General features: G+C 38.6%; 2 protein-coding genes and 1 non-coding gene across 4 annotated transcripts; all 3 read right to left on the bottom strand.

Moving 5' to 3' along the window:
- Nucleotides 1-21,299: 21,299 nt before the first annotated feature.
- Nucleotides 21,300-21,406, bottom strand: LOC141636613 (small nucleolar RNA R71). Its single transcript, XR_012541218.1, has one exon. It is a non-coding gene; the product is annotated as a small nucleolar RNA R71 (small nucleolar RNA).
- A 22,282-nt stretch (nt 21,407-43,688) lies between these two features.
- On the bottom strand, nt 43,689-47,011 carry LOC141632795 (uncharacterized). Its single transcript, XM_074445307.1, has 2 exons — nt 46,112-47,011; nt 43,689-44,183 (listed from the first exon to the last, which is right to left on the bottom strand). Exons 1-2 carry the CDS (start codon nt 47,009-47,011, stop codon nt 43,689-43,691), a joined length of 1,395 nt encoding a protein of 464 aa, XP_074301408.1.
- Nucleotides 47,012-50,500: 3,489 nt separating this feature from the next.
- LOC141633384 (UDP-glucose 6-dehydrogenase 3) lies at nt 50,501-53,321 on the bottom strand. Of its 2 annotated transcripts, none has more exons than XM_074445865.1 (2): nt 53,071-53,321; nt 50,501-52,266 (listed from the first exon to the last, which is right to left on the bottom strand). In XM_074445865.1, exon 2 carries the CDS (start codon nt 52,251-52,253, stop codon nt 50,811-50,813), a length of 1,443 nt encoding a protein of 480 aa, XP_074301966.1. In that variant the 5' UTR covers nt 52,254-52,266; nt 53,071-53,321; the 3' UTR covers nt 50,501-50,810. The 2 variants fall into 2 exon arrangements, with proteins under 2 accessions (XP_074301966.1, XP_074301968.1); XM_074445867.1 differs by having other exon boundaries at nt 50,501-52,281; nt 53,071-53,320.
- Between the last annotated feature and the right edge of the window lie 18,768 nt (nt 53,322-72,089).

The following is a 72,089-nucleotide window of genomic DNA, read 5'->3' as shown; positions in this document are numbered from 1 at the left end:
AGGAGATGCCATGGGTGATATGACAATGCAGCTTGAGTTTTATGATGACATTTGAGGTAAGCAGGCATTGGATCCTAAGATAGTTGAGTGGAGAGCTGGATTAAAGAAAGGGACAGTGTCTCGATTCTCCATTCACACAGATGGTAGTTTGAGGTTCGATGGTAGGTGGTGTGTCCCTAATGATGAGGAGTTGAAAAAGACAATCATGACAGAGGCGCATTGTACACCATATTCAGTACATCCAGGTGGTGACAAGCTATATAAGGATTTGAAGAAAACGTTTTGGTGGCCTGGGATGAAGAAAGAAACATCAGAGTTTGTGGCCCGTTGTTTGACATGCCAGAGAGTTAAAGGGGATCAGCGACGACCACAAGGTAAGATTCAGTCTTTAACGGTACCTGAGTGGAAGTGGGAATCCATTTCCATGGATTTTATCGTGGGTTTGCCAAAGAGTCAACAAGGTAACAACATGATTTGGGTAATAGTGGATCGACTGACCAAGTCAGCTTACTTTGTTCCAATGAAAGATACATGGACTAAAGCACAATTGGCTATGGCCTATCGAAAGAACGTGCTTAAGTTACATGGAGTCCCTAAGGACATAGTGTCCGAGCGAGAGATGCGAGATTTATATCAAGGTTTTGGAAAGAGTTGCAGAAATCGTTGGGAACAACTTTGAAGATGAGTACAACATTTCATCCGGTGAGACGGACAGATCGAGAGAACAATCAAGACTCTTGAGGATATGTTGCGAGCTTGTGTGATGGATTTTGGTGGTAGCTGGGAACAGAGGTTGGACTTGATAGAATTTTCTTACAATAATGACTATCACACTAGTATTGGTATGGCGCCGTTTGAGGCTTTGTATGGGAGGAGATGTAGGAGTCCAATTTGTTGGGACGATAGTCTTTGAGGCAAAATGGTTTTAGGACCAGAGATGGTGCATGAGATGGTGGAACAGATTAAGATGATCAGGGAACGGATGAGAGCAGCTCAGGATAGGCAAAAGAGTTATGCAGATCTACATCGCCGAGATATAGAGTTTCAAGTTGGAGACAAGGTTCTTTTGAAAGTGTCTCCTATGCGTGGGGTTATGAGATTTGGGAAGAAAGGCAAGCTAAGTCAGAAGTTTATAGGGCCTTATGAGATCTTAGAGCGAGTTGGGGAAGTTGCATATCGTCTGGCTTTACCAGCAGCGTTAGAGAGAGTGCATAATGTGTTTCATTTATCGCAGCTGCGGAAGTATGTGAGTGACCCTTCACATGTGTTAGAGGCAGAGAGCTTAGAGCTAGATGAGTCCTTATCATATCTTGAGGTGCCTAAGCAGATTCTTGACCGAAAGGTTAGGAAGACTAGGAGTGGCGAGACAGTTTTGCTTAAGATCCTGTGGTCTAACCACGAGACTGAGGAAGCTACATGGGAGCCAGAGGAAGCTATGAAAGAGCGATACCCTTTTCTGTTTGATCAGGTATGTATGGTTACGGGGACGTAACATTGTTTCTTTTAGGGGGGTAGGAGATGATCGCAAAGAGTTTTTAACCGTTTTATACCCTTTTTGTATGTTGTGTCGGTATGTTTGTCGGGATGAGTTGGGTTAGTACCATGTTTTATGTTGAGTTTTGTTTTGGTAGTGAGTCGGAAGATTTGGGGGAGTACCTTTGTTTAGTAGTGGTTTGAACTTCGGGGACGAAGTTCTTTTTAAGGAGGGAAGACAGTAATATTCCGTATTTGTGAGTCTTCGGGTACTCTATCGAGTAGGCCTTACTCTGTCGAGTAAGGGTAAGTTGCATTTTAGAAAAGTTTCTGACCTGTTGGGTACTCGATCGAGTAACTAGGATACTCGATCGAGTAAGGGGGTACTCGATCGAGTACCTTGGGTACTCGATCGAGTAGCCGGTTTACGGGGAGTTTTTCTCGGGTTTTGTTAATTATGCGATTAAGATATATAACCTTCGTCGTCATTATTCTAAACACTTTTGTTAAACCTAATTTACTGTTAAAGAGAGAAAGCAAGTACGTTCTTAATCCTAATCGCATCGTTAGCAAATCCCGGAGTTTGGAAGATCGGTTCTCATCGTTGGTTATACCGTTGAGATCTTTGCGTCGAGGGTAAGATCTATGTACCCTTTTTGTTGTCTTTCCTTTGATTTGGTTAAACCCTAATATAGGGATTTGGGGGTTTTTGAGTAGTATGTGATTTGGTAGCATTTGTATGTTGTATGATAGGAGGAGGTTTCGTAGAGGAAGCTTTTTGATACAAAGAAGTAGAGACCGTACGATAGTGTGCTTTCCGGTAGGATTTCCTACTGAGTATTAGTCCCATAATGGGATGATTGTTGATGTGTTGAGATTGATTGTTTGATATAGTAATTGTATTGGGACGGTTGTGATTGTGATTGTGATCGTTGTCTATGGTTCTCGAGGCGTGTCCTCGGCTGACTGAGGTCACTTGCGGGAGTGGCTTCACGCCCTAGTTTCGCCTTCTGTGGAACCCGCCACAGAAGGGATGTGCACATTAATGGACAGGGTTATCGCTCATTATGAGGAGCGGGGATTTGGTGGGTACGGTTGCGGTCCCCCACTGGCAGGGCTGGTCCAGTGGACAGTCGGTGATTGAGATTATTGGAATTGGTGTGGTTGTGTGTGTGACAGTTAAGCTCTCTGTTTATCTTATTGTTGATATATATTGAGTTATGTGATTAGTACTGACCCCGGTTGTTGTTTTGTAAACCTGCGGTGATCCATTCGGGGATGGTGAGCAGATATTGAGCAAGTATGAGATGAGTACTGGGATAGCTGGGATTGCCACGATATGATGATAGAAGTCTTCCGCTGTAGCTTAGTAGTTTCTTTACATTTCAGTTAGAGCAGTAAACAATCAGTTTGAGAACATGTATTATACTTTTGGTTTTGGTTTCGAGAATTGTAACCCTTCACTAAGTATTTGTATTTAAACGTTGTTTCTTTATTGTTTATTTGATTATCATTGCCTCGGGTAACCGAGATGGTAATATCTTCATACCTGAGTGGTCCTGGTAAGGCACTCGGAGTATGGGGGTGTTACAGAAGCATCTGACTTAGGAAGAGGAGGAAGCCGGGTTTCGAGTTGTGCATCCTTCGAAGAAACCGAAGACTTCTCCCGTCGTCGAGATGGTGGTTGAAAAGAATGGCAAGGCTAGACTACGAGAGAGACCGTTGGTGATTAGGTCTGAAGTGGCGCAAGAACGTCCGGCTCGAGGTCGGGACAAGAAATATGATAAAAATGACAAAGGCAAAGGGAAAATGGAAGAATAGCCTAAGTCTTTATTATTACTTATTATTATTATTATTATTATTATTATTATTATTATTATTATTATTATTATTATTGTAATAAGAAAGTGGGGTTTTTAGAATCCTAGCCTATTTTTATTTTTTATATTATGTGGCATATTGTTATGTAGCGTATTATTATTAAAAGAAATGAAATAAAAGAGGTTGATTGGTTATGAAACCGTTACGATTCTCTATCCTTATTCTTGTCGAGTTCCAAATGCATTTGCAAATGTCCCGTTATTTACATTTAAAATAATTAATGGGTTGTATCCTGTGAAAGATTGCCTACGTATGGCTTTACAAAACTGAAATCAAACCCTTGCGCGTAGTTCAAGTAAATGTAAAAGAATAATTGTTCTAAGCAAGAGCTTGTAATGAACTTAGAAAATAAGCATGAGCTTTCACTTCTAAAATGCATTTCAGTTTTTTTTTTTTTTTTGATGATATGAGGATGACAAATTGTCAAAATGCAAGATCAAGATGACATTAGCTTATTTCAGCTTGGCCAGGGGCCGTTTATTTCGTGCCACAAGTGCGACACGTGAGGTTACGCGAGGCGCGTTTTTGTTCATATTCTAGGCATAGTAACATTTTAGTTGGTCGAGGTTTGTCGGGTTGGCAAATTCATTCCCATCTAAGTCTGTGATCCTAACTGCACGCCCTGGAAGTATGGACTTGACTAGAAATGGCCCGTCCCAATTGGGTTTGAATTTTCCTCGTGGATCGACAGGTAAAAGAGCTCTAATTGATTTGAGGACCAAGTCTCCTTCTTTGATGTTCCTTGGCTTAACTCTTTTGTTGAAGGCTCGTTTGATACGTGCCTGATATGTTTGCACATTATGTAATACACGCAATCTTCGTTCATCCAGGAGGATGAGTTCTTCAAATCTATCCCTCTTCCAATCGGCTTCTGGGATTTGACTTTCGAGTAAAATACGCAAGGATGGCATTTCTAGCTCGACTGGTTGTACAGCTTCCATGCCGTAGGTCAAATAAAAAGGAGGTGGCCCCAGTGGGCGTCCTAACAGATGTACGGTATCCCCATAAAGCAAAAGGTATCTTGCTTGGCCATTCTCGATAGTTGTCAATCATTTTCTTGAGAATTGTGACAACGTTTTTGTTTGCCGCCTCTACCGCGCCATTAGTTTGTGGTCTGTATGGCGAGGAGTGGTGATGCTTGATTTTGTACTTGGCTAGCAATTGCTCATTCTCAGCTTGGAAATGTGATCCATTGTCACTGATGATCTCCTGTGGGCAACCGTATCGACAGATGATGTTGGTTTGTATGAACTTTGCCACGTTCTTGGCTGTAAGACTGGTGTAGGAAGCCGCTTCTACCCACTTGGTGAAATAATCGATTGCTACTAGGATGAAACAGTGACCTCCTGTTCCGGCTGGAGTGATCTTGCCGATGATGTCAATTCCCCAAGCAGAAAATGACCAGGGAGATGTCATGGTGTAAAGCAATGAAGGAGGGACGTGTTGGACATTTCCGAAGATTTGGCAATTGTGGCAATGTCTTACATATTTGATGCAATCGGATTCCATTATGGTCCAATAATACCCCAAACGTGTGATTTTCTTTGCCATCATGGGTCCACTCATGTGAGGGCCACATTCTCCATCATGGACTTCTTCCATCACTTTCCGTGCCTGTGAATGATCAAGACAGCGTAGGATTACACCAAGAGGTGTTCTTTTGTATAACTCTCCTTGCATGAGAACGTATTGAGAAGCTAGTAAGCGTATAGTGCGCTGTCTCCTTTTATCCATATCCGGTGGATAGGTGCCGTTGAGTTTGAAGTTTAGGATCGCTTGGAACCAAGGTTCCTCAGTGATTTCCTCTTCATCGGTGATTTGGTCCACATAAGCTGGCTCTGACCGTCGTTCGATGCATAAAGGCATTTCTACCATGCTATCCGGTATATTAATCAAAGATGCAAGTTTTGCAAGAGCATCTGCAAATTGATTCTCCTCTCGAGGTAGGTGTAGGTAGGTTACTTGATCGAACAATTGGGCGATTTGGTTTATTCTGGCTTGATAAGGTGCTAAGCTTTCACTTCGGATTTTCCAAGATCCCGTAATTTGGTTGATGATCAATATGAATCCCCATGCACTCGAAGGTTCTTGATGCCTAAACCTACTGCTGCTTGTAATCCAATGAGACAAGCCTCGTATTCTCCAGCGTTATTTGTCACCTCGAAGTCGAGTTTGACAGAGATTGGTGTATGTTCGCCTTCAGGATAAATGAGCAACACTCCTATTCCAAATCCTCTAAAGTTCGATGCTCCATCAAAATAAAGGTCCTAGGAGTCTATATCGGTTTGGAGTATATCCTCGTCCGGAAACGACCAAGTGTCTATCGTTTGTGTATCATTAATGGGATTTTCTGCGAATAATTCGGCAACTATTTTGATGCTCTCAGAGTTCAATCTTGCTAAGCGTCCATCTTGCTAAGCGTCCATTGAGAACAGGTTTCTCGAAGAGGTATTTGACAGGATCCATTTTGGAGTATATTTTGACGGAGTTGCTAAGCATGTAATGGCATAGCTTCTTTGTTGCCCACACAAGAGAGAGGCATGTCTTCTCGAGTGGTGTGTATTTGCACTCGTACTCCAAGAACTTCTTACTAAAGTAGTAGATAGCTCTTTCTTATATTCCTACGGTTTGAGCTAGCATGGCGCCCATGGCTATTTCAGTTACCGTGAGATATAAACCAAGAGGTTGATCTCGTTGAGGTGGCATGAGAACTGGTGGTTTGGCTAGTATTTCCGTGATTCGGTCGAAAGCCATCTGACAGTCATCATCCCACATGGTGTGATCTGTTTTGTTTAACTTCTTGAAGATAGGTTCACAAATCATGGTGAGTTCCGATATGAATCGACTTATGTATTGCATCTTGCCTAGGAATCCTCTAACTTCTTTCTCCGTTTGAGGTTGCGGCATTTCGATTAGAGCTTTGATCTTGAAGGGTCTATTTCTATTCCTCGTTGGCTAACAACGTGTCCCAGGAGTTTACCAGATGTTAATTCGAATGCGCATTTCTGAGGATTGAGCCTCATGTTGTACTTCTGTAGCCTTGGGAAGAATTTGCGAAGGTTCGCAATATGCCCCTCTCTTTCTTTGGACTTGACAATCATGTCATCTACGTATACCTCAACTTCTTTATGCATCATGTCATGTAAGAGCGTAGTTGCAGTGCGTTGGTATGTAACTCCGGCGTTAATTAACCCAAACGGCATTACCGTGTAGCAATAGGTTCCCCATTGAGTGATGAAGGCGGTCTTATACATATATTCTATGGCCATCTTGATCTGGTTATATCCTGCGTATCCATACATGGAGGATAGTAACGCGTGATCTGCTGTATTGTCCACCAATATGTCGATATGTTGTAGAGGAAAGTCATCCTTAGGACTCGCTTTGTTTAAGTCTCTAAAATCAACACAAACACGGATTCTCCCATCCTTTTTGGGTACGGGTACTATGTTAGCTACCCAGTCTAAGTACTCGGAAACTTTGATGAACCCGGCTTTGAACTGTTAATCGACTTCTTCTTTGATCTTGAGAGGCCATTCTGTCCTCATTCGACGAAGCTTCTGTTTCACGAGTTTGAAACCCGGTTTGATTGGGATTCTATGCTCTGCGATGTCCTTGTCGATCCCTGGCATATCTTTGTAGGACCAAGCAAAAACGTCTTTGAACTCGTGTAGGAGGTCTAGAAAACTGGCCCTTTTGGTAGAGCTCAAGGTCATCCCTATCCTAAGTTCTTGGGGTTCTAGTTCGGTTCCTACGTTGATGGGTTCAGTGTTTTCTATTACTGGTCCCCCTTTCCCCTCTTGTAGTATTTCTTTGGCTATGTAGGGAGGTATCTTGACCGATTCTGGGTCTGGGTCATCCTCAGTATCATCATAAACAGAATTGCATTCAGAGTAACACAGAGAGTAAGCAGAACCTGATTTATTCATATTAAAGTTTGAGAAAAGTTGAAACAAAGAAGCCATCTGATCTGCAGTCAGTGGCGGTAAAGGGACAGCTGTTGGGATATTTCCCGAACTACTATTACTACTTGATATTAAGCTAGGAGAAACAAGGGGAGTGGGAATGACGACAGGAGGAGACTCTCTAGGAACTTCTCTAGACTCCGACTCTGACTCCGTCTCTGAACCTGACTCGAATTCATCGTCTTCTGGTTCTCCTTTGAATATCTCTCCTTCCGTGGTGAGCTTGAAGAGTCTTCCTTGATTATTTGTCTACTTGATCGACTTTCTCCATCCTTTCTGCTGATTGGTGTTGGTTTCTGTGATTAACGCGGTAGGGTTGAAGTGATCACATCCTGCGCGACTCTAACAAATCGATCTTCTCCAAATAGTAGACTAACAGCTTGTTCGTCTAAGCAAGATGCTTAACGACTCTTGACGGTAGGAACTGTTTCTGGAGGAATGAAGTAGCAATCGTGAAAGATCTCGATTTCGGCTAGCTTCCTTTCGAGATAGTGCCAAGGTTTGGGAAATCCTTGAAAGAATTCTTGACTTCCTTCCCTTACGAAGTATCCATTTAGGGTGGGGAGATAGGGTCGCATTTGGATTCCCACATTCTTACGGTTTTGAACTTGAGCGAGCATTTCGAGAAATTCCTCTTTAGTGGGTTTGTATCCTAGTCCAAGTGGTATTCTTTGTGAGTTGCCTACTTTGTAGGGTATAAAAGTGTTCCTTCGGATAGGATTCAAAGGCATTCCCGGGAAGTATCCCTGGGATTTGAGCATGTGGTTGACCACTAAATTAGAGTGGGGATTGAAGTATATGGGTGCCAACTCACTTTCTATGACATTTATACTATGGAAGCCCCCAAGTTCATATACTGGATCCGCAAGGACTTGATTACTTGACTTCTTTTCGATTATTTCCTTGATGGGTGACGAAGTGATCGTCACCACTTTACAATTTAGTGGGATTTTGATTTTCTGGTGGAGGGTGGATGTTACCGCTTTGGAAGCGTGAATCCAAGGTCTTCCCAGAAGTATGTTAAAGGATGCTTCAATGTCCACTATTTGGAAGTTGACTTTTCGTTCGATCGGCCTTGTGGCTATGGTTAGGTTAACAAGTCCTACTATCTTTCGTCGTGTACCGTCATATGCGCGAACACCTTGGTTGGTAGGGATCTAATCCGACTCTTTCATGCCTAATTTGTATGCCGTTTTCAAGGGTATGACATTGACTGCGGAGCCATCATCTACCAAAGTCATTGGCACATTGTTCTTTAAGCAAATGACAGTGATATAAAGAGCCAAGTTATGACTAGCACCAAAGGGTGGCAAATCTTCATCCGAGAAAGTAATAAGATTACTTAGCTTTGGTGATTCTTGGAAGACCAAGTTGACTACGTCATCGGGTGTGGAGTTATGTGCCACATTTAGTTTGGCCAAGGCTTGCAGTAAAGCTTGGCGATGTGGGAATGAGCTTGCCACTAGTTGCCAGACTGAAAGATCAGCCTTTGTCTTTTGTAGTTACTTTAGCAAATGGTCGGTAGAGTCATCTTCATTATCATTTGGTGTGACCACATTGGTTGGACCATTCGCTATGGGACCATTTTGAGAAGTGTTTTGGTATGGGCGTCCCGAACGAGTAAGGCGGTCTACATCTTGATCTTCACAATTTTGGACTGTTTGCTCACTGATTTTGACTAGGTAGTGTTCAGTGAGATACTCATCTTCATCATCATCGGCCCATATTGCATTGACAGTAGCAAGTTCCCTCATTCTTATGATTTCGGCCTCCAATTGGATAATTTGGTCGACTAGTTCATCAACCATGGCTACCACTTCTTGCATCGTAGTGTTTTGAGAGAAGACTAGTGGTGCACGTTCTTTAGGTGTTGCGTTGGGACCACGTAGGGTTGCCACTACACTCTCTAGTTCCATGACTTGCCTATTCACACTTTTTGCCCATGCAATGAAATCGGTGATGGTTGGGGAAATGGTAGAGTAGTTCCCTTCATTCTCTATTGCATGAATTTCATCTTCGACTGGAGAAATGAGGTGTGAACAATCTATGGTAGATTCTTCACTTGTAATCACTATAATTCCAAGAGGATTCTGAGTGTTGTTAGGCTTACCTCCAGGCGGTATTGGTAGGCGACCGTCTTCAATCATGTCTTGAAGTACATTTTTTAGTTTGTATCATTTCTCTGTATCATGTCCCTTACCTCTATGTTATTCGCAGTACGAATTCTCATCCCAGAACTTGGATTTCTTTTCTGGTTCGGGTGTAGGGCCTATGGATTGAAGTTTACCCAGTTTCATCAACCTTTTTAGAGCGTTGGAATATGTGTCCCCAATATTTGTGAATTTCCTTGGTGGGGTACTCTTCTTAGATGGCTCGAGAAGGTTAACTTCATCAGTTTTGCTAGTAGAGCCGTAAGAACGACTTGTTGAGCCTTGATATCCACGACCTACCGTTTTGGACAAGAGCCCTTTATGGATGTCATCTTCGATCCTTGTTCCTAGTACGGTTAAGTCTTTGAAGGTCTTAATGTTTTGGTACCTCAAATGACTTGCATAGATGGGCTTTAGGTTGTCCACGAATTTCTCCACGAGGGTAGCTTCATCTGGACGTTTAACAAGTTCAGTACTAGTCTTCCTCCACCTACTTAGGAAGTCGGTGAAACCTTCTTTGTCATTTTGGGTAAGAACCTCTAAAGTGCGCATGTTGACTTGGATTTCAGCATTATCCGCATATTGTTTGGCGAACTCAATTACGGCATCGTCCTAGGTAGCAATTTTCTTGTGCTCTAGAGAATAGAACCATTGTTTTGGGATGGTGTCAAGAGATGAAGGAAAGATCCTTAAGAACATTTCGGGTTTAATGCCTTTGATAGACATGTAATCCTTGAAAGCACGGATATGGTTCAAAGGGTTTTCATGCCCCTTGAATTTAGGGATATCCGTCATGTTGAAGTTGGTTGGCAACTTGGAACTCACGACTTCATATTTGCGATTATTTTCCCTATAAATGTCATCCCCTTTGAGATACATCAATTGTTCCTCCAAATATTGGAGTCGTTTCTCAGCTGTAGTCATACCTATGGGAGGGTTTTCGTCCCCGAAGTTATTCACAAATTCATCAGACACTTCACTTTCTCGAGGAGGCATCCTCGTTTCCACGGCATATATTCGGCCCTCGATTGTGTCAAGGCGATCATACAATTGGTCTTGAGTGACTTGGAGACGAGCTAGTGCGGCTAGGATTTGATCATTACCATTCTGGGGTTGGTTGTGGCTCACGTCGCTTGTTTCAGGCATCTTGGAAACTGGATAAGAGATCGATGACGAATCAAAACACGATCGACCATTCTAGCACACTTACTCGAAAAAAGAAATGTTTTGACTCGTGGAGTGGGAGTGTGCCACTTGTGTCAAGTGAGTTTTGAGGAAATGACAAAGTTTGAAAATGTTGGTCCTAGTCAACTTTAGTGTAGTTGTAGGAGTGGACTCGAAGTGAGGTTTTGAAATGGGTTTTGAGGCCCGAATTTTGACCCGACAATTGGACAGAGTTCCGACTGGTTTTGCGCTAATATTAGGCCTATGTTTCGAAATATTTTATATTTTAAAAGGGATTTTGATTTTACAAAAATCGTCATGGTTTTGTTTAGAAATGGTGATCACATATGGTACAAACATTATACAAGCATTATAACGGGATGCTGAGTACATTTAGAAGGGTTTTGGTTTTAAAGGGTGGGTTGCCATATCGAACAATCAAACCCGAGGTCTGTGGAGAGGCTCGTACCAAACTAGAGTAAGGCCGATTCCTAGTCCATTTCCTTAAGTAGTAAAAGTCCTTGATACAAACAAGAGTAAGTACGATGGTATGGATGACGTCAATCGTTATCCATCCTTAGGCCTAAATAAAAATTATGACCGTTTAGACGGGACGATTGGTCGAATGGGTTGGGTTGGGCCTAGGAAGGCCGAATGAAATGATCTAAGAAGACCGAGTTATGAAAACCGACAATTGTCTTGTACAAACTATTCCCTAACCTTGTTCAAGTTTCACCCTTTTGGCTAAACGTAAGTGTATTATCCCTAGCGGAGTCGCCAAACTGTGGACGCAGGCCCACGGAGGCGAAAAGCGAAGCAAGCTTTTCCTCTTTGTTTGTTTTGCATTTGTGGAGTCGCCACTAATTTATTGTGGAAAATTGGAAACCGTTCGAATACCTCGTGTCATGTCAAGACACAAAGTAATGACATGAACACTAAGCACTCGTTACCCTTAGCATTCTATGTCTAGAATGACTCTCGTGGATGCCAATGAACACGGATGTTCACAGAGATCTGGAGTAAGGGGTGAGGGTACGTATTAGGAAGCTCTTTTGATCGAACACCTAATCCCGCCCGCCTCGATAGCGGCCTCTACTAATGATTAGGGAAATCATCTTTACTCGATATGTTCTCGATTATATGCATGCAATGCAACATCCAATAAATTTATCCTAGCATTTAATAATTAACTAAGTCGGTTAACACGTAATTTAACATACAATTAATGTCGAGGTAGAAATTTAGGTTAATTGCATGTGAAAGCATACAAGCAATACAATAAAAGAAATAAAATAAAAATACAATAAAGGAAAATTACAATAATTACATCGGATTTAATGACTTATGTCGAAAATACATTTAAAACGGATGGTTTTAGAAAAAGAAAGAATAAATGAATAAACGAAAAGATTATGGGTGATTTTTTATTCCTTGAGACAGTTCTTATTTATTTCCCCAGTGCTGTTTATGCCCGGGTCTAACAGGTCCGAGTTAGTTCCAGCTGATCCTGAACCAGAAAGGACCTTTCGTCATAGACAAAGACTGCTGAGGAAGATTCAAAAGGAAGCCTTGAGTACTTTTGAACCGGAGCTAGAACACTTCCTATTTGCAGAGGACCCGTCTTGTGAAGAAGACAAATCTATTTCTGCCGTAAATCCAGTGAAAATGCCTAAAATCGCGAGTCATTCAGAGCCCACAGTGCCTCAATCCCTAAAGGTTTCAAACTTGCGACCGAGGATGGCAATACTTTTGATATCTGGCCGTCCTATATCAATCTGGTCGAACGGAACCTGTTTCAGGGTGTGGCGGGTGAAGATCCGCGTAAACATATGGAGGTTTTCACTGACTATTGCTCAACCATTCCCGCCACTAAGGGAGTGACCCAGGATAAGATTAAGGAGGTCCTGTTTCCTTTTTATTTGACAGATGGAGCCCGAGAAATGTGTCCTCAACAATAGTGCGATCACATGATTTAAATATCATTATTAAATCTCATACTAAGAGTACGTGAGGGATGATTCTTTATACAGTTGACTGACCGTCATTAATCGGTAATGATTGGCTAACTAGAGTTTGACATTACTGTCGTGTGACGGTGGTGGTCAGTTGATCCCTTTAGGTCACACCTATAGGATGAGGCCCAAATAGATATTTAATTAATTGTATGCGATACAGATTAATTAATTCCTTAATTATGAGAGTGCAATTTTGCGTCTTATTGTAATGTGATTAAATAAGATTTAAATTTAGTAATTATGTGTTAATTTACTAAATTAGTTGAGGTATTAATATAAGTTTTGAGGTAGAGGTAATTAGTTATTTAAAGTTACAAAAAGTTGTAATTTTAACTAACTAGTAATTATGGGACCCATTATATGTTGATATAATGGTAGTATACTACTCAAAAAGTGGAGTGTATATTATATTATTAATTGTAATATTTAAGTGTTAAATGATTACATTAATAATTAAATATGTAAGATAGTTAAACATATGACTTATAAGCATTTGTGGGACAAATTACAAAAGGCAAAAATGGACCAAAAATGATCCAATATTTCGGCCAAAACAAGAGAGCACAAGATGCTCTTTTGTCTTTGTTTGTTTTGATAAAGCATGATAGTGACTTGTCATATGAAGCTTTTATCATGCTATATCTTACACTAATGTTCCCTATACTCTTACACACTCTACCTAAACTAAACAAGAGAGTAAAACCAAAAGAAAAATATTCCTTGATGCTCACAAGGCCACCGGTTTTTGGCTTACAAAAGGGAGCATTAGTTGCTCAATTTTGGTGTTGGCACTGTACTTGTTTTTTCTCTCAAGTTTTTCCCTCACATGCAAATAATAAAAACTCTCTACAATACTAATACTCATCATCTATTACTAGAGGTAGTAATACAAGAACATTAGTATTATTAAGGTTATATTTCTACTACATATCTAGTTAATATTAGTAGGAATTTTTGGGATTTATCTTGGGTGCAATTTATTGGAGTGGCTTCTATACTTGGAGTTTTAGGAGGATCATCCATCATACTTAGCTCAAGAACAAGTGAAGGAAGGTGACCTTACTTGTGCCCATAATTTCGAACCTAATATCAATGTGAGGAACATTGTTTTTCTTATAAATCTTTCATTTTGTTATGCATGCACTAGATCTAAAGAACAAATAATTAACAAGTTAATTAGTTCACTATTAGAGGAGTCTAATAATAGGTATATGAACCTAACAAGTGGTATCAGAGCATAAGGATGTTGCATGCATAATCGGTTATTGTTTTTGCGAGTTAAAAAGTTAATATATAAAACTAAAAATTTGTGATTTATAAGTATAAGCCACGAAATCATCATGCATGTTATATATTATGGTTCTAAAATGTTTTAGGTCATTTTTATGATTTATGGAAATTTATTGCTCATTTAATGATTTTCGGTCATTTTATTACATTTTTATGACTAAAATGGGAATTAAAATGCTAAAAACAGTTATACTAAGTTTCTGACCTTGGAAATTGTATATGACCTCACATGCGTATTTTACAAGTTGTGTGTAAAAAGTCGAGTTAATTTGATTTATATTGCATGATTTATGATTTTTATGAGATAAAAATGGATTAAAAGACGTAAAATGGTTAAAAATAGTTAAATTTCGAATTAAGCCATGATTTTTAAATATGATTTCACATGCATAATTTACAGAGATTATGTAAATTTCGAGATTAAAATATTTCTTTTAGCATGATTTATGGATTTTTGAGTAAAAATGGCATAAATAGTGACTATTTTAGCAAAAATTAGCTAAAACGTATTGCATGGTTTGAGAAAATTATTTTAAGTTGAATTAATATCCCACTATTCATATCTAAAGTTCTAAAAATTATTGGATTAATTTTCGGATACTTTATGTATTTTATGAGATAAAACCGATAAAATGCAACTATATTTTCTCAAAATTAATTCGAAAATTTTAACCATGATTTTTATGAGTGTCATGGAATTATTCCAGAATGTTCAAAAATTTAAAATTCAAATTTTGAAATTTCTATAATTTAATTTGGATTTATTTCATAAATATTAAGTTTTTAAGGTAAAAAATGAGCATAAAATTAAATCAAGTTGAATTATTGTCAAAAATTTAGTGATGACTAATTTTTGAGTCCTAAAATGTATTTGGATAATTAACTTGAGCTTAGATGTGATTTAAGTGTTAATTAGTGATTTTAAAAGGTTATTATCACGCATTTCCATAAAACCGGGTTATATGTACGACATAAGTTAAATAGGGCGATTTGGCACATGATTTTGCATGATAGTTACATATTATAATGATGCATATTTCAATTGTTGAATGTCTTTTATTTATATAATTTTGAATTATGTAATTTTATCTTAGTATGGCCTTAGTTTTAATCGATATTACCCGTAATGAAAGGGAATATTGATTCGGTTGTAATTTAATGTGATCTCGTATCACTTTTATTTTTATTTCATTAGTTTTTCCATTTTACAAATGTATAATAGGAATAGCTTTGTATTTTTATTATTATTTGTAATTATGGAGCATCTTCAAAGACGGTGCAATTCGGAAAGATGATCCGACAAAGACGTTGTCTTGGGAGGCGTGCCATTTGAAGAATCAAGGGATCAAATGAGTTGGTTTCCGAATATGTAATAGATTATTTGATTTTCTATTTTAGGAAAGCCATACAGGAATTTTATTTATTGCTTTGCATTTCTTTTAATATGTTGCATGCATTGCCAAATCGTCATAACAACACATGCATATCATATCGAGTCATCGATCGTGTCAATTATAATTATCGTAGTTCACCGCTTTAGTTCACTTAAAATGTGATAGATAATAAATTGACAAGACCTCTCACATATAATAATTGAGATAAAGCCTTACCAAATAGTAGAAACCCATGAAGTACCAATTTCATGAGGGAGTTAATCCGGCTTCACCGTAATACAAACCTTGTTACGTTGGCGAAGTGGGGTAGTAAAAAGTTATTACATCGAAATTTGGATTGAGCCCAACGGAAGTATTGTTGACCGTAGTCGCATGTGTTCCGGGCTAAATATAAGAATTAGAGTAATTTTTATCGACCGAGAGTTCTAAAAGTAGAATCGATTAAAAAGTTAATCCACCGAGTTATATTAATAAGGGATGAATCGGCTCACCGTGCCCGAATTGATATGAATTTGGATCTCGGAATCATTTATATAGTTGGGTGGAGGTCACTATATAAATGCAATACTTGTAGTTAAATTTACGAGCATTATTAAAACGATAGATGTTAATTAATTCCTTCATTTTCTATTTTGTAGTTAATTATTCGCAATGAATTCATCTTATACTCCTACACCCATCACCTTAATTCATAGCTCCAATCATAAGATGAAAAATGCTCCGATTATGACAATGATACGATTAGAGAATTACGCGTTGGCTTTAGTGAGGATGGAAATCTTTGTCTTTTTACTACTTCTTCACCTCCCACTCACATACTCATGCCTACCTCTCAGGTAAGAGGATCATATGAGGGGAATGTCACAGATTCCAAGATATCCTTGTTTGATGAAACAAGGAGAAATATCAAATTAAGTGGGAGTTCTAGCAACAGTGTCCTTGCAAATGAAAGGAGTATTGGTATTAATAAAGGAAAAGCAAAGAAAGGTAAGAAACCCAAATCCGATTGTGAATTGGAAGTTGATAGTGAGACTACCACAAAGCCAAGATGGGTATCCAATCCTACCATGAATATCATTATTTTAATGTCATGGGCCAATAGAAGCATATTTGCCCCGAATATTTGGAAGATATCAAGTTGGACTTATTACTCCAAGTGGGACTTGGAAATGTGGAGAAGCTAAACAAGGGTGATGTGGATCGCTGACAATGAAATGGAGCTCAGGTAGCCGCCACTTCAAGAGAAATTTATATACTTGTTTTAGCAAATAGCTTTGAGTTATAATTTACATAATTGTTATTATGTACCCACTTAGTCTAAAAAATTATTTCCATTTCTATGTGAGACATGAAAGGATTTATATTTTGCCTTCAAAGACAATTGTTGTATTTTATTGAAAATAGACATGGATGTGAGCCATGTCACTTATCTTTATGATACACAAGTTTTAGACAGTTCCAACTCATGTAAAGATATCTACATAATACGCACCAAAAGACTCATAACTGGTAATCCAAATGATTTGTACATTTGATTTTTCAATTAGGTTACGTAAATGAGAAACGCATTAAACGCTAGTGTCGACTAGAATTATTGGACCATTTGATTTTTAATCATATGGAATATGCGAATCTTGTCTCCTTTGCAATATAATTTGTACTTCCTTTAATGGTAAAGGGACACAAGCAAGTGATTTGTTGAGACTAATACATGCCGATGTATGTGTTCTAATGAGCATCACCTCAAGGGGAATTTATGACTACTTCGTCACTTTTAACATTGATTTAAGTAGATATAGGTATATTTACTTAATCAAATATAAAGTGAAGCATTTGAGATATTTGAGAAATTTCTAAATGACGTAGAGAACCAATTGAATAAAGTTCTAAGCATTACGATCCAATCGTAGTGGCAAAGATCTAAGTAATAAATTTGATTTATTAAATATGGATTATGACCTAGCGTCACTACCCATAAGAACAAACTAATATGAGTTGGTTTGAGTTGTTGAACTCAATTTTGGGAAATTGCAATCCAATACGGACAAGTAATTCTAAACGGATGGTCAACCATGAGATACCTATAATAGAGAGTCTATTAAACATATGACATGGATAAGACTCGTATATTATCAAGCTGCCATGTTAGGATGGCCTTTTGAAAGCTAATACATAGTCTAAGTAAAACTCCTAATACTCCGTTAAATATATATGTTTGTGACTCACAAAGCTATCTCTCATGAATATTAATATATTTCTGAGAGATAGAGTGGGAGTATATTGAATCGTCACAAACATCTCTTATAGTTGAAATGTTACTTTGTGAAAGTAATAGAATTGTAGAGTGGGAGTTGGTATTGAACTATAGTTTATGAAGATAGAATGAGAGCATAGTTCAGTGGGAGTTTATCGCACATGTCTTATTACTTTGTGAAAGTGATAGTATCATGACCTTGTTACATACGAGCCATCGCATTACAATCCGAAAACTGTTGCTCAAGAGTAGATTTACTTTAAGGCGCGGGTCTCCTCAAAGGTAAATAGAGCTTTAGAGTACACAAATGCATAAGATTTACATGAAGATGTTGATCAAGATAAATTGTGTTAGGAATTGCCGCATTTCATTTTAATGAAGAATGGCAAATAAAATTCGCTTTTCTAAAATGGGAATTTAGAGAAGGAAGTGTTGAAACACAAAATCTTAGATGAAGATCTAATAATCCTAACATTTTATGCGTAGCTTTCTTAAGTGATCTTAGAATGATCTTAAGCAAGCATTAAAGGATTATACTTTTCATTCATGTGATTATAGTGAATTGTTTCATTCACATGATTGAAGAATCATGATATACATGAAGTTAAGTGGGAGCTAGAATTGTTTCTCCATGTCTTATATGTTGATAACATATTACTTATTGAGAATAATGTACCAATTCTCTCTTCTGGCAAGAGTGATTGGGAGACTAGGAAAAGGTGAAATATACTTTAGATTACCGAATCTATGTGAGAGTATATTGGCATAGAGTTGAGAGTCTTATGAGGATAAGATCTTTCGTATCTGTTTAACATCAACAAGGATGAATGTCTTATTCATGATGATGAAAGTGGAATTACTATGATGGAATCATAGTCGTTCACTGAACCCATTAAGTTGTTGATTACATGAAATCGATTGCTAATGTTTCCGCCATTAGAATGATCATGTATGCCAACAGACGCACATGCTGTGATGAAACATATGCCTAGGGCATTTAAGTGAATAACAAGATAATTCCCATCATATGGCTTGTGAGAGCCTTAAATAACATCCTTTAGATTCTTGAGAAGAATTAAGGATTCGTTCACATGTTTGGATGACAAACTAAGTTAGGTGTTGAAGGGTTACACAAACTTTAGTTTCCAAACCAAAAGGGATTTGTTGAAATCCTAGGATGTCTTATTGACAAAGGAGTAAGAGACTAAGAAAGGTGTTTTAGTTTCGCGCCTTGCAAATATCTACAAAAGGAATCTAAGTAAGTTGTGATAAAATAGTCAACGTAGGGATTAAGGGTGAATCCCTCTACAAATGACCTTATCACTAGTTATGTGATAAAAGTGGGAGCATCTTTCAAGTCAAAGAGCCCAAGTCTAGTTATAATCCTAGACAAATACTGAGAAATGAATTCATGTCATTAGAGATGACATTGAATGGAAGGAAATAGCAATTAATAAAGTTGGAATATATGGATATCGGGTATATCCACTTGCCGAGCTTGTATTGCATTTTAACTAGTGTTATAATACACTAAAGATTATAGAATATGAAGTAGTAATAGTGTATTAACTATTCATATGTGATAATCACATTTATCGTTTGAGTTTTATTAAACTCACCCGCTACCTTGTCGTATCCGAATGGGTTGTAGAGACAAATTGAACCCCATTAAAGTGAACTGGATTGACATGGTATTCGCCCCTAGTTACTTATATTAGGTGACGTCTCCAAGTGACTAGAGTGTGATGCGATTGATGGCAAGTTCAAGTGCCATAGAGTCATATGGGATGACTAGTCGATCACATAGGAAGACTGTATGGGACGCTCTGTCGGGCAAGGACCGCTTATAGAGTTCTGGTAATTCATAAAGCCTGGTCGTGGAAAGAGCTACTATAGTTTTTTTATGAGTCAATTCTTTTGACTAGAGACTATTCGCCCAAATTGGCACAACTTCTGATTAGCTTTGATTTATACTCTACGATTTCGTAAATTAGGTCAAACTGGGTATATTTTGGGTTATGATGGACTGTGGCTTAACGAAGGGAATAGGGCAATAGGAATTGTCCACCCCTTGTCAGGGTTGTTTGAAATTTCAAGGCCACTCGAGGAGTAGTTAACTGGAAATGCGTGGCCACGCTCGGAAGGTATCTCTGATAGATAATTCCGGTCAGACAGTTAATCTCCAGATCGAGAAAACCACTTAAGATATGATCAAATGTAAGTACGACCTGCAAGACACCTTGCATTGAGTGGGAGATTGTAATAGGACAAGAGAATTGGTGACGCACACTTGTCGAGGACAAGTGGGAGATTGTTGGGAAATGTGTCCTCAACAATAGTGCGATCACATGATTTAAATATCATTATTAAATCTCATACTAAGAGTACGTGAGGGATGATTCTTTATACAGTTGACTGACCGTCATTAATCGGTAATGATTGGCTAACTAGAGTTTGTCATTACTGTCGTGTGACGGTGGTGGTCAGTTGATCCCTTTAGGTCACACCTATAGGATGAGGCCCAAATAGATATTTAATTAATTGTATGCGATACAGATTAATTAATTCCTTAATTATGAGAGTGCAATTTTGCGTCTTATTGTAATGTGATTAAATAAGATTTAAATTTAGTAATTAAGTGTTAATTTACTAAATTAGTTGAGGTATTAATATAAGTTTTGAGGTAGAGGTAATTAGATATTTAAAGTTACAAAAAGTTGTAATTTTAACTAACTAGTAATTATGGGACCCATTATATGTTGATATAATGGTAGTATACTACTCAAAAAGTGGAGTGTATATTATATTGTTAATTGTATTATTTAAGTGTTAAATGATTACATTAATAATTAAACATGTAAGATAGTTAAACATATGACTTATAAGCATTTGTGGGACAAATTACAAAAGGCAAAAATGGACCAAAAATGATCCAATATTTCGGCCAAAACAAGAGAGCACAAGATGCTCTTTTGTCTTTGTTTGTTTTGATAAAGCATGATAGTGACTTGTCATATGAAGCTTTTATCATGCTATATCTTACACTAATGTTCCCTATACTCTTACACACTCTACCTAAACTAAACAAGAGAGTAAAAACAAAAGAAAAATATTCCTTGATGCTCACAAGGACACCGGTTTTTGGCTTACAAAAGGGAGCATTAGTTGCTCAATTTTGGTGTTGGCACTTTACTTGTTTTTTCTCTCAAGTTTTTCCCTTACATGCAAATAATAAAAACTCTCTACAATACTAATACTCATCATCTATTACTAGAGGTAGTAATACAAGAACATTAGTATTATTAAGGTTATATTTCTACTACATATCTAGTTAATATTAGTAGGAATTTTTGGGATTAATCTTGGGTGCAATTTATTGGAGTGGCTTCTATACTTGGAGTCTTAGGAGGATCATCCATCATACTTAGCTCAAGAACAAGTGAAGGAAGGTGACCTTACTTGTGCCCATAATTTCGAACCTAATATCAATGTGAGGAACATTGTTTTTCTTATAAATCTTTCATTTTGTTATGCATGCACTAGAGCTAAAGAACAAATAATTAACAAGTTAATTAGTTCACTATTAGAGGAGTCTAATAATAGGTATATGAACCTAACACACAGATCTTGACAGAACCATGGCAGGGATCACCAACTGGGAGACCCTAGCCCTTACCTTCTATAAAAGGTATTTTCCTCCACAACGAACCAATGAGCTGAGAGGGAAAATTACCAGTTTCAAGCAAGCACCAGATGAGAATTTCTATGAAGCTTGGTGCCGGTTTAAGAAGTTGGTGCGGTCTCTTCCTCATCATTGTTTTGATCAGTGGTTCTTATGCAACCAGTTCTATAATGGGTTGTATGATGACCATCGAGCTATCTTGGACGCCTCATCAAATGGGCGATTTCAGAAGAATAATTATGATGACATGGGATGGGGAATAATAGAGGAGATGGCCACCCATTGTGCTGAGTATGGGAACCCGAGAGATGGTATTCGGATAGTTAATTCTGTTGATAATGCAGTTGTGGCTCAACTTGAAGCCATGAATGCCCGTTTCGATAGGTTGGAATTGCAGAGTGCTGGTGATCAACAGACGGTTCACTTGTTGACTAGACAAGAAACCGTTTCATGTGAGAGGTGCGGTAGTAATGACGGTCACACTTCTGTTGACTGTCTAACTGAGAAGGAGCAAGTTCTTGCCTTTCAGCAATATAGGCAAAGAGGTTCTTATTATAACAATCAGTGTGGAGTCCATCCCAATTTGCGATGGACTAGTCAGAATGTTTTAAACCCTTCACCTCCACCGCAGCAGCAACAACCTTACATCCCGCCTCACAAGGCTTAACAAGGCTTTCAAAAGCCTCCATATTTTCCACCGCCGAATCAAGGAGCTTCTTCTAGTGGTGTAAGAGAGATGACTGAGTTGAAGTTAATGATACAATCGTTGACTGTTCAGTGCAGAAGAGTGACCAACAGAAAGATGCGTCGATAAAGTTACTTAAATCTCAAATTGCTCAACTTGCGGCCAACCAATCTTCAAGGAAGCTGGTTCATTTACCGTCTCAACCTGATAAGAACCAACATGAGACGATTAACCTGATAAATTTGCGAAGCGGTCTCTCTTATGAAGGACCCAAAATGTCGACTGGTGAAGACATATCAGACCCGGAAAACACTTTTGCTGAGAGTGAACAGTTGCTAGTGGATGAAACAATGCTAAATCCAAGGAAATTCCTCGATCGAGTCATTCCTGGTGGTCGATCTAGTAGAAATGCAAGAAATAGTACTCGATCTAGTGATGATAGTGATAGAACGAGTAAGGCTGATAATGAAGACTTCGATCGAGAGGAGGAAATGCCTCGATTGAATGAATTTGCTGAGAAAAATGACCGATCGAGTGAAAACCAATCTCAATCGAGTGATGTTGATAAAGGGAATTTCGATCGAGTGATTGATGATGCTCGATCGAATAAAAATGTTGCTGAAAGACCACGATCAAGTGGAAAAAGGGATCGATCGATCAGAAATATTGATGAACCTGTTGAGACATTTGCGGAAAGAAACAAACGGTTAGAAATCCCTATCACGGTTCCCTTTCCAAGGCGATTGCAGAATAACAAGGCCAACCAACAGTTCGGGAAATTTGCTGAAATCCTGAAGAGCTTTCATGTCAACGTTTCTTTCGCCGAACTGCTTACCTAGGTACCCTCTTACATGAAGTTCATGAAAGAAAGTTTATCGCGTAAGAGATATATAAGTGACCATGAAACGGTGGCTCTCACTGAAGTAGGGTCTGCCTTAGTTCAGAATAAGACACCACCCAAACAATCAGACCCGGGTAGCTTTTCAATTCCTTGTCATATAGGAACCCACTTAATTGACAATGCTCTATGTGACTTAGGAGCTAGCGTGAGTGTCTTACCTCTGTCTCTTGCTAAGAGACTGGGTTTGACCAAGTTTAATTGTACCAATATGACCGTTCAGATGGCTGACCGTAGTATATCACGGCCACTAGGTATCTTAGAGGACATACCTGTGAAAATCGGGAGATTCTTTATTCCCGTTGACTTTGTGGTCTTAGACATACCCGAAGACTCTTATACCCCTATCATTTTAGGGCGACCATTCTTATTTACTGCTCGCGCAGTAATTGATGTCGGGGGAAAGACCTTTACCTTCCAGGAAGGAGATGAGGAGCTGATATTTTATCAGTCAAAAGCTCGTAGGGCCCCTATGCAAGTTCAACCTTGCAATGCCCTACCCTCTATTGACCCGGAGACAGACACTCCAGCTGAAAATATTAAATATTGTGCTGCCATAGTGACACCTCCGCCTCAGACTGAGAGCGAAAGGAGGACCATTCTGTTGTTTTCCTTACTGCAGGTACAAATAGAGTGGATACTGGAGATGCTGTTGGTCATGGTACAGTGAAGGTCAAACTAAGTAATGGGGATGCCACCAATAAAGATAAGAATGCAAAAGGAAAGAAGAAGGTGAAGGCGTATGTAGACGCAAACTATTCTCCTTCCATCAGTTCGAGTACAAGCTCATGGCGATCCAAAAGGACGGTCCGCGATGCTGAACGGACCTCCTCCAATAAGAAGCCCTCTTTTGGGCTACTACAGTGTTTTGGAAGATGAGCGGGGAATGCCCCGTTGTAACACTTTGTAATTTTGAATTTCCGTTAAACATTTTAATTGCGTTTTTAGACTGTTAGACTATAGCGTAGTTAGTTTTAGCATAAAACCGAATATAGACTGCATTTTTGTGAATTTGGTATTTGCGGGAAGAATTTCTATATGTTTTTATGCAGGTTTGGGAAAGATTTATCGCATTGGGATGTCTGCCAAAGGAAACACCTCGATCGAGTGCTTTTTGTACTCGATCGAGAGGATTGCTCAGAAAAAGAGATCGATCGAGCAGTTTCCGGCTCTCGATCGAATTGTCAAAAAAGAAGAGTTCTCGATCGAGAGGCTTTTTACTCGATCGAATGGAATGCAGGGAAAAGTACTCAATCGAGTGGTTTCAAATCACTCGATCGAGTGATAAAGGCTTATATCACGCAGGAAGAAAACTTTTCCCTTCCTATTTTCATTCTAATTTTTCTTTTCTCCTTCTTCTTGCGATAAAAACCTCAACAAAAACCCCAAATCCTCCATTATTCTTCCCCTTTTACCAAAAGCACCTCCCACATTGTGTTTATTGTCAGATTTTCAACAAAAGCCCCCATTTTTCCCTTTCAAATTCGCGTTTGTTGCATTTTATTTCGGGTTTTAGGGTTTGTGCAAGTCGAGTTTTAATTCGACTGTTTTGTTGCGATTTTTGTTGATTCTTTGCATCTTCTTGTGGGTATTTATCAAGTAAGTCTACTTCTCCTATTTCTTGTTAATTGATTGCCGTTTTTCGACCTTATTTGAGGTTAGGGCTTTGAAATTTTTGGGTCAATTGGAGAAATCATGTTGTAATTGCTTTATTTAACTGATTATAGGACTTATTTGATTGTTAGGATGGATAGTAACACAATGCCCTCGACTAGCTCTACTGTTACCCCATCCCTGTCAGAGACGGTGGTCCCTGATGCTGCCACCGTCGTTTCTACTAGCACTACCGTTGCCACAACTGTTTCTACAACTGGTACTGTTCCTTCTTCGGTGACGACCCCTGCTGCGTCGTCACCCGCTGTCACAGCTTCTTACAGATCTACCCTAGTACCCCGCCCAGTTCCTGGACTGGCTTCTTCTTCGGGTACTACTGGACGTGGACGGGGTCGAGGACGAGGTACTCCTGCTGCTGGACGTGCCACTGCCACGTTCTTTGCCGATGACTCCTTGGACCCGCATCCTGACTATCCTGAGGTACGTTTCGTTAACTCGATTCATCGTACTCGTTTTTATAACTTAGAGCGTTGTGACATTACTTCTACGAAATTCTTGTGTCGGACTACCCTTGAGAGACGGGGGATTTACGAGCCTGTTGCTGAGTTGTTAAACGGGACGGGGATGACTGGGTTGACCACCATGAGTGCATTGACCTATATGGAACTGGCCCTTGAGTTTTTCAGCTCCTTTACCTTTTCAGCTGCCGCTTATGACACAGACCCGCAGAGCCCTTGTGTCTCCTTTCGGTTGTTTACCGAACTACCACTTGGACCTTAGATGAGTTTGGGAGTAGGTTAGGTTTGTCTTCCCACGGTGCGCTGGACTCTCCTAGGAATGTCCTACGTTTACTTTGGCGGACCTTGGCACAGACCCCTTTTGAGGAGCGCACGATGGCTCATGTTCACCTTCCCCCAGCCCGTTACTTTTTACGTCTCCTTGGAGGGACGATTTTTGGCTGTAAAGAGCCTAATAACATTAACAATGTTGAGTTGTCGATTTTACGGGGCTAATTAAACATTGATAGCGAGGGCGCCTTTGTTTTTAACATTGCTTATCTGACAGCTCAGCATTTTAATGTTGTCGGGAAGAAGAAGACGGGCATGATTACCTGTGGAGGTATAGCCACCTACCTCGCCCGTTCTATCTTCACTGACTTTCCCCGTGACTTGGCATATGTAGATAAGGAAAAGTACCTAGATGTTTCTGCCATGTTGGCAATGTTTTGGTTAGCTTCAGACCAGTGGACTTGGAAGATTTGTGGTTCCTTGTCCATGACCCTTCCGTTTCCCGACCTACCCCATCTTACACCTTTGACCACTGTGAGGGGTAGGTTGCCTCCACCTTTGCCTTTCTACCACCTTCCACTCGCTCCACCTACCACTACTTCCGCTTCTAAGAAGCGGAAGAGACCTGAGACTGGAGAGGGATCCACACCGACTGAGACTGGGCAGTCTTCTACGCCCACGCGTACACAGATCCCTATCCCCACTCCTTCTATTACACAGTCGGTCTACCCGGCTAATTTTGTTCCTCCTCCACCATTTGAGGCGTCCGAGGTCATTGACCAAGGGCGCCGTGACAGTTTGCTTTTTGAGTTGCTTACCAGGTAGGCTTGTATAGAGCGGGATCAGGCGCTTGCCTTGTTCCCTCTGTACGATTATCATATGAGGAGAGGACGTCCCATTCCTGAGGGCTGGCCATACCCTTCTTTCTACCGGTTCCCGGCGGAGAGGTACTCGCAGCCAGAGAGCGAGGCAGATATAGCCGAGCAGGAGGAGAGGGCCAGAGCTGACGAGAGGAGGAGAAGGGAGCAGGAGCGAGATCCTGACTACACAGTGGTGGGTGAGGAGGAGGAGGAGGATCCTGTTGACGAGTAGCTGCTGGTCTACTCACTTCCCCAGTTTTATGGCCGGTTTGGGGAAGTTCGTCATTTTGTATGTATTTTTGCTCTTTTATTTATTTTCATCTCCATTTTATTTATTTTATTCATTCATTTATTGGTTGTCTTTATTCCTTTCCCATTATATATATTGCTGGTGTATGCTGGAGGACAACGAGGGCGTTGTCCGTTTTGGTTTGGGGAGATTGTTTTGGGTATTGCATCCTTTGAGTCTGCATTTGCATTTGTTTTGCATTCACATTTATTTTTCTGCTTGCATTTGTACTTTATTTCAAAAAAAAAAATGAAAAACCTCAAAAAAATTAGAAAAATCCTAAAAAAAAAATTCACGTTTCATTTTGCATTTAGGTTGAGTCGAAACAGTAGATTTCCATGATGATTTTGCACTTTAACTTGTCATATCACTTGAGCCTTGCATTTAATCGGCAGTTAATAGCTTAGTCATGCGCATATCTACGAGTTAATGTTGAAAATATAGCTGATTGTATAGACTTGACCAGATAAAATTGGCAAGCTACTTTATAATTTCTAAGTTTTTTTAGCCGTATAACTGGTGTCATTCATGACCAGTTCATGTAGGAATTGAGAGTAGTACTCCTTGCATAGCATGTTCATCACATTTGCACTTTTATGAAATTCGATTGCCTTTTGCTTGCATACATTCGGATTTGTGGTTGGTGTCACATGCAGGGAGGTGCTTACAATTTTCCCTTTCTTTTATTTCACCCATTTAGCTCCCCATTAGCCAAAAATAGCCTTTTGACCCATTAACTACACCCAAATTAAGCCAGCTAGTCAAGCTAGTTTCGTGTAATTTTTGTGGTATATTCTTATTGCCGCGAGTTGGTTTGTTCTCATTTATATGGAGTTGGTAGAAAAGAAAGAAACGCGGGCAGGAAAATGAGAAAAGCATGGAAAAAATGAAAAAAAAAATGAAAAAAAAGAAAAAAAAACGTGAGAAACAGAAAAAAAGAAGAAAGAAAGAAAAAAAAGAGTAGTTGGAAATGAAAAATAGACCGTATTAAAAAAGGGAATTTTGTGACGGTCTTACTCCTCCGTTTTTATTTATATCTTTTTGAGGAGATTGTGTATTAGTTAGTTAGTTTTGTGCCAAAGAAGGGCACTTGTGTTCGATTTCTAGTCAGCTGAGAATTGGATAGTCTTATATGGTTCTGTTTAGGTGCTAGCTTGACGCTTTACCCCCACATTTCCATAACCTGTTTTGCCTTTTCTTACTTGTAACCTCACTCTCCCATATCATTTGCAAGCCCTCGGCTGTGACGGACATTGTTGGTTGGAATGTATGTATGGTGATTGGAATCGTCTATCATTTTTGTTGCATGCATGTTATATAGGTCGCAGTTTAGGTGAGTGACTGTTTTCCGATTCTTCTCTTACACTTTTATTTTCACCCTTTGCTTCATGAGAGAAGAGTGACCTGTGAGAGTCCGATTTTAATGGTCTTGCAAGGTCGGCAGGTCAGCTTATTTATAGACATATTACAACTCGTTTGCGTATTGACTGCTGTAGCTATAACTGTTAATTCTTGATTGCATTAAATAGTTTAAGTGGACAAGTTATAGCTGGCTCTGAGTTTTCATATCCGTTCCATTCGTTTGCATTTAGTTTACTCGAGGACGAGTAAAGGTTCGGTTTGGGGAGATTTGATACGTGCAATTTATATAGACGTTTTAGCCTCTATTGCACGCATTTCTATGCCATTTACGTTGCTTTGTATTGCAAAATGTCCCGAATTGGCTACTTTGGTTTGTTTTGTCTTAATTGCATAAATGGATCCAAAAGTAGTGGAATCGTACCTTAGTCGTCCCACTTTGCATGGATTTTAAGGAGACGAAGATTTAGAGCAGAAGTCATACCTCGGGAAGCGTGAAGGGAGGTCCTTGGAAGGCTAACCAGACGAGTTTGATGCTGATCTATGTGGAAGACACTCGATCGAGGGCTTTGGATGGTCGATCAAGTGGTTTGGCTACTGCGGATATTCGATCGAGTGGTTCCTATGCTCGATCGAAGATGGCTATTTTGGGAGTGTTCGATCGAGAGCCTCAGTTGCTCGATCGAACGGTTTTGCTGAAGATTCACTCGATCGAGTAGTTTGAAAAGGCTTGATCGAGTGGTTAGCTAGATTACATGGGTTAATTGTTCCGTGTTAGGTTTATTTTGTTAATAAAAACGCTTCCCTATATAATGGAAGTCGTCATTAGGTCATAAACACTTCTTGACATTCTGAATTACGTTTTACATAGCTTTTTACTCTCTTAATCTCTGCTGCTACTTTGCTCTTATTGTCGGATTCTCTCTTTTGTAATCTTTCTTTACTCTTAACTTCAATCGAATCTTTATTGCTTTACTTTAATTCCTTGTTCTTTAATTCTTGCTTTATTATTGTCATTATTAGTATATGCTTCTTCCTTATAATCTCTTTATCATGTCTCTTAGCATATTTATTGTTATTATTGTTAAATCTGATAACATGAGTAGCTAATCTCCTTATGTTAGGACTAGGGGAGCCATGGCAGTAAAGTGACGATGTTGTGAATAGGCTAGATGATTAATTGTAAGAACCTGTGCCCATAGCAATATAACTGTAATACGTTTAGTTGAGGGCACGCTTCTAAATAACTTTAATCTGGTTAAATTCGCTCCTGGATCGGAAGATTGGAATGAACAGACCTGCTATGAACAGTAGACTACCTAATGAGGACGAAAGTTAAGTTAATTTGTAGTAATCTAGGGTGGATAGCGGACCGGAAGGACCTTTCCCTTTCCCTTCTCACAGTAGATTGTCTAGACTATTTATGATTGAGTTAGTAAACTGCCATGGTGAACCGAAATCCTGACATATCTCTTCCTATCTGATCACATCTTAGCTTTTTCTCGCTTTTATTGCTCTTGTCTCTATTTCTCTTGCCTTTGCCTTCAGTAGTTTAGAAAATAAATTAAAACCCCCCAATTGTGACTAGATAGACGGACTTACATATAGATACTTAGCCTCCCTATGGAGATCGACCCTACTTATCGCTAGCTTCTGTTAGTTATACTTAGGTATTTATTTTTGGTACATAACGACCGTATCATTGGGGACGCAAATAGACAATGTATGTTGAATCGAGCTATGTGTACGAGTGCTTGGCTGGAGGTGTTCCTGTTTGCAAAGCGGCTTCACTTGGACCGTGAGTGGTCCGATCATCCTCCTATAAAGCTGATGTTCGATAAACGGGATGTGGGTGGGACTTGAAGACGTAGGTTTAGATTTGAGCAGATTTGGGTGGGTACGGAGGGGTGTGAAGAAGCGGTTGTGAGAGGTGTGGAGAAGGGGAATGGGGATTTAGGGAGGTCGATTACTGCTTGTGCGAAAGAAATCCAGGCGTGGAAGAAGATTAGTATCGGGAAGATTAATAGGCTTTAGATAGGAAGCGTAAACAATTGGCGCGGTTGAATGGTGGGGCAAGAACTCAGGAGGAAGCAAAGCGTCGTAGGAAACTTGTGGCGGAAATTGCAGAACTGTACCGTCAAGAAGAACAATATTGGCGCCAAAGATCACATGCTTTGTGGCTCCGTGATGGGGATCGTAACAAAAAATTTTTTCATGCTAGAGCCGTGGAGAGGAAGAGGAAGAATCATATATGCAAGCTTATTGATGATAATGGAGATGGAGCGATTTGGGGATGATGCCGTGTCTACTGTGGCGGTGAGTTATTTTCGGGAGTTGTTTGCTACAGCGAACCCAACTAGTTTTGAGGATGTGGTGGTTGGTCTTGAGGGGAGGGTAAGTGAGCGTATGAACATGATGTTGAGAGCAGAGTACTATGAGGAGGAGTTTAGTGACGCGCTTAATCAAATGAATCCGTTGAAAGCACCGGGACCGAATAGTATGAATGGACTCTTTTATCAGTCATATTGGAACATTATTGGACCCGAGGTGGTGGTAGCGGTGTTGAGAATATTATGAGGGAAAGCATCGCCAGCTGAGTTTAATAAGACTAATATAGTCTTAATCCCGAAGAAGAAAGCTCCGGACAAAATTCATGATTTTCGACAATTAGCCTCTGTAATGTGGTGTACAAACTTGTGTCTAAGGTGCTGGCGAATAGGTTGAAGCTCTTTTTGGGTGATATTGTTTCGGAAAACCAAAGTGCATTTACACCAGGGAGGCTCATCTCGGATAATATTTTGATAGCATTTGAATTGTTTCATTATATGAAAAACTGGAGGCATACGGAAGGATTTATGGCGATTAAACTTGACATGGCGAACGCTTACAATCGTGTGGAGTGGTCCTTTTTGCGACGACTTCTTACTACTATGGGGTTTGACGAGGCCTGGGTTCGAAGGGTGATAGAGTGTGTTTCTACGGTTACTTTCTCCGTTCTTATTAATGGTGAACCCTCGGAAGAATTTCGGCCCACAAGAGGACTTAGACAAGGTGATCCACTTTCTCCTTATCTTTTATTCTTTGTGCGGAGGCTCTTTCTAATCTCTTGAGACGGGATGTTGAGTGTAACTCGCTTTATGGAATACAGGTGTCGAGTAGTGCCCCTGCGGTTTCCCACTTGCTCTTTGCGGATGATAGTATTTTCTTTGCGCGTGCAACGATGAGGGAAGCGAAGGTTATTAATGATATATTGCGAAAATATGAAGCAGCTTCGGGACAACTGGTTAGTCTCGAAAAGACTACTATCTCTTTTAGTAGAGGTGTGCCGAGAGAGCAACGGGGGAGACTGACCACACGGTTGGGAGTGAGGGAGGTGGTAGAACAGAAGCGGTACTTAGGGCTACCAACGGTTGTTGGGCGGTCCAAGAAGGCGATCACAGATATTATTCGTGACAAGCTGAGTAAACGGCTCTAGAGTTGGCGCGGGAAAATCTTGTCTAGGGCTGGTAAGGAGATTCTTATAAAGGCAGTTGCCAATTCACTCCTTACCTATGTGATGAGTGTGTTCAAAATCCCCGCTAGTTTTTGTGATAAGCTTCGATCGTTGGTGTCACGCTTCTGGTGGGGTCATGAGGAGGGGCATCGTGGGATGGCGTGGGTGGCGTGGAAGAAGTTGAGTAGGCCCAAAGGGGAAGGAGGTATGGGTTTTCGGGATTTCAACTTGTTTAACCTCGCGTTGCTTGGTAAACAAGCATGGTGGTTGCTGACTTGTCCGGACAGTTTATGGGCACGCATTATGAAGGCGAGATATTTCCCGAATGGTGACTTTTCAGGAGCGGTGGTTGGGCATAATCCAAGCTATACTTGGAGGAGTATAATGGAGGCTCGAAGGGTGTTGGAGGATGGGTTAAGACGGAGGATAGGAGATGGGAAGGACACGCGGGTGTGGGGACATGTGTGGGTAGTAGGGACGCAGACAGGGAAGGTGATTACACCGTGTCTGTTTTGGTAAGATTTTACCGATTAAAGATTTGTGAGTCAATGCGGCTATTCTAATTAAAATACGATATTAAGGACTGAAGTAGATTAGTAGTAAGAACATAGCGAGAACAAAAGTAAACAATTAATGCGAAAGAAAGACAAACGACAATCCATAGTCTCCAACTTGTATGCCCTATTACCCACGATGCCTTCTATGCGGTAGAGACCTTCCCAATTATAGGCGAATATACCTGCACTCTGATTCTTGGTGTTTGGGAATACCTTCCTGAGTACCAGGTCCCCTACCTGCAGCATTCTCAGCCTTACGTTTTTGTTGTAACTCCTGGCTGCTGTCTGCTTGTAGGCTGCCATCCTGATTTGGGCGCTGGTCCTTGGCTCATCAATGGTATCCAGGTTGCTGGTCATTTCTACCTGGTTCCTATCTTCGGTGGCATTGGCATATCGATGTGTCGGTACTTGCACCTCAGAGGGAATAACTGCCTCGGCCCCATATGTTGGGGTTGGTGTCCTTAACAGTTAGTGCAAGGACTTATAAACCTCTAAAAGGATCAAAGGGCATACTTTGGTATTATTATCAGTTGATCCACGTTTATCAATAACGGTTGGCTTGCTAGATAAGTTTGACGTTATTGTCATAGGCGGATGGCGGTGATCAATGGTCCCTAAAAGTCACACCTATAGGATACGTTCGAGAGATGTGACGGTATGAAAATACTGTCATGTAGATGCCAAAATTGACTAACCAGTTAGTCCGAGTTATTTGACTAGTAATTAGTCAAATATGTGATGTTGAGATATTATATTTAATACGGATTAAATATCATGGGCTAAGGCGAATTAACTGATTAATTCGTAAAATTAAATATACGTGATTTATATTTAATTAAATGTATATTAAAAATAATTATACAATACTGTTTTGTCGGACACGTATTAATAATTCAGCTAACCCGTATTATTAGCCGATGCCTTAATTTCCGATAACCGATAATGATTTTTATAATATAAACCCGTCATATACATTTTAGCATTTCGCGAACTGGACCTCGAGCTAAAATTAAGAGGAAGTGGAAGCCCACTTCCCCATGCATGCACTCGGTCCGGCCGAACCAAACAAAAGGAGAGACTCCCTCTCCTTTTGACCTAGACAATTTCATTTGCAGAAAAACTAGGGTTTTGAAGAGCATTCTCTCTCGAAAAACCCGAGATCTCTCATCTCGACAAAACTCACATCAGTTCTCCCTATATTGCAAGGCAATCGGAGAACACCGTTCTAGCACAAGGGCATATCTCGGACAAAGTCTTGGGTGTAACGATTAGGAGGAAATCGCTTTGATTTTCGTTTTTTACGCCGCAATTTAAAGGACCCGAGGTTATTTCTATACATTAATCATTTCATTGTGTTTATCGTTTTATGACTATAAATTGCATGTAAATTTTACGTTATAGTCCTGCAATTAAAGGGTAGTATACGGATATTAACCTACAAGTGGTATCAGAGCGAGGCCACGTAAAATTTTATATGTGTTTTTCATCAAACGATTGTTGAAACGATGAATTATGGTTAAAAAATGTCACGGCTCATATTTTTTTCACTCGGCAGCCATATTTTTTTTACCTTGAGAAATTTTTTTAATTTGCTGCGTTTTTTTTTTGGTTGCATTGGGGACCGTGTCTTGTTTACACGATTGCTCTTGTTGTTGTTTTGTCTCGAAAACCAAACCGTGCCATGTTTTACACTACTGTTTTGTTTCAAATTTCATGTTGTTTTTACATGTTGTTATTTTATACAGAGATTATAGCAACATGTCAAGTTTTTGTCAATTGTCAAATTTGTTTTAATGCGTTTTTGATCGAATTTGCAATTGATTTTGTCTCGCCAAAATGTTTTCACGAGGGTTTTGAAGTTTCACCAATAATTTTGCATTCGATCGAGCGTATTTCTACTCGATCGAAAGTGCCATTTATGTCTTGTTTTGATCGATCGAGTCCTGTTGTGCTCGATCGACCCTTTTCGAACCCTCTTTGCTCGATCGAGTTGTCCTCGTATTTCGATCGAGCAGATTAGCCGATAAAAGTACTCGATCGACCACCAGTTGATCGATCGAGCACTCTCGCTTTGGCAACCTTCTCGATCGACTTGCAGTTCAGTCGATCGAGCCCTTTTTGTCCTCGATCGAACACTTGTGTCATTTGGATCGAGGGTTTTTTGCTTTTTGACTTTGAAAATTTGTTTCTTTTGATTTAAATTTTCTTTTGGCTTCAATATGTACTTTATACGGATATAGTACACTCGCTTAATAGTGAATCGGTTCACTCACGTACCATATAGTTGTTTTAAAGCGTCTTTAAAATGACGGATTATAATGGATTAAAATTAAATGATAGAAGCGGTTTTATCACATGAATTTTAATCATTAAAAGGTGGTTTGGATAATTTTAACATAATTACGGAATTATGTCACGAATGAATTTGTTTTTAGTTGATGCATTTTATTTATCGTTAATTATGAATGCCGTGAATGCCTTTTTATTACGTATTTAATTTTTACAATTGATTGTAACTTAGTGTGGCCTTAGTAGAACGTGTTACCGTAATGATGGAACACGGTCTTGGTTGTATTTTGAGATCTCGCATCTCGGTTTTGGATTTTTCACTTGTAATTACAGTTTTAATTAGAATGTAAATAGGTTTATATTTGTAATTTTAAATTGTAATTTTTGAGAAGACCAAAGATGGAGACCGAATGCTCACTCCCGCTACTTGGATCAAGATGGAACATCAAGACAAGCTTTTCGGGTCCAACGGTGGATTCCAAAGTTGTATTATGTTCTTTTACTAGGATAGGCCACACTAGGAAATTTTTATTTACGTATTGCATTACTTTATTTATTTTTTGTTACGATAATTTGCATCATTTTCCGCCTAAAAACCAAACCACCTAATTATTGCATGAAAACTGACACATATAGAGGTCACGAGTTAGTTTTCATTGACATTCTCATGTCACACGTTTTAAGCCATCATCCAAATAAATTCATTCACGACAGACGCTAGTTATTCGTTCACTTAAAATGAATTATAATTTTGTTGATGGGATCTTCCTCGTATAAACCAAAAAAATTGAGAACGGTCTTTATAGGTCAAACTCCAATGAGTCCCTTCTTCGTCGGTAGGCATACTATGACCCCTTCTACGTCGGGTAAGTTGGAACCGATTGACCTATTTTATCTCAACACTATGGTCACTCGTACGATCCCGTGATCATGGTGGACTATAGATAGGATTTACGGAAATCTATCGACCAAGAGTTCTTACGAAAGAATTAGCTAAACAGTTGGCTTATCAATTTATCAAATTGAGTCTTGGGATCACTTGTATCATTCTTGAGGGAGATCAATTATACAAAGTGCAAGAGTCTACATGTTTAAAATGAATTTTAAAATAGACTTAAATCACCTCGATGAGTTGCTTATTTCGTTTTGTTTTTCTTCTTTTTCAGTGTAGATCACGTATTAAACTGCTAAACAACAAATGGCTGGTTCAAGTGATAACCCAATGCCAAGTGCCACATTGGACCGTGAGTCCTGGCTTAGGATCTTCATGAGTCAGATGAATCAGTCTACTCGACTGAAGAATGACGGATCCAACTTCATGGATCGGGAGGGCATTACGGAATGCCGCCGCCGCGACGGGAAGCTCGGATATCCGTTTGAGCCCATGCCGTTAAACCCAGGCCCCACGGCTGGAATTAACGAAATCAACGAGTATAACGATTTCGCTTTAGAAGCGGGTGCGGTAAAGAACGTACTTATTTTTGCAATGGAACCCAATTTGCAGAAACGCTTCATAGCCCAAGGTGCAAACAAGATTTTCACCACGCTCACTAAGGAATTCTCGAAAGCACCGAGAATCGTGACCTATGAGCATACCACTCGCTTCTTTGATGCGAGACTCGAGAAAGGGCCAACCGGGTTAGCCCACACATTCTCAAAGCATGATTGAGAATGTCGAGAAACCGGAGACCTTTAACGTAACATCAGCGAGAATATTGTTATCGACCGTATTCTTCACTCACTCCACGATGGTTATTCGCAATTCAGAGCGAATTACTATATGAATGATTTGAAGAAAACTCCCCATGAATTGCACTCCCTCCTCGTACATGCACCGAGAAGGACATGAAGTTCGGTGGGAGCTCGAAACAGGATGTTCTCGTTGTGTCAAACAAAGGGAAAGGTAAGGGCAAAGCTCCAGCAAACCTAACAAAGAGGTAAGGCGAAGTTCAAGAAGTCGGGTTCGGGGAAGAGTGGTCCTGGTGAGGCGAGCAACTCATCGTGCATGACAAAGAGCAAGAGTGAAAACATGGAATGCCATCATTGCCACAAGATTGGGCATTGGAGACGCACATGTCCTGTTTATCATGAGGACTTAAAGGCAGGTCGTGTTAAACCTGTTGGTATGTCTTCTCTCTCTTCTACTTTTATTCATATGATTGAGATTAACCACGCAAGTTACGGAACTTGGGTACTTGATCCTGGTTGTGGTTCTCATCTGTGTAATCATGTGCGGGGGCTCCGAAACATCGAACCCCTCGTAAAGGGTGAGGTGGACTCGCATGTTGGGAATGGAGCAAGAGTAGCCGCCATCTCCAAGGGGACATATGTGATCCAGCTTCCAAGCGGATTTGAGTTGTCATTATATGACTGCTATTATGTACCTAGTCTTTCCAAAAACATTATTTATTTTCGCGCTTGATAAACTTGGTTTTTCATTTGTAATAGAAAACAATGCTTGCATTTTCTCATTACACGATATGATTTACGGCAAGGCAGTTTCCATGAACGGAATTTATGTTTTAGATCAGACCTCGGAAATATTACACGTAATGAATAAAAAGTTAAAGGTTGGTGACAAAGATCAAACGTATCTATGGCATTGCCGTATGGGACACATTAATGAGAAACGCGTAAAACGGCTCATCAAACATGGAGCTATCTCGGCCTTTGATTTTCAATCATTTGGCACGTGTGAATCATGTCTCATCGGTAAGATGACTCGGATTTCCTTCAAAGGTGTTGGAATGCGCTGCCGACCTATTAGGGCTCATACACACGGATGTATGTGGTCCTATGTCAATCACCGCACGAGAAGGCTATAGGTATTTCATCACTTTCACGGACGATTTGAGTAGATATGGCTATGTCTACTTAATGAAGCACAAAAGTGAATCCTTTGAGAAATTCAAAGAATACCGAGAATAGGGCTGAGAACCTATTAGGTAGAAAGATTAAAACACTGCGTTCGGATCGTGGTGGCGAGTATCTTTCTCACGAGTTTGATCAACACCTAAAGGACTGTGGGATTGCCCTACAGATTAACTCCACCCGGAACACCTCACTGAATGGTGTGTCCGAACGGAGAAATCGAACACTACTTGATATGGTTCGATCCATGATGAGTCACACGGTTTTACCCGATTCATTATGGGGTTATGCTCTTTTGTCAGCCGCTCTAATACTTAATCGAAGTCCGTCTAAAGCTGTTGACAAGACTCCATATGAACTATGGAAGGAACGGTCCCTAACTTGTCCTTTATACGGGTTTGGGGGTGCGAGGCTTATGTCAAGTGGAGACATGAAGATAAGCTCGGCCCGCGATCGGTCAAGACATACTTTATAGGTTATCCTAAAGGATCACGTGGTCATTACTTCTATTCGCCAACCGAACAACGTGTTTTTGTTGCGGCTAGTGCGACATTCTTAGAGAAGGAATTTCTCGAGAATGCAAAGAGTGATAGAACCTTCGACTTGTCGGAGATTCCAGAACCAAATACCGAGCAACTATTGGAGGAACCTATTCCTTCAATCCCGGCATGTGAACATTCCCGAGGAACCTAGGAGGTCGGGAAGAGTCTCTATTCCTCCGGACAGATACATTGGTATGGTCGAGGAACATGACATAGATGACGTTCTACTCTTAACGAGTAGTGAACCCGCAACCTATAAAGGTGCCATGACCGATTCCGACTCGAAACTATGGCTTGAGGCCATGAAATCCGAGATGGACTCCATGTATGAGAACAACGTGTGGGATCTTGTTGACTTACCTGCTAAGGTTCGTCCCCTTCAATGCAAATGGCTTTACAAAATAAAGCATTCTGTGGAAGGTCAACAAGATATCTACAAAGCACGACTGGTTGCTAAAGGTTTCACCCAAGTGCCAGGTTTGCACTACGATGAGATTTTTGCACCCGTAGTCATGTTGCGTTCCATCCGGATTATCTTAGCGATTGCTTTTCATGACTATGAAATTTGGCAAATGGATGTGAAAACCGCCTTCTTAAACGGCTTTTTGGAGGAAGAGTTGTACATGGTACAACCCGAAGGGTTCATCGATCCAAAGACATCCTAAGAAAGTGTGCAAGCTTAAGCGTTCCATTTATGGACTTAAGCAAGCATCAAGGAGTTGGAATCATCGCTTCGACCAAGTGATAAAAGAAAATGGATTCACTCGATCAGTCGAGGAACCATGTCTATATATCAAGTCGAGTGGGAGCAAGATTGTCTTCCTAATATTGTATGTTGACGACATACTCCTGATTGGGAATGACATACCTCTCTTAACTTCGGTGAAAGTATGGTTGAAAAACCATTTCCAGATGAAAGATCTGGGAGAGGCACAAAGAATTCTAGGCATCCGCATCTATCGAGATAGATCACGACGGATGTTATCTCTCAGTCAGGAGTCTTACATAGACAAAGTCCTAGAGAGATTCAGCATGACTAACTCCAAGAAGGGGTTCCTTCCCATGGCTCCAGGGGTGCATTTGAGCAAGTCTCAGGCACCAGAGACACCGGAAGAGAAAGAGCGCATGACACGGATTCCTTATGCTTCGGCTATAGGATCAATCATGTATGCCATGATATGCACACGTCCGGACGTGGCATATGCATTGAGTATGACAAGTCGATTCCAACAGCAACCAGGTGAACCACATTGGTTGGCTGTCAAGAACATTCTTAAGTACCTCCGGAGGACTAAAGATTGGGCATTGACTTATGGAGGCTCTCAAAAGCTATGCGCAACCGGTTACGCAGATGCTAGCTTCCAAACGGATCGAGATGACTCGAAATCTCAGTCTGGATTCGTTTTTACTCTTAATGGCGCTGCAGTCAGCTGGAAGAGTTCGAAACAAACAGTTACAGCAGATTCTACGACTGAGTGATAGAAAAGATTGCTACAGATGACAACATAGCAGATCCTCTCACTAAAGCATTACGACAAGATAAGCATGAAGGGCACGTTAATTCCATGGGAATTAAACGTGTTCCTAAGTTGTAGTACTCTTTTATGGATCAGATTCATTCTCCTTTGTACTCTATACGACATCATCGTTTTGATATTTTATATATATATTTTGTTTTTCATGTGGAATTGTACGACGATTTTGAACACCACAAAGTGAACTGAACAAACATCATATATTGTTAGTCCTTAATTGCCCACATGAGCTGATAACTCTGGCAATTATTTTGTGACGTTGGTTGATGGTGGGTTCAACGAGCCATAAGTCAACCGGTTGACTGACCAATCACAGAGGCGATTTATACGGATATTTCGTAGGACACCATTGTGACAACGACGTGGAGTCCTAAATGTTTTATAACATTCGTTGCCCGGTCGTGGATAGGACTTCCATGGTGATCCTTAGAGTCGAATCTCTTGACTATCGACTGTCTCTTGAGACTACGGCAGATTTTGGGTGACTTTGGTTTCTTTCTCACGGTCATCCGTAACAGGGGCCAAGTAGATTTTTTCTGGGTCATTTCATGTTGTGCTTAGATCGGAAGGAGTCGAGTTGAAGGAAATATTCAGCCTTTATCGGGTACTCGATATTTCTCAGGGCCACTCGAGGAGTCAGAATCGAAATGCATGGCCATGCTCGGATACGGATTCGTTTTATCGGTTAAGTTACTCTCTAGTCGGGGAAACCACTCTAGATACGGATCGATTGTAAAATACGACCTTTGCGGATCCAGATCCGCAAATTGTTTTACATTGAGTGGGAGAAATTTTTAAATGAATATGAGAATCGGTTATCGCGCATACACTTGTACGGACAAGTGGGAGTTTGTTGGAGCTTGTGTCCTCCAGTTAGTGCGGATAACGTCATTGCACATGCACTTGTACGGACAAGTGGGAGCTTGTTGGGGTTGGTGTCCTTAACAGCTAGTGCAAGGACTTATAAACCTCTAAAAGGATCAAAGGGCATACTTTGGTATTATTATCAGTTGATCCACGTTTATCAATAACGGTTGGCTTGCTAGATAAGTTTGACGTTATTGTCATACAGATGGCGGTGATCAACTGGTCCCTAAAAGTCACACCTATAGGATACGTTCGAGAGATGTGACGGTATGAAAATACTGTCATGTAGATGCCAAAATTGACTAACCAGTTAGTCCGAGTTATTTGACTAGTAATTAGTCAAATATGTGATGTTGAGATATTATATTTAATACGGATTAAATATCATGGGCTAAGGCGAATTAACTAAATTAATTCGTAAAATTAAATATACGTGATTTATATTTAATTAAATGTATATTAAAAATAATTATACAATACTGTTTTGTCGGACACGTATTAATAATTCAGCTAACCCGTATTATTAGCTGATGCCTAAATTTCCGATAACCGATAACAGTTTATAATATAAACCCGTCATATACATTTTAGCATTTGGCGAATCGGACCTCGAGCTAAAATTAAGAGGAAGTGGAAGCCCACTTCCCCATGCATGCACTCCGGTCCTATTGAACCAAACAAAAGGAGAGACTCCCTCTCCTTTTGACCTAGACAATTTCATTTGCAGAAAAACTAGGGTTTTGAAGAGCATTCTCCTCTGAAAAACCTGAGATCTCTCATCTCGACAAAACTCACATCAGTTCTCCCTATATTGCAAGGCAATCGGAGAACACCGTTCTAGCACAAGGGCATATCTCGGACAAAGTCTTGGGTGTAACGATTAGGAGGAAATCTGCTTTGATTTCTGTTCTTTACGCCGCAATTTAAAGGACCCGAGGTTATTTCTATACATTAATCATTTCATTGTGTTTATCGTTTTATGACTATAAATTGCATGTAAATTTTACGTTATAGTCCTGCAATTAAAGGGTAGTATACGGATATTAACCTACACCATATACCAGACTGAATGGTGTTTGACCTGTTGCCACTTTGGTGGTAGTTCTATCAGACCATAACACGAAGGGGAGTTCATCTGCCCAGTTGGCTCCTATTTCCTCCAGCCTTCTTTTCAGGTTGTTCATGACTATCTTGTTGTTGGATTCTGCCTTACCGTTGGACTGCAGATTCCTAGGAGTGGACTTAAACAGCTTGATGTTCCACCTGGCACAGTAGTCTTCCATTCTGTTGGATATGAATTGTGACCCGTTGTCACATATGATTTCTGAAGGGATGCCATATCTGCAGACTATGTTCCTCTTGATGAAAGATATCACATGCTTCTCCAGGATATGACAGGAGCGTGCCTTTGTCATTCTTCGCATTTCTTGACGTAATATATGGCGTCCGTCCTCATGGTAGGCCAGAAGTAACCCTGCCTTAGTGTCTTGTTGGACAGGCTCCTACCCCTTGTGTGATTTCCATAATCACCACTATGGATATCACACATTACTGTCTGTGCCTCATGTATGCTCAAGCACCTCAGGTAGGGTCCTGCCAAGGACTTTCTGTCAGGTGGTAAGACCTCATCACGTAGCCAACTAATGTAAGGCTTATGCCAATCATCAATCTATTCCTGGGGTGTGGCGGTACACAGTATCCCTGCTTCGTATGTCCACTAGGTGGTTGCAGCCTTACTGGCGTTCTGCTGTTCATTCTGACGTATGGCAGGTTTCATGACGTGTATGAATGGTATAGTACCCACTGCCCCTAGAGTGAAGGCTGCTCCCAGGGTGGCAAGAGCATCTGCTTCAACATTCTGATCCCTTGGTATCTGCTGGATGTGGAAGAAGGCAAAGCGGAGTTTGAGCTCCTTCGCCACTTCCAGGTAGGCTATCATTTTAGGATCCCTGGCCGTTTATACGTTATTCACATGGTTTACAATTAGTTGGGAGTCACTATACACCTCGATGCGGTTGATTTGCAATTCCAAGGCTAATTGGAGTCCTAAGATCAGGGCCTCGTATTCAGCCTCGTTATTTGTTGCTTTGAACTCACACCGTATTGCCTGTATTATCTGTTCCCCTGAGGTGATTTCAGGACCAGCCCTACCCCTGCTCCCTTCGTATTGGATGCCCCATCAACATGTAACTCCCATACCTGCTCCCCTTTAGCCTCACCTAGGGTCAAGATTTCACTGTCGGCTTGTTCTTGAAGGGTGGGACTAAAGTCTGACACAAAGTCAGCTAGGGCTTGGGACTTTATGGTTGTTCAGGGTTCAAATTTCAGGTCGTACCCACTCAGGTGGACAGACCACTTAACCATTCTCCCTGGCAGTTCGGGTTTCCTCATTATGGTTCTCAGGGGGTAGTTGGTCACGACTAAAATTGTATGTGACTCAAAATAGGGACGCAATTTGTATGAAGCAGTAACAAGTGCTAAAGCGAGTTTTTCTAGAGATTTTTACCTGGTCTCTACAGGTAACATAGACTTGCTTATATAGTATACTGGTTTCTGCATACCTTCGTGCTCTCATACTAGTACTGCGCTTACAGCCGCCTCTGTCACTGATAGATACAAGTACAGCGCTTCTCCCTGTTCTGGCTTGGAGAGAAGAGGAGGGGTGCTCAGGTACTGCTTGAGCTCCCTAAACGCCTTTTCATGCTCCTGCGTCCACTCAAACTTCTGGCTCTTCCTCAGGATGTCATAGAACAATCGACATCTATCTGAGGACCTTGATATGAACCGATTTAGGGCTACTACCCGACCTGTGAGCCTCTGTACGTCCTTTGGCTTCTAAGGAGATTCTAACTGAAGTACTGCTTTGATTTGCTCCGTGCTGGCCTCTATCCCTCTTTGCGTCACCAAGTACCCTAGGAATTTCCCAGAGGAGACTCTAAAAGTGCATTTCAGGTGGTTCATCTCCATATGGTATTTTCTGAGGATCGAGAAGGTACTCTCCAGGTGGGACATGTGTTGTTCTGCCTTCTCGGATTTGACTACCATATCGTCAATGTAGACTTCTATTGTTCTCCTTATCTCCTCCTTGAACATTCTGTTCACCAGGCGCTGATAGGTGGAACCAGCATTCTTGAGACCAAAGGGCATCACATTGTAGCAGTACAAGCCTCTGTCAGATCTGAAGGCTGTTTTCTCCTGGTCCTTAGGGTCCATTTTTATCTGGTTATACCCACTCCAGGCATCAAGGAAGGTAAGTAGCTCATGCCCTGCTGTAGCGTCTACCATGGAATCAATGTGCGGTAGAAGGAACGGGTCTTTTGTGCAAGCTTTGTTAAGATCTGTGAAATCAACACATACTCTCCACTTGTTGTTCTTCTTGGGTACAACCACAACATTCGAAAGCCATTCTGGGTAGTTAACTTCCCTGATATTGTCTGCTGCCAGGAGGTTGTCTACCTCCTAGTTTATCACCTCGTTCCTTTCAGGAGCGAATTTCCGCCTTTTTCTGGAGGAGGAAAGTCAGGTCCGCATTTAACCGGTGTGTAATTACACTTGGATCTATGCCAATCATGTTGCTATGGGACCAGGCGAAACAATCCATGTTAGTACGTAGAAATTCAATTATCTGCTCACGGATGTTACCTTCACAATCAGCTCCCACCAGCACTGTTCTTGCTGGAAACTGTGGGTCCAGGACTACTTCGTCGAGTTCCTCCTGGGGAGGTGCGATAAACTCCCTCTAGACGCACAGTTTCTGTAATTGCTATGCAGATCTAGCTGCAGTGGGTTTCAGAGCGTTCTTGTAGCAATCCTGAGCGACATTTTGATCTCCCCGTATCTCCTGTACCTCCCGGGCCCCCGGGTGTAGGGAACTTCAGGCTCTGATGGTACGTTGATGGTACCGCTTTCATTTCATGGATCCAAGGCCTGCCAAGTATCACGTTGTAAGTTGACGGACCATCAATGACCAAGTACCGTACCTGTTTGTTCATACCTCCTGCAAAGGTAGGTATCACTATTTCTCCAAAGGATTGTTTAGTTTCTCCGCTGAAGCCTACCAAGGGTACTGCCTTCTGCACCAGGTCTTTCTCGCTGAACCCCATGTTCTTCAAGGTTTCCAGCATTATCAGATTCACAGAGCTTCCTGTATCTACCAATATCTTTTTAACAAGGTAGTTCCCTATAGAAAGGGTAATGATCAAGGCGTCATGGTGGTGTTCTGCCTCATCAGGTATGTCTGCCTCGTTGAACGAGATTGCTGGTAGATCCTGTCACGCCCCGAGGGAGAACTCTGGTTTATCTCCTTTAGTCTCGGTTGCATGGCGCTTTGCTGCTGAATAAGTGAGACCACATATCTCCGAACCCCCTGTGATGATGTTCACGACCTTTGAGTAAGGTGGAGGTGGGGATGGTTGGGCCTGGTGTCGGACTCACTTGGAGGTTTAGTTTTCGGTACTTGTCGTTAGAAGCACCTAGACCAAAACAAAATTTATAACTCTACCGACAACTCTAGAATTAGTAAAGAGGCAAGTAAAGGTCGGATCCCAAGGGACGGGAATTGAGATGAGATTTTCAATTACAACTAGTGGTGTCTAAGGGTGTCACAATTTGGGTTTTGAAGTAGAAGATCACTAAACTAAATAGCAATAAAAGTAAACAAGCAAGATGATTAAAAAGGGGTGTAAACAATTGATAAAAGGCACTAGGGTGTCATGGGGTCATAGGGGATTCATGGGAATTGATCATACAAACATATTCTCAAATTATAAGCAAGAAATTATTGTTGTGATGGATCGAGTTGGTTTATATCTTACAATCCTAGGAATGTTTGGGTCCCGGAGCCGAATCGATTAGATTGTACAACACTTACAAGTCGACTTAATCTTCCCTACTCAACTATATGCATGGTCTAATGAGACTCGAGTTGGTTTATGTCTTACAAGTCTCATTGAAAAGATAGGTGATGGGTAAAAAATGCAAGGATTCATAGGCTCGCATTTCATCAAACATAACATGTGCATAAGTTGAGATCACAACAAGCAAGCAAATAAACTATGAAAACATATTAATTTAAGCATGAATCATCCAACATGTTGGTTTTCCCTAATTACCCATTAACCCTAGCTAAGGAACTATTCACTCATTATCATGTTGAATATGCTAGAAAGGTTGTCAATCACACCAACAAAGTAAAACATGATGAATAAATGAAGATAATTAACAATAATTAAAAAGGGATTAAGAGAATTATACCTACTAATGATTCCAATAATAAAGCAAAGAATAATAGAAGTACTTGATAATTGATTGAAAGGTTGTCAATCTCCCAATAATAACCCAAATAATCTTCAATTACCCAAAATGAAAGATGAACTAAAAGAGATTAAGGGAATGAAATTTGTATTAAAACTTGATTAAATGTTGGTTACAAGATTAAAGAGAGATTTGATTGATATAAACTACACTAGAGATTGCTAAGAAGAACATGATCTTCTAATTAGCCTAATGGGGTATTTATAGTGGGGATTAGTTACATAAATTAGGGTTTACTAAGGGCTTAAATGACGATTAAGTCCTTGAGGAATTGCCGGTCTCAAGGGAGACTCCGGTCTCCTTTTTGCCGGTCTTAGAAAAATATGCGCATCCTTCATGAAATGTGTAGAAGACGAAATGGCTGACACACAATCCGAGCGTCCAGGGCACGGGACGGGCGGATATGGACTTGTTGGACGAGCAGATTCAAGGGAAGACGGGCGGATTGTGGTGGTTCTGGACGGGCGTCCAGCTGGGGAAGACGCTCGGATTTCACCTCTTGGACGGGCGGATTGTAGACAATCTGCTCGGATTGTCTTACAGCTACTTTCTTTCTTCTTTTCTTCCTTTTTCTTCATAAAATCCTTGAGGATTTCCTCGGGGATGCAAGGATCTTTTCTCATCATTGCCCATCTACTATAGTATGTACAAAGGCCTTCTAATCTTGTCTTCTCTTTGATGCTTGGTCATTGAATTCAATCAATTTAGCTCTATTTTGCCATGAAAATGCAAGGTTTGCACTCCTTTCCTACCAAGGAAACAAAACCTCAAGGAATATGCAAAACAAAGGACTAAAGACAATAAATGACCCAAATATGCACTAAAAATCATGGGAACAAAGCTAATTCGGGGACTAAATATGCTCTAATTATGGTCACATCACCTGGTCAGCAGTATTGACCTTTCCACATTTCGCCCCCTTGGGGAGCAGGTGATCCAAGCATCCAACACTGTAGAGGTGCTTTACTTCCTTTCGTAGTACTACACAATCTTCTATATTATGGCCAATATCGTTGTGGTATTCACACCTCTTGCTGGCATCTCTTTTGTCGTTCTCCCTGGGAGTAGGCTTCTTGGGCCACCTGGCCCTCTGCCCCAGCTCCCTGATTGCCTTCAATACCCCAGCAAGTCCAGTGGTGAACCCATACTCGCTGAGCTTAGGTGGAGCCTCGGTGCTCTCTGTTTCTCCTGAGACTTTGTTCACTGTGTTCTTGCTGTAGGGTTTGGCTCTTTCATTCTTTTTCTCTATTGTGATTTTTCTGCTGGACGACTCTGTTCCATACAGGTCCCTTCTATCCTCATCCTCCTCTAGGCGATAAGTAGCCTCTGCCATTTGCTTAACTTCCTCAAAGGTGGCACATGGATGCTTGGTGAGATCCTTGTACAAATCAGAGTCGCGATGCAGTCCCCTTCTGAAGGCGTTGACTGCTGTTGTAGGGTCGCACCAAGGGATAGATATTTTTTCCAAATTGAATCTGGCGAGATAATCCCTGGTGGACTCCTCGAACCTCTGGACGATCCGGTATAGATCACTGGATAATTTTTCTGGCTTGCGACTGCTTGCGAACTGCTGATTGAAAACGTTCACCAACCCTGCGAAGCTGGAAATAGATTTGTTGGGAAGGTTAACGAACCACTGGAGTGCGGCTCCTGACAAGGTGGAACCGAATCCTTTACACATACATGCCTCATTTTCAGGCCCTGTTGCTGCAACCACCATCATTTTCTGCTTGTACTGGTTGATGTGCTCCAGCGGATTCTCTGTTCTATCATACAACGTCATCGTTGGTGTAATGAACCCCTTTGGCATGCTAACAAGGGCAATGCTGTCCACAAAGGGGAATCTGCATAGCACTCCGGGGTTGCTACCTCCATGGGACGTGGTAACCCTAAAACCTTGCTGAGTAGGGACCTGATATCCTGCAACTGTTGTTCTACATAGCTTCCTACCCCCATACCCTGGTTGTGGGGTGCTGAGTAGATCCCATATGGATTTGGTGTTCCTCCTGGCATGTAAAGAGGGACCATGTAGCTTCCAGGTAATGGTGTTGAGTTCACAATAGGCCTGAACTGGCTGTCTGGAGTATGTGGCATATAGGAGAACATTCCGGGATATGCATTTCTTCCTGACTGTTCCCCTGGATTACTCCCTGGTACCACTGGCGTACTGCCGGTTATTGATATGGGACCGGGAGTCAGCGCTCTTAATCCTACAGGATTGAGTACCATGGGGTACGTTTGCGGCATCCTTGGTAGTGGTGGGACTCCTGGTGGTTGGATCGTACCCTGGGTGGCCACCGTTCCTACTAGATACACTTGCTCGGGTGGTGTGGTTACCCCTGGTGGCAGCATATCCATATCGAGCCTGGTTACTAGATTTTGCGGCATTAGCCTCCCTGAGTACTCCCTGGCATTCCCCTGGTCGAGTGTTGACCTTGTCATCTGCTGGGGCGTTTTCAGGGGTGACACTGCATCTATCTTCTCCTGCAAGGTCTGGTTGTCCATTTGTAACCCTATCACCGCCTGCTGTAAGGATGTCATCCCTTGGAGCAACTGCTGTACCGGATCCGGTCGTGATGCTCCTGGGAGACGGGCTCCTATCAGGTGTCCTGGTGATGCTGGGCACTGCGGACTCCCATCCTTATTAGGCTTTGGCACAGGATTAACAACTGGTGATTTGTCAGCCTTCCCTGGTCCCAGATCTGTGATTTTGCGGGAGTAAGGAGGCTTTGCTGATACTTGGGGCTGAGCCTGGCCTGCAGTCACTCTGGTGGTAGGGACCGCCGTTGTTGGAACACCAGAGCTTGCTGGCGCCGCCCCTACTACTGGAGTTTGCACTAATGTACTCATCGGATCTGATACGTTCTGATTGGATCCTGACATGATCAACTATAGAGATGTTAGAATATTTCGAGAAGAGGTATTTTAACCAAGATTTAACCACAATGTCCCATGGTGGGCGCCAAACTGTTTTGGTAAGATTTTACCGACTAAAAATTTGTGAGTTAATGCGGCTATTCTAATTAAAATACGATATTAAGGACTGAACTAGATTAGTCGTAAGAACATAGCGAGAACGAAACTAAACAACTCATGCGAAAGAAAGACAAACGAAAAAGAAAGAGAGACAAACAACACAAGCAAAATGGTGACGCTGGAAACCCAAAATGTGGGAAAAACCGCGGGAGGAATGGTATCCCACCAATGATCCACTAATAGTAATAGTATCCGAGGGTGAACCTAGATGGAACGATCAGGATGAACAGCTGTGATCTCCAAATGACTAAATACAAATGGCACGAACGATGTATAAATTTCTAAGTGTGTTAATGATATTAATTGTTGCAGGTGGTGAATGATAATTCTTCGAGTGGAGTAAATGAGGGATGCCCTTGAATCTGATGTTTGTTGCTCTTTTATAGCCTTTCTTGGAGTGGTTGCACATGCTCCCTACATATGCTCAACCATATGCTCCATTCCCTATGAAATAGGAAGTGGTTGCAGACTTTGTCAAAGCTCTTGCTGATCACCGCAATGTTCCTACTGACCATTTCAACGTTCCTGCTGGATGTTTGTTATTTAATTCAAACGTGGCCTTTGTATCACTTGAATGTCCAGGTTCATCCCCCCTTGTTCTTCCTTGCGTCTAGCACCCTGCTGCCTTGTTTTTGATCCGTGTGCCTTTATTTTATCCAATTGCGAGTTGCCACGTCATGATGAAAATGAGAGGGTATTTTTACCCATATAGTGTCCTACTGGGAGGGAGGGAATGGTGGTGGCGGATTTTATTGTGAACAATAATGTGTGGGATGCGGAGAAAATTAATCAATTTTTCTTACCCTTTGAGCGTGAGCGAATTACAAACATTCGTTTGAGCCCGAATAGTCCGAGTGACTCGTGGTTTGGGGCTGGGAGCGGGATGGTGTTTATACTGTTAAATCGGCTTATAAGATGCTAGCTGGGGAGGATATGGAGTTGGCCGAGCAGTCTAATAGGGTAATGGAGAGATGGTTATGGAATAAACTTTGGAAAGTTCCGGTCTCGCCGCGCGTAAAACTCTTCTTCTGGCAACTCTGTAATGAAGCATTGGCAACGAAAGCAAACATAGTTGCTCGAATTGGAGGTGAGTCTTCTTCTTGTCCCTTATGTAATTTGTCTGTTGAGTCAAGTATTCATCTGTTTCGGGATTGTGGGGTAGCAAATTGGGTATGGGAGGAGTTGGGTTTGACGAGTGAGGAAACGTTTGGAGGGAGTAGTACCCGGGGTTGGGTGGAGGAGAGATGGAGGGAGATTGGGGCCGGGGAGTATTGGAAATTCATGCTAGGGTGTTGGGCGCTTTGGGAGCATCGGAACAAGGTGATCTTTGAGGGGGTGGATGTCAACCCGGAGACGATTATTCGGAGGGTGTGTGATGTTATGCATGAGTGTGAGGGGGTTGAGGAGTACGGTGGCAGGGGGAGGTGCACGAAGAATAAAAATGGGGGAGATGGCCGAGAGAAGGGTTGGGAGGCGGCTCCAGATGGGTATGTGAAGGTGAATGTTGACGCGGGGGTTAAAGATTGGGAGGGAGTTACTACGGGGATGGTGTGTAGGGATGGGAGAGGAAGGGTGTTATGGGGGGGGGGGGGGCTTTATTACTAGGACAGTGTCGGGAACCGATAGTGGCGGAAAGTCGTAGTCGATTTGGACGGGTTGCAAGAAGCTAGAAGTAGAGGTGACTGTAACGTGATGGTGGAGAGTGATTGCTCACAGCTCGTTGACGCTCTACAGGAGAAGCGGAAGGGAAGAAGCATGTTCTCGCAGATTATAGATGATATTTTGATTATTTGTAATGATTTTCAGTCGGTTTTATGGTCTCATACGAGTCGTGTTAACAATTGTGAGGCACACTCTTTAGCGCATATTACGCCTAGAGTAGTTGGGAGGGTGGATTGGGGAGATGTTTTACCTCCGATTGCGAACAATGCTGTACTTTTTGATATTTCGTTATTAATTTAATACCTTTATGGGTGTTTTCCTCAAAAAAAAAAAAAAAAAAAAAAAAAAAAAAAAAAAAAAAAAAAAAAGATACTGATTTATATCCTTCAGAGATTTGTTTGTTCAGAGACTACTTGCCTTATTTACAACTAAATTCTAATATATTAATGTTCAATTTATGTTTTTCAAGTACTTTTCATGTTTTACGTTTTTTAATCGATAATTAAACAGAAAACAACGAGAATACCCTTGATTCCGGGAAGACTAAATCATCATTCCCTTAAAAAATACTCCGTCAAAACTAAATGGCCATGCATTCAAGGAAAAGTGGCAAAAATAAACCCATAGTATTTTTCGCAATTCAAAAAAAAAAAATCAAGAAGCAGTTGAAACAGAAGAAACAACAATAAAATGATCACCAGAAAAATAAAATGTACCCTTCAACATACAAATGAAGGCAAACTATAGTGACACAACCAAGTCTTCCATGGTGTACTCATTTTCCTGATCAATGAACTTGTAATATGGTAGGGATGAGCTTTTTAAAAAAAAATCTCCTAGCCAAACCGAGAAGAACTTGTAGGAGCGCAGTTGGGATCCATCTACTAAGCCACGGCGGGCATGTCCTTGAGCCATGGGTCTAGTGGCTTGCCTATCGAGTAAACGATGAATCCAATTTCTCTAAGCTCATCAGCATTCACAACGTTCCTCCCATCAAACACGAAGGCAGGCTTCTGCATGTTGTCAAAGACCCTCTTGTAGTCGAGTTTCTTGAATTCATCCCACTCAGTCAAAATGCAAAGGGCATGAGCATCTTTTGTTGCTTCATAGGCATCCCAAACAACGCTCACTTGTTTCACCGTGGTGGGGCTCAATGGCTGCAGGTGGATTGGGTGGTCCCAGTCAAACTTCTTCATGATCAAGTCACGCTGGATTTGGTCCTCGGTCACTTGAGGATCGTAGATGCTCAACCTTGCTTTGTCTTCAAGCAATCCCTTGCAGACGTCAATAGCCGGTGTTTCCCTAGTGTCACCAGTGTCTTTCTTGAATGCAAATCCAAGCACAGCAATCTTCTTGTTTGAAACAGAGTTGAACATGTAAGCAACAACCCGGTTAACAAAGCGAGTTTTCTGGTAATCATTGATCTTGATGACCTGTTTCCAGTATTCAGCCACCTCAGGAAGGCCGTTACACTCACAGATGTAAACCAGATTGAGAATGTCTTTCTGGAAGCAGGATCCACCAAACCCGACACTAGCATTCAAAAATTTGGCCCCAATTCTAGTGTCTTTACCAACAGCATATGAGACTTGGGCAACATCAGCTCCAGTAGCCTCACAGAGTGCTGACATGGCATTGACCGACGAAATCCTCTGTGCCAAGAAGGCGTTGGCAGCAAGCTTAGACAGCTCAGCAGACCAGAGATTGGTGGTTAAAATCCGATCCTCAGGAACCCATTGAGCATAAATGGCCTTCAATGCTTGGATTGCCTTCTGACCTTCAGGGGTTTCTCGGCCACCAATTAGGACTCTGTCAGGCTTGAACAGGTCATCAATGGCAGTTCCCTCAGCAAGAAACTCAGGGTTTGATAGAATCTGGTAATTGATTCCTTTGGTGTTGTGGGTCAAAATCTTTTCTATTGCTTCAGCTGTTTTGACAGGAACCGTTGACTTCTCAACGACAATTTTGTCGGACTTTGACACGTCAGCAATCATGCGGGCTGCACTCTCCCAGTAGGTGAGATCAGCGGCTTTCCCGGCGCCAAGACCTTGAGTCTTTGTAGGAGTGTTGACTGAGACGAAAACAATGTCAGCCTCAGCTACATGTTTGTGAACCTCAGTGCTGAAAAACAGGTTCTTGCCACGACATTGTTTGACGACGTCGTCCAAGCCAGGCTCATAGATTGGGAGCTGGTCGCTATTCCAAGCATTGATCCGCGGCACAGAGATATCAACAACTACCACTTCGACTGATGGGCATTTGAGTGCTATGACCGCCATAGTGGGGCCCCCTACATAACCAGCTCCTATACAACAGATCTTCACCATTTTCACTCCTCACCTGAGGTAAATCAGACTAAAATATTAAACTATTAACTTTCTCTGTGTCTACAACATTCAAATCCATGAAAACAGACAAAAACAGGTTTTAAGATCTTCAGATCTACTCTCGGATACTACGAAAAAATTCATTAATCACAATCATAAACTTCACTTGTCAGTTGTCACAATCTAAGCACATCCTGGATTTTCTTTCATCGATCCGAATTTTATATATAGAGATCAGAGAATGCAATACAAAATCTCTATCCTAATTATCCTACACATTTCCAAACATTATAGATTCCAACTAACACCATCAATTTTGTGAATTTGATTACAATCATACTCCCTCCGTCTTAATCATTAATACCCTTCGAAAAGAACATAAAATGTAAGCAAATGACTGGGACGGAAAGAATATAAGCATATTCCACATCAAATTGTACACTAAAAACAGCATCAAATAAGGAGCTAAGAGTAGGCCAGTCAAACAAAATTCTAGCATTTCTCTCAAAAATAAAAATAAAATTCTAGCATTATTATTTTGCTGATAATTTAAGCTGCAGATCATGAATTCAGGCCAGAATTCAACCAAATAGATTTAATATAATCACCACAATAATAAAACTCACAAATAAGCATTCCAGACTATAGATCAATTATAATATGAACATACTACGACGTAAACAATTTATCTAGTCAAACATCAGCTTAAACTTTTAGTCGAGACGGTTTTTAAACAAATAAACACAGAATTGAACCAGATCAAAGCAATTTAAGCAAAAAAGAGCAGCAGAGAAGCATAATAAGAGCAAAATCATACCTTGGCAATGAAACAAAAGGAGTAAAGTTGACTTAGAGAGAGAAAGATGGATGGGTTTAGAGAGAGAAGGTGAGGAAGAAAATGGAATGCAACAAAGTCGTGGTAGTAGTAAAGGGAATATTAGGATTGAATATAATATTCAAACGAATATAAATATATAATTATGCATTTACGCATTGATGCATGGAATTGAGAAGGTGAAGTATGTGCAGTGTAGAATGTGGAATGTGCGTGGTCTGAGATCGAGGATGTGAGTGAGATCTAACCACCGGTTGGTTGGTTAGTGGGATCAACATCCGAGGCTCTCATACACCACCAATTAATACGCGTAATTTATCAAACTTGAAGAATCTTATTTTAGTCATTAATTCCTAAGATTCCTTCATTAATTGCTCTTTAATCAATGTTCTCAGTATTGACCGCCTACCTTATTAATTAATATTACTTTTCAACTAATTTTTTATTTAACTCTAATCTATTAATAATACATTATTATTTTCAGTATTTAAGTATTATTGTGTGTATTTAAATTTCAGTGTATACATTTCGTATATCGTATATGTGTACTTTGCTTATACGATATTTATTACCCCTTATCCGTATTTTTCTTTGTACTTTTTTTTTATGATTACGGTAATTTTGTTAATTTGCGGTTATTTTGTAATTAAATTTATTTTATCTTAAATTTTGTAGTTTATTCTTATGTTGTGTTATGATTAATTTTTGTTTATAATTTTTTTTTTTTTTGCGATGACATCAATATTTATTTTTTAAAATTCTGTTTTTATTTTTACACACTGATTAAAATTTTAAATTTAATTTATTTTTCGTTAAGTGTAGCATGATTAATATTTTACATATTCAGTTAATATTTTTCACTTATAAAATCCTACTTACTAGTTGAAAAGCCCGTGCGATGCACGTGGCTCTTATTAGGATCTTCTGTATAAATATATTCTATAGTTGATAAAATAAGTTCAATTATGTTTAAATCATTGATAAACAAAAGTTAGTGGTTGGTGTAGTTAATCATCAATGAACTATTAGTGCTTTTAGCATAAAAGTTTTGTCATTTAGTAGTTATCATTTCCGTTGTGAAACATCAAGCAACATGGTAAGAGTATGTAATTAATTTTTCCATTATTGTTATAGGTATCACTGGTTTTAATTAAATACAATAGTTATCTCCATAAACATAGTGCAGCTCACCAAATGAACCGCCCTTAATAACTGAGACGGACCTTTATGAGTTTTGCAAATTATTTTAACCTATAACAACTACGTAAAACTAAATGATGTTACATAAAGCAACAGGTATCATAATTATCTATATTTAGTATGTTTAGAGAAAATGTTAGATCTTCTACAGCATAAGTTTACCTTGACTATCTACAATTAAAAGAGTGTTTTGCTCTTTATATATTTCTCGTAAAATCAAATCCATACTGAATTCCAATAAATATAGTCTCTAAACAATAGTACAAAAATATATGTGATTTTATTACATAGAATGCATGAGACTCCCATTAGGATCATCGAACTTTAACAATATGCATGTTGAATGTTATAAGAATTCATACGTTGGTTTACATTGTCATGGTTTGGTAGTAGAAGTCAACTAAGTTGATAAAAAAAAAGTCCAACTATGTTGAAAACCGGAAAACAGAAAACTTTTGGGTTGATTTAGTTGATTGTTGATAGATCATCAGTCCCTTTAACATAAAAGCTACTTTTTTTTTGTATTAATTATATCAGTTGTATAGCATCCGAAGTCACAGTTGTATTATGTAATTATCTATTTTTATTGTTGTACGCACTGATAAGGTTATTTTCAGTTGTTTGTCTTAATCAAAATAAATCCTAGCTTAGTACTAACAAAATAGTTAGCGGTAAGTCAGGGTCGAATCCACAGGGAGGCGGTGATTATCTAGTTTGTTTATATTTAAATCTGTCTTAAAGGTAACAAGTTATGGGGTTTTGATTGGTTTGATTTCTAACAACTAACAGCAAATTAAATAAAGATGATAAAAAATAATATTTAAGAGTCTAGGGATTCGGTTTCACTAGATAGTCATCAAAGGGTAGGATTTAATTCATTGATTGAGCAATTTATATTGTTGAAAGTCATATGATCAGTTGATTCTAATATGTCTTTTTAGATCTAACTTAACATGCAATCGCTATCATTAAGTCGGTCTAATTCAATTATCGTGGCCTATCCTAGTCTTAACCCTGTCGGTGATAATCCTAGTTTATACTAACTAATCAATTCTGATCAGTAATCAAGTAATTAGAAGTAGAACAATAATTGAACAACAATAGAAAGCATTTTAACAATCAATTCATAATAATCCCTTTTCTAACAACCTAGATCCCCTTTCACCCTAGATTAAAGGCTTAGCTACTCATACTAATAACAATAACAAAAATAACGATATAAGAAAGCATAATTAAGAATATAAAAGATGAACAAGTAATTGATATAGTAATTATTGAAAGATTAGAACAATACCGTAAATAGCTAGATCCGGAAATAAGAACAATAATTAAACTAAACTAAGTATTTAAGAGAGTTTTCTAAGGTATCTATACTAAACCTACGTAAAATAAAGTGTAAATAACCTAGGATACGAGCTTTGGTATTTATAGCAATACATAACCGACTTAAGGAAAGTTGCGGGAATTATAGAAAACTGGAAGGTTCCTCGATCGAGCCTAAGTGCACTCGATCGAGTCACCACTTCCTCGATCAAGCCTGGCCTTACTCGATCGAGGCACCAAATTTCAAGAACCCCCAACTCTCGACATTGCAAATTTTAGTTGATTAGGTTGGTTCCTCGATCGAGCCTCACTGTACTCGATCGAGGAACCAAATTCCTACTTCGCGCACTGAACTTCAAACGGCCGCCATTTCTTCGTTACTTGTCAGAAACAAGTGATTTTTGCGGCGTTGGAAAGTTAAGAAGATACGCTTTCACCTCCAGTTAGAATCACTTGAAAATCAGTTGTAGAACTTGAGATATGGCTCTTCAAAGTAGGCACTATTAATAAGAAGCTCTTTTCTTCGTGTTTTCTTCTTGTTTTCTTCCTTCATTCTTATGGATTTTCGTGCCATGCTTCGTGTATCCCTTCATGCCCACTCTGCGATGCCCATTTCATTCCTTTGCTCCTCAAATGCATCATTCCCGCATTAAACGTCAAAAAGCGGAAGTATCGACATTCTAACATATAAAGCATGTAAATGATATAAACTAGCACGAAATCATATCAAAAGAAATTAAGGGGAGGCATAAATATGTATATAATTATGACTCATCAAACTCCCCCAAACCATCTCTTTGCTTGTCCTCAAGCAAAGCAACACACAATACAAAAGACAAACATACAAATGGCGAATAAACAACTCAGAGCTAATGTTTAATGCACATACAAATCCCAAGCCATCCATATCTATAACAAAGTAAAGACTAAAGTGTACCAATAAAACAAATTCAAAGGTACGGGAAATAGAAAACGTAGCTCAGTCTCAAGTCACCATATTATAGACAAATGCCAAATACCTTTCAATCTTACAAGACAAATTAATCGGACTCTCGCGGATTTCACTCATGCACTCATAAGTATATAGGGTGAGTAATATGTGAAGGTAGAAACACTCACTCAACTTATGAAACATGCATGCAATCTAATGTGATAGAAATTCCCCCAACTAATATGCAATCACCATATGTAGACAAAAGTACATGTATCAAGGACAATAAGGGTGGCTAAGGGGTTAAAGGGATAGAAATGGTTTGTGCCAAAGCACGTTATGGATATGTGGAGCTAAGACGGTAGTCGCAGCGCTAAACCAAAACCAAATCTTTGATAATAAACGAACCCAACTTAGAGAAATGATCTCAACTTTACAACATATGAGAGATAACAAACTACTCTCCAATTATGCATTGGACTCTAACAACCATCCTTTTGATCCTTGACAAAACCAAATGAAGCAACCAATTTTCTTTTCTTTTCTCTTTTTCCAATTCTTCTTTTCGATTTTTTTTCTCTCCTTTTTTCTTTTTTTCTTTTTCTTTTGCTTCATATTTTTTTTGTTTTTCCAACACAAGGATACAACACAATTGCTAAATAATTCTACTACACCCACAAATAACAATAATAGTCCCAATCCAAACCAATAGTAGTAAAATAGACATGATAAGCAAGCAACTGCGACTGTCCCGAAAAGGTAGGCAAATTCTGGATTGTAGCTCATAAGATGTAATTTAAGATTGGCTACAAGGGTTCAAACGGGCTAACAAAAGGTAATGTAAGGCTTATTTGAACGATAAGAATCGCCTATCCACGTGTACTTAGTCAAATAAAAGCAATAAAAGCATCAAGAAATCAATGTCACACTTATGCAGTTTGATATTACATATTCCACAAGGAGAAACCACACTCAAACCTAATTCATAATCAGACCAGTTTATTGATGTTCCTGGCCTAGGAATCTCTATAGACCTCAGAATTTAAGTAGTTTACCAACATAATTGTGTCAAATCTAATCAATATAAGGCATGTCAATACGGCTTAGACTTGAATTATGAGCTTTGTTTCCATGGCTAACGGGTCAAAACATTATACATGGACAACTATATGGGATTCAAATGTAAAAACAATGCAATTTAACATCATTGTTATTAAATTCACCAAGACTCGGCCTAAAACAAAGGAAAAACATATTTTTGTGTTTTGAAATTTTTTTAATTTTTATGGATTTTTGATAAATAAATGCACACAACAATAAGTAAATCACACAACATAAATAAAGACTCCTCCCCCAAACCTAAATGTCACAGTGTTCTCATTGTGACGCCTACAGCATAGCAATCACACACAAATCCAGCAACCTAGAGGACACAACTAACAAAAGGAATGGAAAAGAAATAGATAATACAATAAAAGAAGATACAAGGGAAGAGAATACCGGGTAAGAGCTTATGATTCCCCCAAACCAGCTGCAAAAATAGGGGAAAAATCATCAACCGCGCAATTCCACATCAAGTCAGCTACGAAATAAACCCAAAAACGTGGTGACTCGATCGAGCCCCATGCCACTCGATCGAGCATGCAAGTTCCTCGATCGAGCCTCATTTCCCTCAATTGAAGCACCCGTTGCCGTCCTCTTCCTTTCTTTAGATATCAATTACCCGCAATTGGCCACAATCAAAACAGCTCAAAGCTCTTAATAGTCGATCATAAATCTGCGCATGTGCTATACAAAAGCATAAATAGCACCAAGATATAACAGGAGCATATAAAATCAATGTTAAAGACCGTCTCAGCATATCAAATTTTTGATGACAATTATAGCAAAACCGCATCAAATTTGTAGTCCAACCAAGATAATAAGGAGTATCAAAACATAAAGTAGAAGTCATACGAGGTAATTTATCACTCACCACACCAGTAATCCTTATGAAGTTATCGTTAACAATTAGCTCTTGGTCAGGAGGTCTACCGCTCCTAATGACAGAATTAGTGGCAAAAGAATATATTACCTCTACCATGCAAGGAGTATTCACTGACTCATATACCTTTGTGTTCCCCTTGTTGATAGGCTCTATTCCATATATTTCAGCCTCTAAAGCATCCAATTCAGCTTTCCAAATGGGAGCTTCACCTGCACATGTCTCAAAACATATCAAAGCATTTGAAGGGTCCTTAGTAGGGGGCCCTTGTGCAGAGTATTCATCAATATCATCTTCAACATCAGAAACATCAAAATATGCATTCCGCACAGGTGTAATAAAATGAACCTCACGAGACTCAAAATTAAAATCAAATTCAACAACTGAAGGGGAAGTATCCAAAGAAAGAGTCAGCATATCGTCACATGAGTCTCATTTAACCTCAAGATCTTCGAATCGCGTATCCTCACTCTCCTGATCCCAAGACTCATCACAAAAGGGGTAATCTAAGGGGTCCATCAAGTCTTCCTCATGTGACTCACTGTCTGTAAAATCGTCATAGAAGGGTTCTAGATTGTCGTCAAAGAAGGGGTTATCAACTGAGCATATGGTCTCATCCTCTATGTTTCCCTCAATATCCTTTTCTTTATTTAAAACGGTTTCTATGGTCTCACCCACACCCTCATCCATGCATGGCTGAAATGAAAAAGTGGGTTTAATGCATTCAATAGCAAGCCATTCAAAGAAAGAAAGGTCATCTTCAATATTCTTACCACCAAAATCTTCCATACCTATGGAGTCAATATAGGCTTGGGTTTGACTGTTCATACCTTTAATGATGGTAAGGCATATAGTAAGCCGTGGAATTTTGGCCTTGTAATTATGGAAATGAATCCAATCATTCCATCTATGCATGTAATTATGGAAGTTCTCATCTTCACCCTGTAGAAACTCGATGGAAAACATTAGAACGGTCTCAAGGAAATGATGTTCCCTGAGACAAAAGACAAATTAAACAAAAACAAACAGAAAAATTGTTGCCTCCCCGGCAACGGCGCCAAATTTGATAAGGTTATTTTCAGTCGTTTGCCTTAATCAAAATAAATCCTAGCTTAGTACTAACAAAATAGCTAGCGGTAAGTCAGAGTCGAATCCACAGGGAGGTGGTGATTATCTAGTTTGTTTATATTTAAATCCGTCTTAAAGGTAACAAGTTATGGGGTTTTGATTGGTTTGATTTCTAACAACTAACAACAAATTAAATAAAGATGATAAAAAATAATATTTAAGAGTCTAGGGATTCGGTTTCACTAGATAGTCATCAAAGGGTAGGATTTAATTCATTGATTGAGCAATTTATATTGTTGAAAGTCATATAATCGGTTGATTCTAATATGTCTTTTTAGAATTAAGTTAACATGCAATCGTTATCATTAAGTCGGTCTAATTCAATTATCGTGGCCTATACTAGTCTTAACCCCGTCGGTGATAATCCTAGTTTATGCGATACTAATTAATCAATTCTGATCAGTAATCAAGTAATTAGAAGTAGAACAATAATTGAACAACAATAGAAAGCATTTTAACAATCAATTCATAATAATCCCTTTTCTAACAACCTAGATCCCCTTTCACCCTATATTAAAGGCTTAGCTACTCATAGTAATAACAATAACAAAAATAACGATATAAGAAAGCATAATTAAGAACATAAAAGATGAACAAGTAATTGATATAGTAATTATTGAAAGATTAGAACAATACCGTAAATAGCTAGATCCGGAAATAAGAACAATAATTAAACTAGACTAAGTATTTAAGAGAGTTTTCTAAGGTAGCTATACTAAACCTACGTAAAATAAAGTGTAAATAACCTAGGATACGAGTTTTGGTATTTATAGCAATACATAACCGAGTTAAGGAAAGTTGCGGGAATTATAGAAAACTAGAAGGTTCCTCGATCGAGCCTAAGTGCACTCGATCGAGTCACCACTTCCTCGATCGAGCCTGGTCTTACTCGATCGAGGCACCAAATTTCAAGAACCCCCAACTCTCGACATTTCAAATTTTAGTTGATTAGGTTGGTTCCTCGATCGAGCCTCACTGTACTCGATCGAGGAACCAAGTTCCTGCTTCGCGCACTGAACTTCAAACGACCGTCATTTCTTCGTTACTTATCAGAAAGAAGCGATTTTTACGGTGTTGGAAAGCTAAGAATATACGCTTTCACCTCCAGTTGGAATCACTTGAAAATCAGTTGTAGAACTCGAGATATGACTCTTCAAAGTAGGCACTATTAATAAGAAGCTCTTTTCTTCGTGTTTTCTTCTTAACTTCTCTTCCTTCATTCTTATGGGTTTTCGTGCCATGCTTCGTGTATCCCTTCATGCCCACTCCGTGATGCCCATTTCATTCCTTTGCTCCTCAAATGCTTCATTCCTGCATTAAACGTCAAAAAGCGGAAGTATCGACATTCTAACATAAAAGGCATGTAAATGATATAAACTAGCACGAAATCATATCAAAAGCAATTAAGGGGAGGCATAAATATGTATATAATTATGACTCATCACGCACCACCTATTTTAGTTAATTTAAAATGTCATTCACCAAAAATGTAGTTTAATTCCATAAAATGAACATGTGATAACTGAGACTGGTTTAATAAGATTCACAAATTAGAGTAACTTACAACATCTACCAATATTCCATTTTGTACGCATACGATATTGTAAATGTTGAATGGTGGTAGGCAAAACAACATGTATCTTAACTATATATGTAGCCTGTTTGGAGGATTTTTGTTAGATCTCTAAACAATAAAATATTGTTTTTGACTATCTACCATTAAGACTGGTTGTTCCCTATGAAGTTCATGTGAAATATATAATACGAAATCTAATTTTTTAGATGTGAGATATATTTTTGAGTGAATTAACAATTCAAAGTTTGACCTCCAAAAAAACAAATCAGGAATTTTGTGTGGATAAGAGGGAGTAGGATATTAGGATACTACTCTTAAACTCGATTAATTTTAGATTAATTCTATTAAAATTATAACTCATTTTTGTTTATTTGAAATGTTATCTATTAACAAAATCAAGTCTCATTATCTTACATTTTTATTTACTCTTTATTTATAGTAACAAAATGAACAAATTTTCAGAAAAGAGTTCCAATTTTAAGAAATGGCTTCAAATTACTAAATATATATGTACCACCGTTTCACTTCTTAACTAATATATATATGAGTTTGACCTAATTTATTTTACTAAGGAGTACTTTATAATCAACTAAACTCATATGTGATTCCTCATAGCTAATCATTAACAAAAAAAAAGGACTATTTCCCCCTTTTCTGCCTGAGGTTTAGCCTAATTTAACTTTAGTCCCCCGATGTTTGCATAATTTCACTTTGGTGCCTTGAGGTTTTGACTACTTCCCACTTTAGTGACCTATACATAACATTCTTAGTATTTTATATTCCCTCCATTCATCTTTTATCTTCCCATTTCTCTAATATATGTGAGGACTATTTTATTGAAATGGGAAGATAAAAGATGAATGGAGGGAGTACTAAAAAAATATTTTGAACATAAAGGCATTTTTTTGCAATATTATGTTGATTATACTATTTTGTATGCAGTTTAATATCCAATTTTGCACATTATTTTACTGAAAATATAATTAAGATAAAGGTTGACTATTAAATGTTCTCCGTTAAATGTTTTAGGTCACCAAAATGAAATTTTATTCAAAACTCAGGTTACTAAAGTGGGAAGTAGTCGAAACATCAGGACACCAAAGTGGAATTATGCAAACCTCAGGCCACTAAAGTGGAATTAACCCGAACCTCAGGGACCAAAATAGAAATTTTACAACAAAAAAAAAAACTATGAAAAGCTACTGTAAAAACTATTGCACTTTTAAAAATACAATCAGTACATTACAAAGTAATAAGTCTAATAACGAGCCATACGCAAATCGCGGTAAATAATTAAGTGAATAAAAACACATAGTCGATTATGAATTTGGCATAATTTAGTATATTTGGCAGTTCAATACATTTTTAATGTCTATTATGGATTTGATATGAATTTGAAACTAGTTTGAAGAAAAAATTTGGTGATATAATAGTAGATTATATATATAGTTCTCACAATTTTTCTATATATTTATCGTACACTGATTTATTCATAGTTAGCTAGTTCTCGGATTATTAGTCCCGTATAAAATCATAATTCTTGACTTTGTTCATTTGTATTTAATTTTTTGGCTCATTTGACAAAATTGATATGAGACTTATTTAATATTTTTAAATGGTAGATTGGTAGCTCAATTTTTTTTAATCTTATGTGAATAATATTGGTAATCTAATCATACACATTTGATACGTTATAGAAAGTCAGAGTTAAACTATTATTTTATGTCATCGTTAAAGTTGTTTATTTCTAATATTGTCATTGTAGAAATTTTTCTCTGCCAAGTGCTAAGTAAATGTTAATCTTTACTTCTTTTTCCTATTATGACATGTTACTTTTTCCTGAATTATTTTAAAAAAATAATAAAATCAGTTTTCCTAAGGTTTTGTAAGATAATTACGGGTTTTGTTATAATTAACATCTCGAATCTTTTGTAAATCTTTTAAATATTCAAAAAAGTTTTTAAATAAAATTATGGTTACTGCACGAGTTTCACTAAGTAGTTAAAATCGAACAATTTAAATTTTTAAAATATTTTATATTTGTAAGAAATTAGGAATTTTTTTCTCACAAAGATTAATTGTATGTTAATAAAATATACAATTTTAACACTTTTATATGTTTATTATAAGATTTTTTTTGCGTTATAAATATTTCAAAAATAAATATTCTTTATAGAGTTATTTTTCTATTATTATTTTAGTAAAAAATAATCGATAAATTATTAGATCCACTTCTATTAGTATTATTTTTCTCATAAATTATTAGATTTAGTTAGATTAGGTTACTTTCTATGTTAATAAAATACACAATTTTAACCCTTTTATACGTTTATTATATGATTTTTTTGCGTTATAAATATTTCTAAAGTAAATATTCTTTATAAAGTTATTTTTCTATTATTATTTTAGTAAAAAATAATCGATAAATTATTAGATCCACTTCTATTAGTATTATTTTTCTCATAAATTATTAGATTTACTTCTATTAGGATTACTTTCTCATAAATTATTAGATCTACTTTGATTAGGATAGTTTTCTCATAAATTATTAATATGAAAAAGCTAGATCTACACTTATTAGGATTTCTAAAAAAGTTGGACTCTCTAATATCGCTCGAAAAGTTTTTGCTTTATATATATGTATGTATGTATTGATTATTGGACAATATTTTTTTGGTCATTTATATTTCAGTTGGTCTTGCTTATAACGGACATTATCCGTCACAAGCTGCAGACGAATAGTGGCCCTCTCACAATAAGGCAAGTGGGAGGGCAAGTGGGGGACAAATGGAGCACCCATGGATAGTGCCACTTGCATATTGTGAGATGGGCACTATCTGTCTTCAGCTTGTAACGGATAGTGCACGTCTTCAATGAGATTTTGTGTTTATATTTGGTAATATAAATGGTGGCGCCCATAGTGAAAATGGGGTAATACACTTTTTTGAATGGAATTGTTGTAGTGGTGCATTTGTTACTCGCTTTAGTAGCGGCCCGTGTTCAAATCCTGTGCTGGAGTTTTTTTGGCTTAAATTTAGTCATCCCACATCGCAAATTATGGTTCGTTTTTGAATGAAGAACGTTATTGAAGGAAGTTTGGAGTTTAGGTTTTAAAGATTTAGGGTTTGGAGAGATTGAAAGAAAAATGAGATAATGGGTTGGTTGAGAAATGTGGTTAGCATTTAGTGTATATGTAGTATTTAAATGAAATAGTGTCGTTTCATATGCTAAGAGTTTTTTTTAGTTAATAAATTTAAATTAATGTATTTTTGTTTAGAAAGTTGTTTTTTAATTAATATGTTTAGGAAATGACAATGTGTCCTTTAATCTTCCAATTCAATGAGTTGTATTTTAATAAATATTAATTAATATAATTCGGAGTATATTTTTGTTTAGGAAGTTATTTTTTAATTATTGTATTTCAACAATTAATTGAACTAAAAATAAAGGGAGTATAGTAGAGAAAACCACTACAATTTTACTTAAATGAAATAATATTAAGATAAACTTAAAATACAAAACTATACCTGCATTTTGGTTCAAGAACATGGAATGGCAATTTATACAAATCGCATTTCAGGTCACAATCGCAACTTGTTCAAATCAGATTTTTATGCAAATCTCATTTTATTTCACAATACCGAGAAATTACAACTTATAGTTGAAAGCTACTACAAATAACATTAACATAAAACCAACCAACTTAACATAAAACTGACAACATTTGCTAATTCAATAATTTCTTTCTTCAACTTTAGAATGTCTTCATTTTTTCCTTCAACACCACTTGACTCATCTTCCTCTTCATAACAATTCTTTGACGCCTCTTTCATGCTGATGGTTGCAGCGTTCCATAAGGGATTTCATCCTGAATATATGCTCCAACTCCGTCACACGGAGCTCATCCACCAAAGTTTTTTTTCCTCAGATTCACCTCTTAACAATATCAATGTCGTCGTTCTCCATCTTGACATACACACTAAGACAAGGATTGAATTAACTAGTTCCAAATTAAATGAAATTGATTAATAATAAAGAAAATTAAAGGATATAATACTTAACAATAAAAGTTAAATAATAAACTAGAAAAGAAGTAGAGAAATTTAGTCATACTTGAATAAAAAGGATAATAAAGTAATACAAAGAGGGAAGTTGAATAAAATAGAGATGAAGAAAGTATTATTGAGAGAAGTTAGAGAGAGAGAGAGAGAGAGAGAGAGTGCGTGTGTGTGTGTGTGTGTGTGTGTGTGTGTGTGTGTGTGTGTGTGTGTGTGTGTGTGTGTGTGTGTGTGTGTGTGTGTGTGTGTGTGTGTGTGTGTGTGTGTGTGTGTGTGTGTGTGTGTGTGTGTGTGTGTGTGTGTGAGATTATGTTTTAGTTGATATGATCCACACCGAAAAATGCTTATAAAGGTTGTAATATTCACTAATATGTGGCTTTCTTTGTGATTGGTCAGTCATAGGATGAACGACCATGATTTAATGTAGAATATAATCTAATAATTTATTTACAACTGAACGGCCACGATTCACTCTTAAGTACCATCCACTTTTTATGTTGTTCTAACCCTAAATTGTTGTTTTTCCGCCAAATGCAACATTTTCAACCGGTTATTATAAAAAAAATCGTACAATCCTATTGATCGTACGTTGCAACGATTAGTCAATAGCAACGTACAATCATAGCATCTTAAACCATAAGTGGCATGGCATCTTAATCTTAAGTCTTACGTTCCGATCATATATAAACTCATATTGATCAAACGTTGCTATTATTAGTCATACACTGTTGATCGTGACAATTAACTAATTATAGCAACATACGGTCGATAATATCTTAAACCATAAGTAGAATAACATCCTAACCTTAGGTCTTAAATTTACATCTTACGTTCCGATAATATATAAACCCGTATTGATCGTACATTGTTATGATTACTCGAACATTGTTGATCGGGACAATTTACTATTTGTAACAACGTACAACCAATAACATCTTAAAATAAAGTAGAATAACATCTTAACTTTAAGTCTTAAATTTGAGTCTTACGTTCCGATCATATATAACCCGTATTGATCATACATTGCTATGATTAGTCAATAGCAACGTATGATCGATAACATCTTAAACCATAAGTGGCGTGACATCTTAATCTTAAGTCTTACTTTCCGATCATATATAAACTCATGTTGATCAAACGTTGCTATAATTAGTCGTACCATGTTCATCAGGACAATTAACCCTAAACCCTAAACCCCTAAAAAACCCTACAAACCCTAAACCCCTAAAAAACCCAACAAACCCTAAAATTATATTTTAACCAATCCAAGATGGGCTAAAACTTGGATGAACATACGATCAACGCAACGAACTATGTAGTACATTTGTATTATGTTTTCAAACATATAATTTATATTTTAATATTTTCATTTAATAAACAAAATAAATTAATTAACTGTAATTATTAATTTCTTAACAAATTAAAACTTATATTTTACTATCTAATTTAACTGTAATTTTTCATATTTACTAACAGATTTTCGAAAAGTGACAAAAGTAAATTTTTTTGGATAATTTATTAACAAAGTAATTATTCATTTGTTAACTGTAATTTTCCATTTGGTAACAAAATAAAACTTATATTTTACTATCTAATTTAACTAATATAGTTTGCGTGTAGATAAAAATATGTTTGGACAGTAATATGTTACTTTATTCTAGGAAGTTACGTAAATTATTTACTTTCAATAATTAAGAACATGTAAATAAATTAAGATAATATCATTTCTATTATTTTTAATAATTATATTGTTCATTAATACTTTTTATCAATTTACTTTCTCGAATAATGTAAAATAAATTAAGCTGCATAGGGAAGTCAAACATTCATAATTTTATTTTATGAAGAATGGTAAGAGTTATCCTTTTTTTTAATTCTATTTTATTAGAGAATGATAAGGGTCACTCTTTTTGTTTTATTTATTTATTTTAATTTATAAAGTTAATTTTAAGAAAGGTAAGATGAGAAGGAAATAATGTTTCATTAATAATGCATATGTAAAAAAAAAACCAAATTTGTTTGAGTTCCTAAATCCTCATCTCTACCATTAGATCTTACTGATGAATGGTTGACATTAAAACCAAAAAAACACTCACCAACATGTAATTAATGCTGTGTCTCTCATAATTTCAATTCCCCATTTATCTAATTAATTTTACATTCTTCTTTTTATCAAATAATTTATTAAATTAAGGCTACCATTTATATTTCAAATATCAAAACATAGGATTTAAAAAACGAAATTATTTACCCGCATAAAATAAAAGCGGGTTCGTAAAAGACTCCGTAAATCGTCATTCGGACTCCGACTAAAGTGAAACAAAAGCCTAAATTTATTATTTTTTCGAGCCCAACGTAATGGTAATATTTTCGTAGAGTCTTTGAAATTTTCAGTACTGCTCTGTGAATTGGGAGTTACACAATATCAGTTCAAAATTACACTTTATTCGCTTGAAATTACACCTAATTTATTTGAAATTATATCATATCTACAAAAGTTTAAGAATGAAAATCTCAAATAATTAATTTTTAAGTCAATAAAAAAGTAAAGATAAAAAAAGAATTATATCAAAGAAATTACAAAGATAAAATAGTCACCGTAAATAATATCACAACAAAAACAAATTACAAAGAAAAATATATAAAGGGCTAATTAATATTGATTAATAATACAACATAAAAAAAAGTACAAAGAAAAATACATAAAGGGCTAATTAATATCGTATAAGCTGAAGTACAAATATACAAAAAATGAAATGTATTCGCCTCTCTGTATAAATATACGAAAACAAAAATGTATACATAAATACATGTATTAATTATAAAATAGAGTTAAAATAAAAAAAATTAGGAGAAAAGTATTTTTAATTAACAGGGTAGGCTGTCAATACCGAGAACAATTATTAAGGCTAATTAATGAAGGAATCAAGGGAATTATGGATTAAAATTAGATTCTTCAACTTTGACAAATGACGCACTTTAATTGGTGGTGTATGAGAGCTCTCATACACCTGGTGTAACTCTACCCTTTTCGCAAGTTTCCATGATTTGTCATCACTTTGAAGTTGACGATGATAACATTATAGAATAAGATCGTTTTACAAAGGATAAGAGCTTTTATGTATGTGCAATAATTAATAGTGGTCGGGCTCTCTCTCTAACTTTTAGAGGGAGAAAATTCTCTAAAATTGTCCAAAATCCTAGAAAAAAGAAATGTGTTTGATTATCTCTTGATCTTCTTACCTCATTTATTCATTTCTTTATCTTGTCTTCTTGTATCTCTTTTTCTAGAAATTTTCTTCACTAGTCTTCTTGATTTTTACTATATTTAAGATTCGATTTTATTTGCTCTCCATTTAACCTAAGAGAGCTACATTTAGTCATTTATCTTAAGAATGTTGGTCTAAATCAAGAAGCTATGAAGTTTTAGAGAACTTTTTGAGTTTTATTACCATGTTTTGATAATCAAAACAATGAACATTATTGATTTTGGTGTATAGAATATTTGTTTTGGTTAGCCTTCTATTTCTATGGATAGTTTAGTCTTCTTGTGCAGTGTCTTCCTTATAGCTCCATACCCAACCTTTATGGTTCTATCAAGGTTCTACTAGTTTCCTTGTTCTTCTGAAAATATTTTACAAGTATTCCCGCGCTCAAGTTTTGTGTACGTTTGGTTTTATAGATCTCATTTTTCTTTTACATTTTCTTGTTAGTCTTTGTTTTCATCATCTTTGGGCTTTAAAGATTCCAACTTTCGTTGAATAGTCTTCTTTTTGCCCTTGTTATCTTCATTAGTTGATTCTACTATGGTAATTTGAAAGTCGTCTTTATTGCTTTCATCCGCAAGGATGTTATAGGTTGATTTCGATTAACCTAGTTTCCTTTTCTTATATAAATATATAAAAAAAACGGCTTTTATGTATGTTGAAATTATGTACTCGGTATACCTATTCTCAATAACTCTCCCTATTCTGGAGGGCACGAGAATTAAGGGAGGGAGTATTATATGGTAAAGTATTGTAGTATGGGTAGAATATTGGAGAGATGGAAGGTATTGTGTAATATTATTGTGGGTAAGGTGGTTAAAATAAGTATTGTTGTGGGATAAGGTGCTTAAAATAAGATAAAGTATGGGTATTGTGAGATATTGTTGTGGGGTGGGGTGATTAAAATAAGTATAAAAGTTTGCCAAATAAGAAAATAAAGAGAGTATTGTGAATAGATGAAAAAAGAAAATAGGGAGAGTTATTGAGAATAGGAGGGGGTAGTTGTTTACTTTTTTATCATTTATAAGGGGTATTATAATCCGTAGACAAATGATCTTTTTTTTTGACAACAATGAACTTTATATATAAAGGCAAGTAAACAAACACAATGTATTGCGAACTGACCACTGAACAAACATGCGAAGGAAATTGCGAATAACGCACAAAGAGTGACGCAATTCAATTGGTACTGGCGCTGTGGAGGCCAGAACTGAAGATAGCTTTTGTGATGTAACCTGGAAGGAGACGGAAGGTAACAAAGCATTATGAGCCCTGTACTTGGTGATAAGGAGTCATTTTGTAGTTGCAGCGAAAACAGAGGAAGCCCTAATATGATGCTTAACAGTATTGCAAGTGAGTGAATCCGTTGTAGATATCACGAACTGATCTCCAAAAGAGGACCTACGGACCAAAATATAGTAAGAAACATTAGCAAATGGCATCACATTTTTATAGCTAGAAAGGCAACTTAAATTCTGAATCTTCAAATGGGATGGCCAAACCACTGGTAGCTGAGAATGAGTGACAAGAAGGTAATCAGACAGATGTAAAATCTCAATTGGGTTTACTGAGCAATTCTCAAAGACAACTGAGTTGCGAACCATCCAAATTGCCTTAATAATACAAAGGAAATGCAGAAAGCAATGATATGCGTTATCCTGGAGTCGTTGAAAATATCTTATATGATCATCAAGCCATCGTTGCAATGGAACTCCCGGATTAGCCACAGAATTAAGTCCAAGAGCTGAAGAAAGCCATACATGTCGAGCAACAGTGCAAGAGCGAAATAAATGATTTAAAGACTCCGGATAAGAGTGACAAAAAACATAAGAAGTACTAACCTGAATTCCACGGAGAGAAATATTATCTAAGGAGGGAAGAATATTATGTACTATGCGCCATACTAGAAGAGGTAACTTAGTAGAAGAACGAATACCCCAAAGAACTTTCCACGGAAAGGCAGAATAGAATGAAGGCGAGCAGGAGAAGGAATGTTGTGACAGCAGGAAAGAGTAACCCGATCTAACCGTGTAAACTCCATCCTCTGTGAACTTCCAATAGAGTAAATCATCGATATCAATATGAGGAGGTTCCATAGCGAGAATTACCTTGGCACACGAGGACTCAAAAACACGAAAAACTGCTAGTTGATTCCAATTAATTACCTGAATTACTAAGCAGATCAGAAAGCGCAGGAGATGAGGCATTAAAACATGGTCGCACAGATGGAACATTCCCTTTAACTCATCGACTTGTGAGAAGATCAACCGAGGCACCATTACCAAGCTTCCAAGATAGAGCAGGGGAGAAAGCAGAAGCAGCGCGGCAAATGCCAAACAATATAAAAGATGGTTGAGAGACTTTTGATTTCGAAACGGGAATAGGTAAATCCTTCGGATATTTCGGGACCATGAATTTTGCTAATAACCCAGAGGGATGATGATGAATACGCCAAAAAATCTTCATAAGGGAAGCCTGACTTAATAGTGAGACCGACTTAAAACCAAGACCATCACTCTCACGAGGAAGCTGCAAAGAGTCCCTAGAAAGCCAATGAATAGATTTGTATTTCATATCTTTACGCCACCAAAAAGAAGTAATCAATGAGTCGATCTTCTTGCAAATCCCAATTGGAAAAGGAATGGATGTCAACAAATATCAGATTGAACCCAAAAGAATAGAATTGATGATGAGCAATTTAGAAGGCTTACTAAGAAAAAGAGTCGACCAAACAATAATAGGTTTTGTCATTTTGTCTAGAAGCGGGTTAAAAACTGAAGCCTTCTTTGAGGAAAGATCAACTGGGACACCCAAATAATTCCCAAAACAATTAGACGTCTTCACCTTGAGTATAGCTGCCAAATGTGATCGGAAATCAGTCGGTGTGTTTGGACTGAATTTAACAAAGGATTTATCAAGATTTATCATTTGCCCTGAGGCCAGCTCGAAACAGCGAAACAAATCTCGTAGCCCCTCAAAATAACTTGGATTATCTTTACAGGAAATAAAGGCACCATCAACATAAAATAAATAGGTGATAGGAGGAGCATAGCAAGAAATCTTGAGGCCGTGTATGGTTCCAAGTCTCTCAGCGTCACGCAATTGACATGATAAAATCTCCATACACATTATAAATAAGGTGAGAGTTGATCACCTTGACGCATGCCACAAGAAGGTCGAAAAGAAATAGATGGCTCACCATTAATTAGGACATTATAAGTGACAGTTGAAATGTATTCCCAGATAATATTTTGCTAAAAGATAGGGAACCCGAATTTTTTCATTATGGCAATAAGGAAATTCCACGAAACTCGATCAAAAGCTTTGTGCATGTCAAGCTTCAGAGCAGCATAAGAAACCGATACCTTCTTAGTCTTATTAAGATAGTGTATAATTTTATGCGTAATAAGACAGCCATCCAACATAAGTTGATCAGGGACAAAAGCCTACTGAGATTCCGAAACAATTGATGAAATAACTAGCTTGAGTGGATTGGCAAGACACTTGGATGCAAGGCGATAAATAACATTACATA

The sequence above is a fragment of the Silene latifolia genome, chromosome Y, assembly GCF_048544455.1.
Source record: "Silene latifolia isolate original U9 population chromosome Y, ASM4854445v1, whole genome shotgun sequence".
Classification (NCBI taxonomy): Eukaryota; Viridiplantae; Streptophyta; class Magnoliopsida; order Caryophyllales; family Caryophyllaceae; genus Silene; species Silene latifolia.
This window is presented reverse-complemented; position numbering and strand designations above follow the sequence as displayed.

What these genes read in the sequence shown, in the direction of transcription:
- LOC141632795 (XM_074445307.1), bottom strand. Translation starts at nt 47,011, where the DNA reads ATGACGTTGTATGATAGAACAGAGAATCCGCTGGAGCACATCAACCAG. An exon ending in AGGTCAATACTGCTGACCAG is followed by an intron (nt 44,184 to 46,111) that starts GTGATGTGACCA and finishes GGGGCGTGACAG; the next exon opens with GATCTACCAGCAATCTCGTT.
- LOC141633384 (XM_074445865.1), bottom strand. Translation starts at nt 52,253, where the DNA reads ATGGTGAAGATCTGTTGTATAGGAGCTGGTTATGTAGGGGGCCCCACT.